Source organism: Dasypus novemcinctus, chromosome 1 (genome assembly GCF_030445035.2).
Source record: "Dasypus novemcinctus isolate mDasNov1 chromosome 1, mDasNov1.1.hap2, whole genome shotgun sequence".
Classification (NCBI taxonomy): Eukaryota; Metazoa; Chordata; class Mammalia; order Cingulata; family Dasypodidae; genus Dasypus; species Dasypus novemcinctus.
In genome coordinates this window covers 185,020,693-185,092,565 of record NC_080673.1, presented here as the reverse complement: position 1 = coordinate 185,092,565, position 71,873 = coordinate 185,020,693, and the positions used below count along the sequence as shown (strand labels likewise).

Genomic DNA, 71,873 nt, shown 5'->3' with positions numbered 1-71,873 from the left:
ATGACAAAAATTTTCCATATTAGTAAAAACACCTCATAAATACTATTTTAATGGCTACATAATATTCTATTGCTATTGTATCATTAAGTCTTTAGACTCAGGAATTTTTACTTTTATCATCATTATAAATAAATTTCAACAAATATTAAAATCTTGGTGCATAACCCTTTTTTTTTCGATTTTCACAAATGTCCTGAATATAGGTTACCTGTAGCAATATTCTTAAATAAAAATATCTGAACACTTCGAATTCTATTACATAAAAACCGTGTTTGCCTTCCAATTAGTTTGGGCCATTATGCACCTCTACAAAGCAGATATTAATATTAGAATGGCAAATCTCATATCTTCAGATTCAAATATTATCTTTTAAAATGCTTTTTCTAATTTAATAGTCAAAATTAAAACCTTTATTAGTTTAAATCTGCTTCCTTATTTTTTATTTCCTTTAATGTTGGTGAACTTCGAAGGGTTGATGAGAGATGTACTCAAAAGAACAGCAGATGGGAATGTGGTCGTGAAGTCTAGCTTTTCCATTTATTAACTACGTGTCTGGGCAAGTCATTTAACTTCTCCAGGCTTTTTTCTTCATTCAAACAATAGAGAAATAGTAAAACATCACAGAGTGTGTGAAAATTAAGTGAAGTTAGCATACATAAAATTGCTTTGTAAAATACAAACCTATCTAAAAATTAAATGCTTTTCTTATATATCCTTATATTTTGGAGGTTTGGGTGAGGAGTGTCCAGGGAAGTTTATCTAATTAAATATTTGCTTTCACACAAATCCAGCATCTTATTCAATGGGGTAGAAATTCCTATCCTCTAAACCAAATCTAATATTGCTGTCATCAGAGGGCAGCTGAATGAAATGAGGCCCTCTCTCTTCACCTGGCAATGTGGGAGCAAATTAACATTTCCTTTTCCTTATAATCTAATAGGACTGCAACCATTTCTTAGGATTCTGCAATGTCAAAATTTGCATATAGTGAAAAGGTGAAGAGAAATTCTAACCCCAACCCATTATATTTCCCTCAGCATGTTTTGTACCAAGGATGTTCTTTAGAGGAAGAGCTTCTCCCCAGGAGGTTCTCCCACCACTTTCTTCAGAACTCAGGATGAAGTAAACAAAAGTTAAACTCCATACAATTAAAAATGCCACAAGGGGGTGGGTATAAGAACCAAATAACCGCCACTAGTTATCGCGGAGTGCACCTTCCCAACCAGCACGGTGTCAATTGAGTCAGGAGACTTGATATTATCAACAGGCCAGGGATTTTTTCATAGAACCAGGAAAATGTCAACGATAGGCTTCTTTGGAGGCTCTGGTATGCTTTTGATTCCAATCAAACCTAGAGATTCTCAACTTCACGATAAAGCTCATCTTGACTGCAGTGTGTTTTAAAAAGGTTGGGAAACACAGAAAGAATTCAAGTGCATTCTTGATTTTGTATGTTTTAGTAAGAATGTGTAAGGTCCATGAAGATTCATTTTCAAAAGAAATTAATTACAACCCCAACCTCCACTCCAAGAGAGGGACAATGGGAAAGCACAGCTAAGGTTTAACATGAGGCTGTCCTTTAAGAAAAATGTGTTTGATAACTTTCCTTGTTCAAGTGTTGGTCATCCATCTAAATCATGATTCACTAATACTGATTCTAACAAACTAATATGCTGCTAGAGAAATAGTGAGTTCCAAACAACATAGTTCCATGTAATAAAAGACGAGTTCACACTGAAGGTGGGCATTATTAAGGATTCTATTTTCTATACCGGCTTTGCTTCATGCTTTTCTAAGAAACTTCAAGTGGCAACATCGTGGTGTTAATAACACAAATTCTGGTGCAAGACTGCCGTGGTCCAAATGAAAGACCCACCATAAACAAGCAGTGTGTTCTTGGGAAAGATACTAAACACACGGAACCTTAGTTTTCCTCTCTGTAAAATGAGTGGAATAATAGATTCTACATCTTAGGCTTGTTATCGGTATTGAATGAGATGAAGCATATTACCATGAGCACAATGCCTGGCACATATTAGCCACTCAATTAGTATTAGTGTTATTAATATAAGGATTATTCTTGCAAAGATCAAAGTTCTTCAAGGTGGAAAACGAAAAGGTTCCCTTAATTAAGTAAGGTTTGGGAATCATGATTATGATTTTATCCTTTTGGAGATTTGCAACATAAATTAGCATATTAAACTATTCCAGGAGATATCAGGGTATAGATATGGCCCATGGTATGCACGCTTACTGTCCCAGTTATCTGGGCCCAGAAATCCCTTGATATAGTTCATGTTACTTATAGCTATTAGCCATTTCCTACATTCTCTTAGGCTAATCTATAAATATACAATGTGGTGTGAAGGTGGATCTTTCATCTCACTTGTGTTTTACTGATCGTTCCAGGTACCACCCAGCTGCACATCACGTATGACTATGGAGATCAGAGAGGCTGTGCTATTTCTCTGCTCATAAGTTGCTAGCCTTAATAAACATAATATAGCTAATACTGTGTCACTCTTGGAGTGGGTAAGCACATATCCCATGCAATTGTAAATACAGAAAAAGTGACTGATTGGCAAAAACCCTGGACCCACTTAGACCAATAAATTTTGGTGTGAAGCTTGGGGTACGGTGTTGAGCTACCTTAGATTAAGTGCATCCCTTAGACCATTCATCAGAAGCCAGTATATGTGTGTTGCTAAAAAAGAAGTATGGGATAGAGAGTCCCAGAGCTCCACTTTGGAAGGGAAATACAATAAAGGAAGATATTTGTGAACTAGATAAAAGCCAGATTTAAAGACTGCATTAGGAAATGTTAAGTGGCATCAAAGACCATAGGAAGTTCCTATCATGGCCCAAGATGGCCCCTAATGCTTATTTGACTTTACCCTAGTTTCCCCTCCAGCCTAATCTTGTGACTCACCAAACTCATCTGCCCTCTGTGTCAGCCACATGACACTGTAAGTTCCACAAAATCACCACTCCCCACCCTCTCTCAGAGATATTTAGCACATTCTATTTTGGCCACTTGGAATGTTTTGCACTCCTACCACATTTCCTTCATGATTCTTAAACTTTTCATCTCAAATCAAACTTCCTCCTACTCAGGGAAGCCTGCTAGGGTGAGTCTGTAAATTTTCATTCAGAGTTCTTTTAACTATCTGTAATTATATATTGATGTGTGTTATTATTTGTCTATTGTGTGTCTCCACTGGTAAGTTTTAGAACCCTGAAGTTAGGGCCCATATTTCTGTTGATCACCAGGGCTCATCACCATTTTTAACACTCAGTAGTGTGTCGTCACTGTTTGCCAAATGAACAAAGTACTACTTATACTCCTATTATTTCCTGAATACATAATGCCATCTCATACTCCTGTTCAGCTGTATATTCTACATGCCCCTCCCCAAATTCTTCTCACTGGAAGCTTTTGTTCAGGTGTTATGATGACTCTATGTTTTCTCCTCTTGCTAAACATTCCCATACTTTCCATTCCCTCTTAGAAAAACTGATGCTTTCTCTACATGACCCTAAGTCCCCTGTGCATACTTCCATAATAGCAAGCTATCGCACTTTATGGTAAATTATGTTTCCATTACCTGCTTTCACTGTAACGTGCGTTCTTTGAGAGTAAGTAATGTGACTTTGCATCAACAACAACTAGCACAGCACATGGAACACAGCTGAAATCTAATATATGTTCCTTAAATGAATGAATGAAGTGAGAAAACAGTATATAATATCTGGTAGGGGCTATAGAGATGCCCTTATTTTATAAATGAAAAAAGAGGAGTGCAAAATACTATCATTTATCTTCCAAACCAACCAGAAGGTAAATTGCCCATCATTATAGCCCAGTTCCCAGTGTTTTGGCACAGCATATATGTTCAATACAAAATGCTCAAATGTCATGGTTAGAAACACCATAGTTAGTGATAGTGCTAGTTCAAGAAGATATTCAAATCTTTTATATCTCAATGTGTACTTTGTTAAAGGGCACTGACTGTCTTCTTATAGTTGTTTTCAAAGGTAAAGAAAAGCATTTACACATTTCCAACTTAATTAAATAATCTCCTTTAACTCTGTCTTCTCCTTTTTTCTCTATTCTAAACCCAATCTCCCTCCCTGGAAAGACTGGTATCATTTATACTTTTTAATGGTTCGGTTCAACCCTAAGCATAGAGCAGCTATAGCTGTGGTTCTTGGGAAGCAAACCAGATCAGCGAATATTTTTACAGAGTTGGCATAGAAAGCCTTGCCTTCCCTTGTCCGTTTGTAAAAATCCCTGCATCTTTCAAAATTCTTGTCTGGCATCATCTGTTATAATTGTTTAATTTATAAATGTTCTCCACAAGGTATTAGAAATTGTTCAAAGAATGCTCAATGAATTGATGAGATAGCATATAGTGTTAGATGATAGATTAGAAGAGAAAATTGTATCTATCATATCATCTCGATTTTTAGATAAATGCATAAGAAAAAACTGAAGAACCCACATTAAACTATTCAGTGGTTTTCAAGAGTGATAATTCTTTAGTGACTTAAAATTTCTTACATTTTCCAATTTTTTTTGCAACAAGCATGTAAAATTCCTATAACCAGCAAAACATAATTTTATAATATTTAAATCCTATCCACACTCATAAAAGCATCCACAATTAGCCATTTACACTTCAGTGTGGTTTTATTTCATTGCTTTGTTCCTTCCAGAGACTTTCTCCTTCAAGCTCCGTTTCTCCTTGTGAAATAAAATGCTCTGTCTCCAACCAAAAGTCTTCCAAAAATGTAAGCGAGAGGGAAAAATGCTGTGAGGCAAATTGTTATGGTGAAGAAAGCACAAGATTTTTTCAATCAAAGAGATGTGGGTTGAGTTCCAGGTTTGCCCCCTTTCAAGAGGACCATCTTCCCCAAGCTGATTGAGTTCTCTGAGATTCAATTTCTTCCTTTGAACAGGAATTGTTAATGAGAGGAATAAATGGGTGTAGTAAAGAAGAATAGATATAGTATATTGAAGATAAAAAGGACTCATTCAGTCAGTTTAATCACGAGGAGAGAGGAGCAAAGACATGGGCTCAAGGTGAGTAAGAAACTACTAAGGTTTGCTTAGTATCTTGTAGGACTTTCAGTGTGCCTTTTTTGAAGATCAGCTTCACTGTAGGTAGTCAGAGCTAAATGACAAGGTATAAAAGTGCTTGGCTTTGGTCACAGAATACAAACTGAAATGCCTCCAGCTGCCCAGTTATCTAAATAGTGACCTAGACTAGGACTTGTGTCAGTATTTTTTTTTAACATTGCTGTCTTTTAGGAGCTTTTAAAAAATAGTGATGGTTGGGATCCATTGCAAATCAGTGAAGGTGAGTAAGTTAGATTCAAGCATCCATTATTTTTTTAAAAAACTTTTCAGATGCAGCTTTGAGAACCATTGGACTAGGCTTATCTTCTCTCCTATTTTCCTAGGAGCATGTCATCTCATTCTGGCTTTCATTTTCCCATGATTTATAGGGAATGGTTACAGGAAGAAGCCTTTCAACTGAAAGATAAATAGCAAGGCAATTAACTTTAAACTTTTACATCAAGGAGGCAATAGGGAGGAGTGAGGCCTAGGGTAAACTGGAGAGCATACATTTAGAGGGATATCTGCTACTGATTCAGTTTCTGCCTATCATTCCCAGTGGGAATGCTGATCCAGTGTTGCCAGATCTTCGTCTTTTTAAAATGAGAAACTGAAACTCCAGATTTTGTATAAGACCTGATTTTTAAATATTGGCTCAATTTTCTATAACACTGTAGGGGCCAAACAAACCATGTCTTTAGGCCAATACACAGACTTATGGTTTAAAATATGGGAATAGGGTCTATTATAGGATCATTGGAGGGGCTGGAGGAATGAGTTATTTCAATATAATATGCCAGTTGTGAAGCTGAATCTGTCTTCAGGTGTTGAGGAGGTGGCTCTTGCCTTTTCATAAGGGAGACAGCACTGGCACTGATGTTGGCAGCGTTTAGTTCTTAAATAAGCCTTCTCACCAGGTTTGGGCTTATGCCCACAGACCCAAGCCAATCCCTGCAGGGGCCAATGGTAATTCCCAACACCCTGAGTGAACATATGTAAAATGCACATCACAGCACCCGGGCATAGAAGACATGCAATAAATGTCTGTTTTCCCTTTCCCTCTCCCTCTCTTCCTTTCTGCCCTGGCCTTGAAATTTAAATATGTGACCTACCACCTTTTCCTCCAGGAAAGTCTTGGCCAATTCAGTTGACTATGTGTTGTAGGCATCATTTTTGAGCATTTATGATTTAAACATTTATTAAGCATCTTCTTCCTCACTGAGAAATCACCAAGTGATCTAAGTTATAAGGCAAAAGTGAAAAATAGATAAAAGAAGGGCAATTTGGCAATAACTATACAAATGTAAAATACACTTCCCCTTTGACTTGAGAATTTCATCTAGGAATTTTTCCTACAGATATTCTCTATATGTTTACTAGGAGACAGATGGATTTGGAATGCTTGGTGCAGCCTTTTTTTATTATTGCAAAAATTGAAAGCAATCTAAAATATTTATCAAAAGGGAGTACATATTTACACAATAGAATTCTCTGCAGCAGTGTTTCTCAACCATGGGCAATTTTGCACTTCGGGACACATGTGGCAATGTCTAGAAGCATTTCAGTTGTCAAACTGGGGAGGTATACCTGGCACCTAGTGGGTAGAGGCCAGGGAATTTACTGAACAACCTTACAATGGACAAGACAGCTCCATAACAAAGAATTATCTGACCCAAAATGTTAACTAAGCTAGGCCTGAGAAACCTTACCTCTATAGGTACTAAAAAGAATGAGGGTCCATGTGCTAACATGGAATGATCATGAAGACACAGTGTTAGAAGTAAGGTGCTATCTATTCCTATGTGTGTAACTGAAAAATGCACACACACACATACACACACATATCTACAGGTACATGCATAGTATATACGCATACTTGTATACTATGTATGCATAGATGCTTATATATTCAGGGAATATTTCTGGAGAAAAATATTTTTAAATTTCCTTACAATGATTGCTTCTGGGGAGGGATGTAGGGCACTGGAGATTTGTCATAATGGCTAAGAATTACATTTCATTTCACGCTCTTTTTTACTATTCGAATTTTTCTTCAAGTCAATATATTCCATTTTCAGTGAAAGGTTTAGATTTTGTGATTGTTTTTTATCCAGTCAATGGGTAAAGTTAAAATATGACAGTAGCCTATAACCTGCCCTTCCCTCCAAGAAGGCATCTTCCAACTTAGAATTTCAGTAATTTTCTCTAATAACAGAGGTCTCCAGGGAAAAGCTTGACTAACGGTTATTTTTACTATCATAAAAATGCAATTGAAATGTAAACTCTGCTAGGAATATTTATACTTTAGACCTTGTTTTTGAAATTCTGGTATATAATAGATTCTCAGGTGTTGTGGGACTTTAAGTATGGAGGATTCTGGAGTCAGGAAGATGCTTTTTTTTAAAGCTGCTGAGATGATGGCACATATTAAAGAACCTTCTGCTTGTTCCTCATTGAGTTTTTCAGCAGTTTCCATTTGGGACTGGACCTCTACCTCCAGGATCAGTGCGGTCAGGAAACTTTGTGATAGTTGAGCTCAGCAATATATATTGCTGGCGCCTAGGAAGCCTGGGAAAATTTGGTTTATTTTTTGTGATTCTGTCCTGTTTCCAAAAGTTTCCAACTAGACCTAAAACTAAGAGCTTTACCTCCAAGAATCAATCATGACATTACTCAGGTAATTAATGGCAAAAAAAAAAAAGACAAAAAAAATTGAGTCCTTTACTAATTAAGAAAGAAACACCCCAATAAATAAGTGAAGCTTCCTGGAGTCTTCAATTTCTGCTAACAAACAAACAAAATAACCAATCTGAGACTGGTTATCAAATAGTTACGGTGTTAAAAGAAAGTAAGCCCCCAAGGATGGGTGTAGGAGTTGGTGTTGGAGATATTAAATAATCCTGACATGCAATAAGGCTATACAATTCTATCAGCATTTATGATTTGCATATTTAGACTCTTACAAGGCAGTAAATACTTTTTTGATATGCTGCTACTTTACTATGTAAAACAGTCTTTTATAGATTGGCCTCTTGGTTAATATCAGCCCTTCCAATCAAGGATCCAATTGTATCCTGGCTCCCTCCCTTGAATCAGTTTTCACTAGTTGTATATTAAACATACAGCCAATCCATATAGTTATGATCGCCATCTGCAGGCTCTGATATTTTCGATGGCCTTAGGAAGATTTCCTTTGGGTACTTTGAACAGAGACAAAATAGGCAATCGACTATCCTGAAGCAATTATAAAGCTGAGTTATTCAATTTTGTATGGTGAGAATTCATTTGCCTTACTCCTAACCTAACATCACAGCGCATAAATGCAATAAAAACTATAGGTTCGGACTCAAACCTGGCATTGGAACCTTATCAGAAACATTTCTCAGGTGAGATAAGTTGCATATAGTTAAAGAAATGCCTCAGCCATAAATGTGAATGCCACAAAAAACTCACATTAGCAAAAGGTCTTCCATTTAGACAGTCAAAAAAGCTTCTAATACCCTCTCCAAAAAATAAATTCAGTTTTTGCAGATGAATCCCACAATTGAAATACTTTTCAGTGAGCCAAATACTATGGATAATATAACTATAATTACTAGCCTCGTGTGGCCACTACAATAGCCTCCTAATTGTTCTCCTTTAATGGAGGATAGCAAACTCATCCAAAGTAGCCCCTACGCTCTTGCCAGTGGAATCTTTCTAAATGATAGTCTCTTCTGGTCACTCCCCAGTTTAAAACCATCACTGCCTCCCTGTGATCCTCAGGATAAAGTCCTTGGAGAACTTAGAGTAGCAAACAACACTTTTTGTGATCTTGCTCAAGCCATTACCTTTAAGCTTCCCTCCTTGTAATTTTCCTCTTGCTGTTTATACTTAAGTAATAACTAAATAATTGCAGCTCCCCAGATGGTCCCTGTATCAGGACCTGGACTAGTGTGAGGAGAGTGAGACACTCTCAGGTGCAAAATTTAGGGGGATGCTCGCCCCAAAAAAACAAACTCAGATAATACAGGATAATCAAGAGAATTAATGTTTATCAGCTTAATTCCCCTCACTTTGTATATGGGATCTGTTATTTGCTGACCTTGCTGGTCTCACTCACCCCTTAAGAAAGGCCTCTTCTGTGAAGCTCTCTGATTTCCTCCTTTCTAGAGAGAACTGGAGGGTTCTCCTTATCAACTACCATGGTGTCTTGTATATATTTCCATTTTTGCAGTCATCGCTTCATAGGTACCTACGTATTTGTATATGTATGTGTTCCTACATCAGCTAGGGTTAGAAGACTATGAACTCCTTTCACATGTTTCTTTCAATTCATTAATCTCACTCTGCCAAGCATCTCTCGTAGAAACCATGTTAGTGATTCCCATGATGAAATCATATTAGATGGCAAAGGTGATGGATGTCACCCCTTCAGGTAGGTTATAAGGCAAGGGTGAAGGGATTTTGCAGATGTAATTACGGTCCCAAACTTACTGACTTTACTCAAAAGGGTAGACAATCTTGGACCGCCATGACTTAATCAGTTGAAAGCCCTTTACTCTCTTGCTGGTTTCAAAGGTACAAGCCGGCATGAGTTTAAGAGCTGAAAGGAAATGAACTCTGCTAACAAACTGAGTGAGCTTGGAAGGGAACCCAAGCCTCAAACGAGGCTGCTGCCTCAGCTCACACCTTGATTACAGATTCGGGGGACCTTGAACAGAGGCCAAGTTAATCTGTGCCAGACTCCTGGGCCCACAGAAACGGTTTGACGTTGCTAAATTTATGCATAATTTGTTATGCATAAATAGAAAACTAATACAGAGACTATTATAGAAACCCCCTAAGTGAATTCCCTTTGTACATTTTATCATTTAACCTTCGATGTGTTCTATACTATCTAGATTAACCTTTGTGAAGACCTATGATTGTATTAGGCTGTTCAGAGACCTCCTAAAGCTTATTTCCCATAGAATTATGTCTAAACTCTAAATTCAACTTCTCAGGAATCTTCCAACCTGCTTTTCGAAACCTACCTCCCCCTAGTCTACAGAACACTCTACTCCAGCCAAGCAACTATTTTCCTCTCCTGATAGACAGCATAAGCAATTTTTGCCTCTATAGTTCTGTTATATCTACTAACTAAAGTGCTAATAGCCCCATACGTGATGACAAACCCCCCCCTATTTTTTCGGTCTCAACCCAAAACCCTTATCTTCTTTTCCATTATCAAATGTATATTTTCTGACCTTTAAAGGTAATATAGGGGCTTTCAGTTAAGTTGGACAAAATAAAGCATTTTTAGTCCCATTTTCTCCTGAAAACAATAAAGAACACAAAAAGAGAGTGATAAATGCCTTCTTGAATGAAAGCAGAACATATCCATCTTGCCAATCCATAAACTATAAATAATTACTGTCAGATATTGTGATATATGGCCAAATTGAGAGACAACATCAAGAACAGATAAATACTACTTCAAAACTTGGAAAGCCAGCAGAGATCTCCATAGGTGGGTGGCTTATCCTGGGGGGGCAAATTATTGACTTTTTGCAAAGGATAGAATGGCACTGTGAAAGTCTCACTGAGCTTGATTTTTGTTTCTTTAAGAAACCCTAAGCCACAGAGGAGAAGGGGCTAAAAGAGGCCAAGAGCACATATACTAACTTTCTAAGAAGCGGGCTGCTACTATGGCAAGGTAGATGGGAAACCAGAGCTGGCAGTCACATCTGAATATGCTGTTCTTGAGACCAGTGAAAAATAAACAATAAACCCTCTCAAAAAAAAGAGTTATATAAGTTTTCACTGTGGGATTCACAGATCTTCTGTTAAGCCAGAGGAGAAGGATATTCCTTTCTAAGGCAGAGTATTGGTATCAACAGACCAAAAGCCAAGCTGCCTGCTGTTTAGCTTCTTTTTCCAACCTCTCTTCCTACACTTTAGCAACTGCTGGCTCAGAAACGATAGCCCCAATTTTTTTACAGTAATAATATCAAAGTGGCTAATATTAGAACTACACGAAGATGTGGCAAGGAAAAAAAAGCAACAACTAAGAATCTGAGAAATTTAAAAACACATAAAAACTCACCAGAATAATTAAGACAAAATAACAAAAAATGAGGTACAAGCATTTTTTAAATAAAATCAAATTAAAAACTTAATGCCATCCTGAAATGACTTCCAAGTATACATGCATATGATTTTTAAAAAAGTGAAGATAATAACATGAAATAAGCTAACAGCATTCAGAAATAGAAAATTAAAGACCACTTCAGTTATTAAAGTTACATTAGAAGTAGTAAATACAAAAATTAGACAATATCAGCAGCATAGTCAAGGACAAGGAGATAAGCTTCAGAAAAACTGAACGAAAGAAAACAGAAAAAATAAGACTTTAAAAGTGATTAGAGAAAAATGATGGACCTCAGAGAATCAAAAGAAACTACAACTTACACATAACTGGTGGTACAAAATAGAAATTTAAAAACTACCAGGAAAAATATTTTAAATTGTGATAAAATAAAACTTTCAAAAAATAATAGAAGACCTATATCTAAAGAATGAAAAGGCAAAACAGTGTCTTAGGAAAAATTTATACAGGAACAGTAATGAATAATAATAAAGAGTAGAGGATAAACAAAATTTCTAGGTTTATCTAGGTGAACTATTCAATTTAAGCATGAAAGGGGAGAAACTCAGGTGGCTTAAGACTTTTGAATCTCACTTTTTTTTTAAGATGGAATTTCTTTGTTAATGACTCCTACCTCATTTCTTTAGAAACAGGAGTTTTGAATTAAACACTTGCGAGAAACATTATCCTGCAATTCATTACCAGGAACATACTGCAAAGCCAAACAGCTTGGAAGAGAAGGCGGAAGGGAGGAGGAAGGAGACAGGGAATATAAAGAAAAAAGAATTAAGTTGATCAAGTGTATTATTTTTTTTCATTCTTGGGAACTATGAAGTCCTTGTATGCACAGCTCGTTTCTGAAGATTACTTTCCAAAGATGTGCAAATGGAACCAAAAGGGAGACTCCCTTAAGAACCTGAAGAGGTACAACATTAAAAGCGACTATCAATAAATAAATAAATAAATAAATAATTTTTTAATAAAAAAAATTGTTTTAATAAAAAATTTACCCGGTAACAAGACAACGGGATGAAAACGTCTTGCCCGTGTTTGCATTTCTTTTTTCTCAGCTTCGGGCCTGCACAGTCCAGCGCCTCAAGGAAGTCGCGTGCGTTCGCCCGCACACGTGCGTGAACAGAGGCCCCTGAGCTCATGGACTGGCGGGGCAGGTACCTCCGCAGGTGCGGGTCGGGGGGACGGCGCTGTCCCGCTCTGGCGTTCGCCTCTCGCGGGAACAGCTCGGAGCTAATACAGCCGCCATTGTCGCCCACGCGGCGTGTGTCTTTCCGCTCCAGAGGAGGTTCCCGGTGGCTGGCGAGGACCTGGCTCAGCGTCCTTCCTCGAACTCCTGCATGAACACCTTTCCAGGGACCACATCGCTGTCGTCTTTAAACGCTGTGCTGAAGACAGCCGTCACTGTCCTTCCGACACCCAGCATACATGGCTTCACCATCCCTTACACTGGACACTTGCCCTGTTCTCTCCTTCCTTGCCGTCTTCTTGAGATGGGAAGGAGGTCTCAAAGACAGAGGCCAAGCAATTTCGTTTCAGCATGCCAGCCTGATGCACGACTGAGTGCCTGGTGATCAGGGGCCTAGAGCAAAGAGACGCTGTCTCCTGATTCTGGGTTTTCCAAGAAGCTCCCCTACACTCTCTTTATAACTCTTCAGCACCCTGTGAAAGAAATATTGACCATCGCTTTTGTTTCGTCTCCATTAAGATTTGAAATATGGTGGAGGACCCCATCGAAATCTATAAACGTTACTTCTACTGCTTCCGTTTGGTATCTGAGCGCAAGCATGTTCTGGATGAGGCGGTGGTGCACCTCCAGCAGGGTCTTGGGCAGCTGCCCTGGGCAGGTGAAGGGGAAACGAGGGCAGGTGAGCGTGGGTAAGGGAGGAAAGGACGGAGGGAGAGGCCCTGCTGCCACCTAAAGAAGGTGGTTGGGTGGGGTAGGAGGTCAGGGGGAGTGCGGAGAGGGACCAAGGTGGGGGGGGGAGGGCGGGAGTGGGGAGAGGGACGAAGGTGGGGGGAGGGGGAGTGGAGGGGGAAGGGAAGCTCGTCAACGAAGCCACCTCCTCACCAACAAGCCCCTGCATCTCACCTTTTCATTTAACAAGCATAATAAGCATTTATTGAAGTTATTCCAAATCTCCAGAAGCATAAAAATCATGTCTGCAATATATTTTTTGAAGAACTATTTTGTGATATTTATTTAATCTATACACAATTAGTCAGCATTTAGCTTGAACTTAGTTTTTCGCCATTATAAATACTATTATAATGCACATTTGTTTTGTAAAAAGATTACCCTTAGTTGCTACATTTTTCTTAAGGTACATTCCCAGATGTAGAAATATTAATATATCAAAATATCTCTTACCATCCTTACAAACCTTCTTTACCCTTTCCCTTACTGAATAAGGTCATGTTTTTTTTAAGATATTTTGCTGTATCTATATAAGGTATTTTATTAATAAGATACTATATAATATTTTAACACATTGGTCTCTTTTAGCATACTTTCTCTCCTTTGTAATAAGCTGTGCATATCCATATCTCATAAGTAACTAATATCCACCCAATATATGAATATATAAAGTGGATAGTAATCAATCCAATACCTAATTAGCCTGTTAGGACATGAGGCTTGTGGTATAAAATCTACACTAGAAATCTACCACTGCTCCAGGTCCTTCTGCTGGTACATGAAGAGTTTGCAAGAGTTTCTGAGTTCCCAACTTCTTCGATGCTCTTTCCTAATTTTATTTTATTTTTTCTCTTTGAGAACACTTCTGAACTTCTGAGTTAAAGGCATTGTGCAGTTACTTTTTTTTTAATTTCCATCTTCTCCATCAAAAATCTATTTGTTGCTACTTTAGGAAAGAAAGACATAGCTCTCACCAATCCAGAATCAACCTCTAGTGGAATTTTCATGGGTGTGTAAACCTCTGTGATACCAAATAAAGGGACAAATATTGGTGGAAAGGCTGAAAAACCCAGACTCTAATGACGGGGTGGCAAAATTTTTTAACATCATGTGGCATCCAATACTTTGTTTTCAGTGAAATGGGGAGGAACTAATCAAGTTACTGGCTGATAGATTAAACATAATTTATGAAGCTAGATGACTCACTGTTGGTATATATATATATCTGAAGAAGATCAAAGAATTGAGTGACATTGCCATTTCTATATCCATCCACTTAATTACCTGAACATGACATCTCAGAGTTTACATCTATAAAAACCAAACCCAGGAGCTGAACTCATGAGTAACTACCTGATTCTAGCAATAAGCAATTTCATCCATTGATATATGAGTCAATGAAAGAAAAAAAAAGACGACATCTATTACATGTAGAGATTCATTTCCAATAAAAAATAACTTCTGTGCTTAATTTCATTAATCAAAATTTGAAATACAATATGATGTTTTGATCAATGATATACTTAAAACAATTATAATCACTCAGTATGGAAGATATTTTAAAACTTAGCTTACAGAAAATATTTTAAAAATTTAATCTCAATTAATATTCATGGTTTATTGTAGAGAAGTATGTTAAGATGATCAATAAAAGCCTCCCAAGCATAAAACAAATGAAATTAGGATAAAATTTTTTGCAGAGCAAAAAGAATGGTGTTACATTTAAAGCTGTTAATGTACTTTAAATGGATGGTGCTGAGTATTTAATCATTATATTTACGTTTTATTGGAAATTTTAAAGAGTGCACTAACAGTTTTAATTTAAAATGCCAATATTTACACTATGCAGGCAATGACATCTTTGAAATATTTAAATATGCAATGAAAATTTTCAACTGTCAACTTAAAATTGTGCATGTGTGTATAGTTGATTAAATTATTTTCAGTATACTAAATCAAAGCATTTCCAGAATACCCCACAAGCTATAATTATTAAAGCTTATGCTTTATTGTAACTATTATTAACTAAGTGGTATGCACAACAGAGAGGTTCACTTCACCCATGAGCCTAGCTCCATGGCTGCGACAAACTTCATGACTAAGCCTCATCCCAAAGCCACCCTACTCAAGGATTCAAAACCATTCTTGACCTCTACTAAAATGGTTGAGTTGAATGGCACATATCTAGCAAAACTGACTAATAAATGGTTATTTTCAGTTGACTGTCAGTTTGCTCCTTTAATGCAAAGACTACCCAAGTCAATTCAAAATGGACTCAAGTCCTCTGCCATGAAGTGACTTTTTCTGAGTCTATGCACCGAACCCCTTTTGGTTCTTGCTGCTCACAGCCATGGTGATGACAGATGGCCCTGTGGCTGATGATAAATCCTAGTACCTCTCATTCTCACAGACAATTCCTCTTCAGGAGGGAACAGTTAGTCTCTTGCTGTCTTCTTTAGTTTAATCTTTCACAGATCTAGCATGTTTATTCCATCTTGAAATATTCCAGATATGATTTTTTAAATCTCACTTCAAAATTCCCCTCCAAAAACTCCTAGTTTTCCTTGTTGTGGAATATTTAGAATTTGATCCTAGGGAATTTTTATTTGTTTTAGGATCAAAAATAGATTGGATGAAAATGATATTGGTTTAAGAATATGCATTGAAAATGTAATATGCAAGACTGGTATAAGCTCAATATATTAGTTTGTTACAGGGCTGCCAATGCAAACTACCAGGAATGGGTTGGTTTTTATAATGGGAATTTGATTAGGGGAAAATCTTATATTTCTGACACTGTGAAAGGTCCAAAGCAAGGCATCAGCAGAGATGTTTTCTCATCAGCAGAGATGTTTTCTCACCAGTCAGTTATTGGATTCTGGCGTCCTGCCATGTGGCAAGGCAAGATGGTAGCCTATCTCTGCTGAGATCCCTGCCTTCCCCTCAAGGCTTAGCTTCTTCAGGAGCTCAGCTGTGAGCAGTGAAGCATATGGCTCATCTCTTCAGCCTCGAGCTCCTCAGTAGACCCCAAGTCTCTTGGGTGCTTCGTGTCTCAGCTTCAGCTGCTAGCCACCCTTGAGTCCTCTCTCTCACATGACTGGGTCAAAATGGCAAAACTTCCTTTTCTGTCTTCTTTCTCTCTCTGTCTCCACAAATATAAGGTTCCAGTAAAAGGGTGGAGACCTAACCTGAGTCACACCTCATTGACATAGTCCAATCAAAAGTCACCTAATCAAGTGATCTAATCAAGTTCCCTTAACTGAATCTAATGTAATAAAAGGGTCTCACACCCACAGGAATGGATTAGTTAAAAAACGATCAGTTTTGGGGAGTCACCAAATTTAAACTGTAACACTCAAGAATAAGAGGCTGTGCCCACATATTTGTTACTCAAGATATAACTCTATTAAAAGTCTCCTTAATAAATTAAATATATTGTAAAGTCCTCATTTTTTCATTAAAGAAGAGGAAAAAGTATCTCCTTTACATAACTGGAAATGTATCAAAGTTGCCTCACAATTGAATAAAAGCTTCAAACAGGGTATAATTTCCTAGATCCTTGGATGCTCTACAAACATGCCAGTTTGGAAGAAAACTATCTGAAGCACAGCACACCACATTTTGATTACTCTACCTCCTTTCTACCTTGCCAAAATATTATCATCTAAAAAAGGTTATTAAAGCAAAGTAATCTGGTTTAAAATTATACGGTTTTTTTAATACTGAATTTAAAAGATACTTAAAAAATAATGCTACTGATTTCCACTTAACACACACATTTGAACTATCTTTCTCTGCAACAATAAACAGGCACTTATACATTCATAAAACTCTGTATACATAAAACATACCCAGCAGTGTATTAGAGACTCAAGAGCTCACAGTGTGTAAAGGAGATAAACTTATAAACTTTAAATTTATAATTGTAAAAGGCAAATTTATAAATTGTAGCATATTAAGTATTTTAGTAGAAGCAATAATAATTTCCTGCTATTAATATTGTTGCTTCTGTGCAATATCTTTCTTGCCAAGCTTGTGACATATTATTTCTCCCCTCCCAACAGTGCCTCAAAGTAGATCTTATTATCTACTGAAACTAAGGTTGAGAAAAAGCAGTCAGTTTTACATAACGAGTATATAATTATGCATTAAGAGATAATAAGTGTATATAAAATATATGATATAGTTCCTGGTACTGGTACATATTAAGTTTGCAATAAGTGGCAGACACTAATATTTTCTCTTTTAATACAATTGTAAGCCAATAAAGAATGAGTCATGAGAGTCAGAGGGGATTCTGTGCAAAGTTATTCCAGAAAAGAGGGTGATATGGGTTAAGGAATAAAATACTCTCCTCCTGATTTCCATGAAAACATATGTTGCTGGCTGTCTTCCTGATGCTTTCCTTGTACTTTTACAATCACCTGAGCAGGATTTTCCACTTCTACATGTTTGCTAACCCTGAAATTCTCTAGGGCTTTGTCCTCATCTCTCTTTCTCTTTCTTACACCCAGTAAGTGATTCTGTTCATTCCCATGGATTTAAATGCTATTTCTTATCTAAAGGACCCTCAAATTCATTAAGCATAATATTCCCCTAAGCTCCAGACCTGTATGCCCAAATACACACTTGTTTTCTACATTTGGATATCTCACAGTCATCTCAAACTTGACTGCTCAAACCTCAACTCTTATTACCTCTTAAAACTTTACTTTCCCATCCCATGGCCATCAAGGATTCTGTCATTTATCAGTTACTGATGCCAGAACAATGGAACTAATCCATTATTGCTTTTTTACCTTACTCAACTTCAAATCTATTAAAGGTTCTTATTTGCTCTACTTCCAAAAATATATTTTGAATCAATCTCATATCTGCCATCACATTACTATCATCCTTGACCTAGATCACATGGAAAGTTGCTTTTGGTGTTTCTGTACTTCCTTTCTTCACTCCTCCCCATACCACCCAATTTTATGCCCACACTATAACCAGAATAATCTTTTTTAACATAATTCTGATCATATTATTCTCCAGCTTAAATCCTCTGGTTGCTTCCTGCGCAATTCAAAATAAAGCAAAACTTCTTTTCCTGACTTGAATCTGAATGATACGGCTCCTGCCTACCTCTTCAAGTAGGTAGTGTTGTCATTCTTAGGCCCCAGAATCATTGGCCTCCGTCCAGTTCCTCCCATTTATTAAGTTTTCCCTTCCTCAGGATGTTCACACATGCTACCACCTGTGCCTGGAAATACCTCAACCAGGCTTTGCATGTTTAACCTCTTTGTTCTAAACTTTAAGCACCATCCTCTTAGAAATAGCTTTCCTAAGTTTCTTAACTAAGAAAGACCCTTCCTTACATTCTTGTTTTATATTGTGTGCAGTTCCCTCCTCTCTCTCCACTCAGTTTGCAAATATACATTTTATTACTTATTTCCTGTCTCTTCCAGTAAAATGTAATATCCATAAGGATTGGTATTGTCTATCTTATTCATCAGAGTATATCTAGAGCCTATCAGAATGCTTAGCACGTAGTTGAGGCTTGCAAATATTTGCTAAGTCAATAAATAAATGGAAGTCTAATTCAATAACTGAAGGAGGAATAATATGTAGACATTTAAACATTTAGGAAGTCAGAAAACAAAACTGTGTCTTGTTTACCTGTTTGTAAAATACAGATAAGAATGACTGTTTGGGGTGTTAATAATTGGGTAAGTTGGAGGCAAAATATACAAAATGTAAGATATGGACTATAGTTAATTCATAGTTTGTAACAAGTGTTCCACAACAGTGCAATGTGTTGGTGGTGGGGTGATGTCTGGGAACCCTGTATGATGATATGCATGTTTGTTTTGTAAGTTCACAACTTTTACTATACATTTACTATTTATATATGTGTGTGTATGTATGGTATACTTCAATAAAATTTTACTTAAACATATAACAGAGAGAGATAGATATTTAAAAAAAAAGCCAATGAGACAGTAAATAAGAAAATATTTAAGCAAATTCAAAGTCTAGGAGGGCCAGTGTCTAACTAAAAGCCATTCCATGAAAGAAGAGCAAGAAAAATAGGGGAGAAGACATTACTACATAGATAATGAAATAATATTTCCCAGAAAACCTTCAAACTGAAAGGATCTACCAAGGAAATGGATATCAGTGCCTGCTAATATCACTAAAAATGAAACAACCAGAAACTATTTACCTATCTATTAAGTATTCTGGCCGCAAAAAAAGAAATCACATCTGAATCTAATTAAGTTTCTATATCCAACTCCAATTCACAGAAAATGGAAGAAACAAAGGAGCTGGCTAAACAGGAGTGTGAGCAGTAAGATCAAAATTGTGAGGACTTCTTCCCCAGGTTCTCAAAAGAATTGCAAAAGGAATAAGACAGGAGAAATTTAATAATTACACAAGACTTAAGAGCCATGTAAATTAGTTGCAATATATGAACTTAATTGAATCCTCATTGGAACAAATTTTAAAAAACAAAAATAAAAGTATGAGCAAGTCAGTAAGAAGAAATGAAATCAATATGCATATGACAATGAAATCAAGATGCATATGGATGAACCTTGAGGGTATTGTGTTGAGTGAAATAAGCCAGACACAAAAGGACAAGTATTGTACGGTCTCACTAAAATGAACTAAAATGATGAGTAAACTCATGGAGGTAAACTCTAGAGTATAGGATACTAGAAAATAGAATGTGGGTTGAGAATGGGAACTGATATGCAGTGCATGTAAAATTATTAATAAAGTTTATTGTAAAATTGTGGAAACTTTAGAGTTTATGGTAACACGTTATAGTCGGTACAACACTGCTGATTTATAAATGAGATCTGTGGCTGAAATGTAAATGTTAATTGAAAGGAAAGTAGAGAATAATATAGTGATTTCAGTGGTGGATAAAGATTGTGGTTAATAGTATAAATATAAGAATATTCTTTTACAAAGTATTAAGAATATGGTGATATGCAGAAAATTACAACTAATATAACTTATGGGCAATAGCTAATTGTGGTATTGTATTATTTTTGCAGCAATGGCAAAGAGGATATTAAAGCAATTCTAAGAGACAACTATAGAGGGGTATAAGGGATTTTTCCTTTTGGAGTAATGAAAACATTCCATAATTGATTGAGGTGATGGCAGCACAACTCTGATGAAAATGAGAGCCACTGAGTATACACTTTGAATAGATTGTACAAAATATGGGGCTGTATGACACATGGAATCCAGTAGTGGAAGATGGACTGTGGTTAACAAGATAAATATTTGTTGTAGTTCTCTTATGAACTTAACCAAATATATATAATACTAATACAGGGTATTAATAATTGGGTGGGTTGGGGGAAAATACACTAAATGTAAGATGCAGACTTACAGATAGTAAGTTTTTAATATTTTGACGATGCACTTTCCTGATTTGTAACAAATGTTTCACAACAATGCAAGGTGTTGGTGGTGAGATAATGTATGGGAACCTTGTATGCAAACACATGCATGTTTGTTTTATAAGTTCCCTACTTATACTATACACTTTTTAAATATATGTTCATGTATGAATTATATACTACAATAAAATTTTATTTTAAAAAATCAATGTTTTCCCTAAGCTCATAGTGTTATATTAAGTCTCATAAGAAATTGGTGTAAAATTCTAGAAAGTTAAAGATATCAACAAATTGGCTTTCATTATTATTTAAATAATTGTGTGTATCACCTCATCATATCCTAGTTGATATAAATTCTGATTACTGATGATTTGATGTCACTAAATATTTGTCTCTCTTATGGAAACCATGTGTAAAATATTCCAGTACTCATGTTATCATAGGAATTTCTGTGTTAATAAACAAACTGAGTCAGCACGGCTTCATGGACTAGAAAGATCAAAAACTTTCATGCTCTAGTTCCTGCCTAATCCAGACTTAATGTGGAGCTTGAGGGAAACAGCTTAGCCTCTGTAGCCTCAGTTTCTCCCCCATCTGTAAAATGGGGTCTGCCTCTTAGAAAGGACTCTGAAAAATAACGAATTAATAACAGCAATCACTAATTGTTGAGAATGAAGTTGGAAATGAGGTACCAGATGCGTGTTAAGTGCCATTAATTCTAATAAAGCACAAAGGTCACTAATTTACATCTTTCTCTTTCGAGAGACTCGGCCAAATGGAATTGGAGCAATGTTGCAGAAGTCTCTATTAGTTCCCTGCATTGAGCTCAAAATATCCCTGGGGGTCTGGGAAGGAGAAATCAATCGTTCACTATAATAGGTGTCCTGCAAGGGTAATAATATATTTCAAACCTTCTTTTTGTGTAGCCCTCTGATAATCCACAGAGGATGCTTGGCAAGCAGCAGTCAAGATAAAAATTGTCCTATTTTAGTGATTTTCCTTTTCAATGCCAAAGCTCAATATTAGCATGACAGCGATCTAGTGCTCATCATGCCTTGTTAATCCACTAAACCTAGTACACCTTCTAGAGTCTTGCTCTCAGGTAGCTTCCTTCTTTCTGATGCCCAATTCAATCCCTGGAAATGCTCCTTTAAACAACTCACTCACCTGTTTTATGCCCTTATCTAGAGACATTTAAAAAAAGAAAGAAAGAAAGAAAAAAAACTCACCTGGCATTCAAAGCTCTTCACTTGGTTTGGCTAGTCTTTGGTGTTCCCCTTCAGATCACCTATCTTACAGCCAAAATGATCTCAAAATCATTTCCTCATGGCTCACTCCATGGCATTTCTCATGCTGAGACTTTGGGACTGTTCATTTTCAGCTAAATAAAACTCTTTCTTCCAAGCCCTCTGTTAATGGATTGAATCCCTTCAAGAAAACATGTACAAGTCCTAACCCCTGTTCCTGTGAATGTGAACATATTTGTAAACAGGATCTTTGAAGATTTTATTAGTCAAGTTGAAGCCAAATTGGATTAGGGTAGTCCTTAATCCAATATGGCTGGTGTCCTTACAAGCAGAGGAAATTTGGATGAATTAGTAAGATTGAGACAGAGAGACAGCTGTGTGATGGACAAAGAGATTGAGTTATGCTTCAAGACAAGGAATATCATAGATTACAGGCTACTTCCCAGAACCCTACAGACTTCAGAGGAAGCATTTTGATTCAGAATATTAGCCTCTAGAATATGAGACAATCAATTTCTATTGTTTAAGCCAACTAGTCTGTGGTCCTTTGTTATAGCAGCCCTGGCCAACTAAGACATCCTCCATGAAACCCTCACTTACTTCTCCCCTTGCCTCTAATCCTCTTTACTTAATCATTCTTTCAATATATGATTATCAAGCATTTACTATATGCCAAGCCTTGGGGCAATGGAGAAAATAAACACATTTCTGAACCCATAAAGTTTAAATACTACTGAATAGAAATACTCAACAAACAAACACAAAAAGAATTATATGTCCTAAATTGATAAATATTATGATGAACTAGGGAATATGCATTATGCACCGTGGCCATGGAGGTACTCTCTGGACATGTAAGAATTGAGCGGAAACCTGGAAGAAGTGAGAGAAAAAGTCTTGTAAATATGGGTGAGTGGGAAGTTGCAGAAGGAGGAAATGTTAAATAAAAGAGCCTGGCTTGTTTGAAGAAAGACTATGAAGTCTTGGTGGCTCCAGGTGAGTGAACCAGAGAGGAGTAACAGGAATGGAGGTAACGATGAGGGGAATGGAACTTTTAGGGCCCGGTAGATTTGTTTTTTCTTTCTGAGGTGGGAAGCCATTGGTGAGATGTTTTGAAAGGAGGAGTGACGTCTTTTGACTCAGTGTTTGAACAGACCCCCTGGGTTTTTGTTCTCTGCTCTGCGAGGCTATGGTTGCCTGCTAGGGTCTCTTCTCCCTACACAACATTCCAGAAAGTGTCTCCGTGTAGAAAGCTGGTGTAAGTGTGGGGCTCATCTCATTTCTATCCCTCCTCCCAGGGCTCACAATCCTGCACTGCCTGTTTTCCAATGCCTCAAAACATTTGGTCTGATTTCCTCACTATTTATAGCAGAACAGCAAGTCCAGTACCAGTTAAGAGAAAGTCCTAAAATGATTTGCTTTTGAAAGTTTTTTTTTCATATTTTGAATACTTATAATTATTTTGTTCTGTTTTAAAGTGAAAAGGCAGTGTTTGGAAGGAAAATGTTCAAATTGGTCAGGCAATAAAAAGAAATATGATTTCAGGAGGAGCCTATAAATATCCTAAGTTAAGGACTCATTTGTCCATTCTCCCCATATGGGGAGAGAGAACATCCCATCACTGATGTGATGTATATGTATTTAGAAAGTCTTACTATGATGTTCTGAGAAGAGTCTACTCTACTGTGGCCTTCCTTATTTAATATTTTAAATGGCGCCCCCTCTGGTGAGCACAGTGCCCTCTTTTCATGTTTTTAGTGTGGTCTTCCTTGTCTTCATTGTTGTTGCTCTCCCCTCAATAGTGAATCATGAAATGTTTTCTATTGGAAAGGGAGCACAGACCACCAGATGATGGAAAAACACCAAGCCATATATGTTTAACACCACCAATTAGCTCAAATAATCCCAGGCGCAACTCATCTGCCAAACACACCAGCCCACAAATGCTGCTCTTCTTACTCACCCCCACACGTATATTCTGACTTAAAGTCATTTGTTATCAGTTTGCTTGCCCCAATCTATACCCTGTTCTTCCTTCAAAGCCTAGTAGATAGCTCACTTCCATCAAAGAGACTTCCCCACTTATGAGGATTTCCTGGCACATACACTTAGTATCTAGCCTTTATTCACACACTCTACTCAGAATTACGTTAGATTTTCAGATGAACTGACACATTTCCATTAAGCTTATAGACTCCTAGGGGTGTTATACATTTTTGTACCCCTCACAGTTTAAAAGCTAGTACTTCTCAGTAAATATTTACTGAATTAATTAATAGCATCACATGTAATTCCATGGATGAATTGTTCATAATAAGAAAACAGGAAAATAAATAAAAGGAAGAAAGCAGTTGGAAAATAAGAGCAAAAGACATGAACTAACAATTCACAGAAGATGTACGAATAGCCTATAAACACACAGAAATATTTAGCTTTAACAGTAATCAAAGAAAGGCAAATCAAAGTGGCAATGAGATATGTATTTTTTTTATTTTAAAAACTGGAATATACATTTTGAGTAATAATATTCAATGCTGAATAAACTGTAGTGAGAAAGAAACATACTATAATTACTAGAGGGAGTGTAAATTAGCACAACCTTTCTGAAAGTCAATTAGCAATGTGTATGAAGAGCTTAAAACGATTCAGACTATCTTTTTCTATTCCTAGGGATGTATCCCATGAGAATAAACAGAGATTTACCAAAGAAATATGTGGGAAAGTATGTTCCTCATAGAATTATTAATAACACTTCATAAAAAAGCAAATAACCAATAAGGTAGAGGATAAATAATAGTATATATAATGAGATTTTTATGTAGCCATTAAAAATAATGTTTCAAAGAATATTTAATGGCATAAGATATAATATTTAGTGAAACATAAGGCTACCAATCTATATATTGAAATTCTAACAATCTTGTTAAAGTCTAACTACACACACTAAAAAAGAAAAAAGATAAAAGGAATAAACATAAGTGGACTAAATAAAAGCAACAAATAATAAGATGACCATTTTAAATACAAATACATCAGTAATTGCATTGGATGGAAATGGATGAAATAGCCCCTCTTGCTTTTTAACCTTTCTGAAAGGGCATGTCTATTGTGATTATCTTCTTCCATTCAATTCAATTGATATTACTACTCTTTTTGTGGTCAACCTTAAAATAAATTATAACTTGCACTTTTGGCCTTAAATTGGTAACATTTACTGTCTCTCTGGCAATGCATATAACACTTTAACCCACCTTTTCTGCTATTACTATGTTGTGCTCTAGTAGTGTGCTGGTAAATGTTTAGTAATCAGTTATTTGGGAAAAAAATGTGCACATGTGTGTCTGTCTGTCTATCTCTCTATCATCTATCTCTCTAACTATTATCTAGCTAGCTAGCTATGAGTTTATTATATATTTTACTGAGATAAAGGATGTGTACCACCCAGTTTACAAATAATAATAAAATATAAAAGACTCTATTGTAAATCATATAGCCAATTGATTCTCACAAAATGCTGACAATTTTTCTCTAAGTCTTATATCTTTAGTCAAGCTATGGTTGCAATTGATGAACAAATATAGTTCTGACACAAATGGGCTTCTACCTTTTGTTATATAACAGCTATGAGAAAAGTGAAACAACAAAGATATACGTAAGAGCTTGACACAAGTGGACATGAGCACTTCTTTGTTAAATCAGGTAATGATCTATATGATTAACACTTTCTTCATTGTTTTCTAAACAATCAACACAAACAATAAATCAAGCCCTGGTATGTAGTACTTATCAATTCCCATGGTGTAAACACTTCCACAATGGCCAACTCCCAGCTAAAATAGAACATTGAGAATGTGTTTTGGGAAGAGATGAGCAGTAGTATACCATCATATAGTATTGTCATAATACAGATATAATAAACATAAATAATTTCCTGAGCAGAGATACAATACTATGTAGTAAAATAATTAGGAAGTGCTGTTTTGGGTATTTACTACACTTTCTTTTAAAATAATTTATTTAATAGTAAGTTTATATGATTTAATTTTTAATAATATTTGGGTTTAAAACTGACTTACAAAATTCCAAAAAAAATTAGAAATAGACTGAGGTGATCCAGTGCAAGCTGACTCCATCACATATTGGACTCCATACATTTCAACTCAAGGCATTATTATCATATTAAATGCTTATGCACATATTTACACTTTTTGATGGTTTTTGTTATCCTGTTTGGAGTGCATTGAACAACTTGGATATGTATATCATATCTTTCTTTAAATTTGAGAAGTTTTCAGTCATTATTTCTTTGAATAGTCTCTCCTCTCTTTTCTCCATTTTTTCACCTTCTAGAATTACACAATGCTCATATGCGTATGCTTGATAGTGTTCCATAGGTTCCTCAGGTTCTGTCACATTTTCTTCATTTGTACTTCTTTCTGCTCCTTAGACTGAATGATTTCAATTGTCTTATCTTCAGGTTCACTGATTCTTTCCTCTGTCAGCTCTAATCTGGTCTTGACCCCTCAACGGAATATTTTAAATTTCTGTTATTGGGTCTTCAGTTTTCTTTGCTTCCTTTTCATAATACTCATCTCTCTATTGATGTTTTCTTTGTGTTCACCTTTTATTTTCCTAATTTCTTTTGCTTCTTTGTCCATGTTTTCCTTTATTTATTTGAGCATATTTAAGACCATTTTTAAAATTCTTCATCCTGTATGTCCCAGGTTGGAACCTCCTCATTGATGGCTTTTAATGCTTTAATTTTCTCTTTGTCTAGGTCATCACTCCTTGTTTCTTTATATTTTTTGTAATCTTCTGTTGAAACTTGGACATTCTGTTGTTTTATGTTATTGCTAGACTTTACACTCAGAGGCATCTTTTCCATAAGATTTTATCAAGCTAGTATTATGACAGAGGTTTCATTTAATGGCAAGAGGTAACAAAATAAAGATAAAAAGCAAACACATTTCCCAGTTTATGCAGATTAACCTGAGCATGTGCTCTTCTTTACAACTTATCCATACAATGAATTTTGTGAATAGTTCCAGGCCAAAGCATAGGGGCCTTCCTGAGGTTTTTTGAAAATGTGTGTTTTCTGGACATGGATGTGTGGCCTTAGGACTTTCCTCATTTACACAGATATAAATGTTCCCTCTTCCTTAGGTAACAGTTTATGCATAGTCCCAGGAACTTCAATATATATCCTACAGCCAGAATCCCTTGACCCAGGCTGCTTTACTTGACTGCTTTCCCACAACATTCTTTAGGAGAGCTCTGTCAACTGCTTTCTCCACACAGAGCAAGTTCTAGAATGGTAAGTGAAGGAAAACTTAAAGTGTGTACCCACCCATATTAAGTCTACATGATATATGCCCTTATCATATCTTACTATATTTTGTCCTTTTCTCATGTTGTATCTACTTTGAATATTTTACTTTATGCATTTCTGGTTACTACCTCAATCTCTTTTAGGAACTATATTGATTACAAGTAAATTATTTTAATACATTAAAAAATGTTTACTACAACATATATTCTTTCTCAAAAAATATGCTTGGCACATTAACCTTGGAGAAGAGAGTTTGGTAAATATTTGTGTAGTTACCTGACATTGTATGTCCTCCCATGGCCCACTGGTTGACGGTGGGAGAGTGTGGGCTATGGTGTGGACCATTGACCATGAGGTGCAGTGGTACTCAGAGATGTATTCACCAAGTGCAATGAATGTCTCATAATGATGGAGGAGGTTGTTGTTATGGGGGGAGGAGTGGGGTGAGGGGATGGGGGATATATGGAGACTTCATATTTTTTAATATAACATTAAAAAAAATAAAGTAAAAAAATATTTGTGTACATATAATAAATTTCATATATAAAATGGTAGATTTTCATATTTTATTTGGTTCTCTAATAGCTAACAAAAAAATGCAAATATTAACTCTGACACCTCTTTAATAGATAAAAGCAAAGCGCAGAATCAATTAAACAACATATGAATGAGTTAGAACTCAACTCAGATATCTTGATTCCAATATATGAGTCAAAATAGTAAAAAGAAGTGTTTTTGCATCTATGAAACATGCCAAGACCTTGAATGTTTATTCCTATTGTCATTCTCCTTTGTTTATGCAAGTCTTCAATTAACCAGTACAAATATTTTCTTAAGAATGATAATACTCTTTTATTTTAACTTAGTACTTACAAGTTCTTTCTTTACTTATCACCATGCTTTCTATAAAATAAGAGCCCTTTAATTCTCTTTTTACACATTTGTGCTTAAAGGTACACCTTCAAGTGGATCAAACTTAATTGCACGATAGCCCTTAGCCAACTCATATTCCTCAATCAATTCACCTCAGACTCATCTTCTTTCAAGACTAAACAATCCCTTTTTTCTTAATCTCTTCTCATATGTTCAGTAATCCCTTCCATTCCATTTATCATTTCTGTTGCCCTATGCTCTCTCCAATTTAGCAATAATGTTCTTCAAATAGATCCTCTATCAGATGGGCACATGCTAAAATTTCCCCTTTTTCATTCATATAGGGCCAACTAAGAAACTGTCCTGATACTTTCATTTTGTGGAGTTATTATGAGTTTCAATTTCATAGAATGTTAAAGGCAATATTTTAAAAAGGTAGGTACAAATGGCATTTTCTTGTGTTAATATTTTCAGACAACATGGTATTATACCTTAAAAAGAAAAAAGGGAATATTCAAAGCCCAAAAAAAGGAAATGCCTTTGCCTGAAATGAGGATTTTGTGATATTCAAATTAGAGAGCGACTTTGCATTTTAGGATACAATGCCATAATTGTAAATATTAAACATGGTTCCTTTCTCCAAAATGCCTGATGACTCTTTATGGGAGGTTATCTATCATTATCATGGAGATGAGTCTGACTTGCATTCAGAATCTTTCTAATAATGAACCAAATTTATCATAAAATGATATCTGCTTTAAAAAACTAAATAAACAAAAAGCAAATTATACTTAAAGAAGTTTGCCTTCAATTCTCTGAGGCATGTCTAAAAAGAAAGAAACACTGGTGTAAGAGACATCAATTACAAAAGCCCCTGAGTGATAAACAACTACTTCCATGCAAGGAGTAATTACTATCTCCCGGAGCTGACCCAGAGAATCTCTGTAGGGAGTGAATGTAATAGAGTAGTTGCAGCCATATGCTATGGGCATCTCTATGCACTGATGGAGAAGGCTCATTTGGGAATGAATTGGAAGAACTCACGTGCATTTATGCAAAACAGTCTTTCCATTCTGTAATAAAGAACTCAAATGCTGTATTCAGATCTTAAGAGAAAGACATGGAATGGCAAGACCAGAAGTTGGGAAAAGCAGCTCATGGGTTTGTTCTGGAGAAGAAGCACTTGGGACAGATATGGAGGGCATGGCTGAACCATGTAATAGGCTTAGAATGTGTTTCCTAATGGTGCTGAGCTTTTCCAATGCATTTGGCGGCACTGCCACTTGGACACCAAGAGAAAAAACACCTTTGTATTGGATAGTGGCAAGTCATATTCTGACTCAAGACACAGATGGATCCACAGGAGATCAAATGGTATCCTGAGGACTAATTATCTATCTTTCTCCTAAGTGTGCCTTTCTCTGTGTTGGTACACTGTCAGGCAGGCTTACCATTCAGGATGGCAGTATTGGCTATTGGCAGCTCCAAGGTTCAACCACAATAGAAAGAGTGTGTTTCCTTTCCAATAGTTTTAAAAGAAGTACAGAATGAGTCGCATTTACTCTTATTGGCCCGGCTTGGTTTCTCTGTCTATCCTTGAAATAATTACCATGGCCACGGAGACGTGGATCTCTGGTTGGCCAAATGTGGATCACCCCTAAAGCCCATAAGAATTGCCTTATCTGGTGGCTAAGATTAGGCCCAACCACATTATATGCCCTGAGAGGGGTTGACTGGTGTTTCTCAAGTGGAAAATCACAGTACTGATGAAGAAATAAATTTAAAAATAAATAAATGAAAAATCATTTTAAAAAAAAATCATTTTAAATGTCCATTTAACTCACCATAGACTCAAAAGGAAAGGAAAAACTCTGGGAAATCCCATTGGACTCTAAGAAATAGAGAGTAGAATCACTCTCAACCTTTAAATACTCATGCATATTTGCTACCTAACACAATGGCCCCAAAGACACTTAAAGACATTATTGAGGACACATATGCCAAAGAAGTCTATGCTTATTTACAGTTAGCTTCTTATCACCCAACAGACATAGGGTCACTATGGTAGTTTGGAGCTGTATGTACCCCAGAAAAACATGTTCTTAAATGGAATCCTTTCTTGTAGTGTGAACGCATTGTAAGAACCCTTTCGATGAGATTAAGGTGTGGCCCAGCCTAATAAAGAAGGGTCTTCATAATATTGCTGGAGTCCTTCATAAGTAGAATGAAATTCCGGCAGAAAGAAAGAAAGCTGCAGGAAACAAGAAGCTGAACATCCATGGAACATATAAGAGAAAGGAAGATTTCTTGCCATGTGACAAGCTAAGGACCAAGAATTCCCATCAGTCAGCCCCAGAATGCCAGTCTTTAGGAAGAAAGCATTGCCTCAATGATGCCTTGATTGGACTTTTTCCCAACCTCAAATCCTGAGCAAAAATGTTCCCATTATTTAACCAGCCCATTTCACGGTATTTGCTTGAGCAGTCTAGGGAACTAAAGCAGTCAGTTATTCCAACAGCTCTAGAAATCACTCATTATTTGTAAGGGATGGAGACAATATGCTAAGTGATTTACAAACATTAACCCATCTGACCATTAAAATAGTCCTGAGAGGTAGTAATTTTTATCACTATTTACACATGAGAAAACTTGGTCACAGGAGGATAAGAAACTTGCTTGTGGTTCATAGCTATTTTTTAATATAATATTTCACGAATTGCATGTCATCTTTGCACAGGGACTATGCTAATCGTCTCCGTATTGTTTCAATTTTGGTATATTTGCTGCTGAAACGAGCACCCATAGCTATTGATAGGAAAACTTAGATTAAGCTACAAATTTATTTGGCTATTTTTCTACCTAATGCTGACCCCACAAATCTAAGTCAGCAACTCCATTTGAAAAACAGGAAAAGTTAATTCTAGTTTTATTGCCAAATAGAGAGGCTGTTTTGCAATTGTCGAATACAATATTCAGAATGCTTATCTTCCAACAGTCACAAGGCTTTATAAAAGCATTTGATGAGAATTGAGAGTTTATTTAGAGCTCCATAGATTTGGGTTTCTATGGTTTGCCAGCTATTTCTGCAGCATTTCATGTGGTTGAGAGTATGGCTGAAGGAACGGGAGAGTATGAGAACAAAACCCATTTCTACCACTTTCTAGATGCGTAAACTTAAGTAATGCTTTTTAACCTCTCTGTTGCCACATTTTCCCAACTATTAAGTAGGCATAATAATTATACTTATTTCCAACAGATATTTCGAGATTAAATGAAGTTTACGTGAAATTCCTTAGAACAGTGCCTTGTTTGTAAAATGCATTTAACAAATTTAGCTATTTTCGTTGCTGCTGCTGTTGAAAGTAACATCCTATAACATAATCTCCAAGAACTGGACAAATCCGGAAGAAGATTCCTTGTGTTCTGGTTAATAAAAAGAAAAATAAAAAACAATTACTTTTCCGTAATTTTGAAAGCACTACGAGAGCTTGAAATATCAAACAAATAGATGGCAATTGATAAACTACAATTTATTCTCCAGTCATCAAGAATGAATTCTCAGCAGGAAAGGAATTTGAACGACTATATGAGCAAAAGAATCAGACCACTCTAATCTTATCAACTCTGCGAATTTGTCTAGTTATTTAATTTACTGAAACTTCAGATTCCCCCTTTATTCATCTGGGGTCATTATACCTATGCCAAATCACTTAAAAAGGTTTGACTGCAATAATGTGCTAGGTTGTGATATATAGTAGGTGCAAAATATGACTTCGAAGTTAAATCACTTGACTCCTCATGGACCCAGGATTCTACATCTGACTTTTACGACCTTAAATTTTGCTTTATCCACTAGCACTGTATTTCAAAAAACAATACCATTTATAGGAAATTAATTAAGATTCTGAAAGATTATCCACGATATAAAAAAATATTAATTGGCATTGAAGTTCATCATCATTTCCTTCTTTATTTTCGCTAGCACTTCTGCTGGTCTGGGTAGCTTACTAGGCGGAATGACCCAAACCCTCATCTCTGGATTTTTTCATAAACTGTACAAGTGTCTTTTACCAACACCAGTTCCAATAATATTGTAGAGTCTTCCAGGTCACATGAACCAAGAGAATGATCAGCTTACACCAGAGCCTGAACCTGCTTGCAATACATTTCTGCTCTGGACGCCACCCAAATAAATCTGCCTTTTGGATTATCCAAGGCATAGGTTAGAACAATATGTCCAGGTGTGGGATTGGCTGTCTCCAGAACCTAAAAAGAGAAGCCAGGTATTGTCCCTCCTGGTGGGAGTATGAAGGGCAATTATCTGTCCTTTAGTTTAAAAATAATGTTGTAATATGCAACCATCTTCATTGTGTTTATCTCTCATTTTCTCAAAGGCAGACTCTGTTATACTTTTTACTTCTTGCTCATTCATAACAGCATGTTGTCATTGATATAATGGACCAATGTGATATTCTGAGCTACGCCAAGCCAGTCCAGGTTTCTTCAGTCTGTATTTTGACAGAGTATAGCCCAGTTTGAAAAGACCTAGGGGAACACTGTAAATGTATATTGTGGTCCATTTTAATTGAACAAAAACTGTTTTTGATCCAGCCCTTTGAAAGAGATGGAAAAGAGTAAAAATCATTTACAAGTTTAATGGCTGAATACCATGTACGTGAGATTTTTATCTGCTCAAGCAAATATACCACAGTTGCTACTATATCTGCAATTTGGGATACTACTCAATTGGGTTGTCAGTAGCCTACTGTTTTTTTTTTTTCTTGTTGTCTGTTTTGTTTTGTTTTTCTTTTAGGAATCACCAGAAACAGAACCCAGGACTTCCCACATGGGAGGTGGGCACCCAACTCCTTGAGCCATATCTGTTCCTCAAGAGCCTACTATTATCTTTCAAGTTCTTTCTGACTTTTAGAGTTTGCAGACTGGTGAATTAATGGAGATATGATAGAAACCACCACTCTTCTGATCTTTGGGTGACACTAATTTCTGCCATTTTCCTGATTTTCTTTTTTCTTTTCTTTTTTTTTTTTGTAGCTTGGCAAGGGAGGGGAGTTCAGTTTCAGAAACTTAACTTGGCCTCTGCCACTACAACACCTCGCTTATTCCATAGGCCAAGGACCACTAAGGGAACATCCTGCTGAGAATATCTATTTTAATTATGTATTCGGGGAGTGGAAATGACCACCGTGTGTGTCCATGGACCCATCAGACCTACTGTGATCCAGATCTGAGGCAGGACACCATTGATTACTCAGCCGCCATATGTTCCTGCTCCAATGGGGAGAAATAATGATGTCTCAGGTGTCCAGATTTCAGTGTTAACTCAGACCTTCTGTCCTTGAAATTTTTGGATAATCCCCTTCCCCCATTGTAAATGGTCCTATACTCACCAGAGTGTTCTAGGATACTTGCTCCTGAAGATCTGGACTATCTTTTAGACAGTGAATTTCAGATGTGAAAATTGGCTTCAATGTAGAAGTTGGGCAAAAGATGATGACATTTTTTGTTTGGCTACTTTCAGTCTCCTGATCATCCATCCTGGATTTCTTCTGTTAGCATAAATCGAGCAGTATGCTTTTGGCTTGTTCTGTTAGCACTCTCCTCCAGGCTGCCACACCAACTCCAATGTTCATTGTGATAATTATACCCACTTGACTTCTGAGAATTAAACCCTGTCACTTTTCCTCATTTATGGGTATGCTAATCCTTTGCATTGCCACAAGGAGCCTAATTTTATAACCACATCTCCTAATATTGCCCCTGAGCCTCAGACAATAACCATCACTTACTTTCTCAGTTAACTCTTCATTGCTTTGGTAAACAAAATATTTGCTGGGCTCTCCCATGGAAAATAATCAGCCAGTAGGTTTTGGCCTTACATAGTATAGCCACTCTAGCATGCCCAGTGTTCTGAGCCTTTTGAGTACTTCTTCCATGGTCTTCCATGAGAGGTATGATATTTCAACTTCACTTAATGTGAATCATAACTTTCTCCAAGTTTCTGAGAGCCATCCTAACAGCATGATTACACTGTCTCCTCTGTCCAAGGCCAGGGTGTGACCACAAAAAAATGCTAACATACAAAGCAGAATTTACAATCAGATCAATCTGATTTCAAGCCCAATGTCCTTTGATCTGTTTTCCCTTTGTTAGGAAGTTTTACATTTTAAAATTTATATAGATAAACAGTTTTCCACCCTTATTTCTTAGGATTATTTGTATTTTTTTAACATAACCCATAAGATCCTACCATCAATCCTGGTAATATCTGCCCCCACCGATGAAGAAAGTAATTTTTGTGAATACTGATTTTCCTAGTTCATTTCTGTGATTTTCCCTCAAATATACATGGTAAAATATAATTTAAAAAGCTTTTATTATTTTAAGAAGAGTCCATTGAGTCTCTGGAATAGATTGTGATCGGTCAGTTTCCTGGATTGATAAATGATAAAATAGTCACAGGTAAATAAATAATTGAATTAAAAATCTATTTGGCTGATTTTGTTTATTAATCAATACTAAAAATATAGAACAGTGCCTGAATGACTATTAGGAACTAATGGTAATGTGTTTGTATGTGTATGTGTGTGTGTGTGTATGCACTCAAAATTGAATATGTGATCATTGTAAATGTTTAAACAATATAGATACTTGTGGTAAAATGTGAAAGCCATATTTCATTCCAACTCAATTTGATTGATCAATTAATTTAATAAACAGAGAGACTTCTAAGTGACAGTATCAGTGCTATGTGCAGTAAAATAGCCTGATCCTCCTCAGAGCAACCCATGTTATTAGGGTTCTCTAGGGAACAGAATCAATAGGAGATAGCTGTAAATAGTATGAAATTTTTATAAGATTCTCTCACGTGCCTGTAGGGATGCACAAGTCGAGGTTCAACAGGCAGGCTACAAACCAGGGCCTCCAATGGAAGTCCAATGATGGTCCTTGATGAGCTTCTGGGAGATGTTGATTGTCCAAAGACAAATTCTCTCTGAATGCTGAAATCACATCCCCTTTAATGGCATTCAGCTGATTGAATAAAGTGTCATTCATTGCTGACAGCAATCTCCCTGGTTGAGCCTAGATGTAATCAGCCATCACTGATGGCTAAATCCCATAAATATCCTTCTATTGCAATTAGCCCAATGCTTGCTTGACCAAACAAATGGGCACAATTTCCTGGCCAGATTGACATATTAGACTAACTATCACAACTAGTATATATTTTTCCAGATATTTTCTTATTTATGAATACACACACACACATACACATATTCACAAGCCAAAAATACATTTTAACATAAATGAAATTATATTCTACAAATGATTTTATAACAGGCATTTAAGATAAAACGAATGTGTCCCAAACTTCTTTATAACATGGCAAAACTAGAAAAAAAAATTTATGAAATTTACAAGGGTAGGCTGGTTATAACATAGTATATAATGGACATTTCCTTTTCTTTAAAAAAATATGGCAGTATAACACTGAATCATGAAATACCCTTTTAATAAGCCATTAGAACTAATTTGCTAAATTTTAATCTAGAATTTTTATCTATATATTAATGTGTTCTTGGACAATAGTTTTCCTTTGTATTTTTAAAAATCTACCCTATTCTATTGTTAGTATATATTAATATAATAAGCTGAGAAATTTTTCATTTTTTACCAAGATCTGGGATAGTTTTTACATAAATGAAGGTCTTGTTTGCTTATAACATATTGATGACTGCCTTGGTCTATTGTATTTGGTGGAGATGGAGGTAGAATAAGATCTTGACTGATTTTTCAATTTTTTGTATGATTTTCAGTCCATTTAGATAGTTTCCCTCATTTTAAATCAAATTTAGTGATTTGTTTTTTTCCAGAAAAATCATCCATTTCATCTAGATTTTAAAATTCTAATTTTTAAAACATTGTTATCTATAGTTTTGTGCCAACTTTCTCAATTAAAATGAGTTTACTTGTGATTTCTCTCTTTCATTTTCTTGATTAGACTATTAATGCGGCAAACCTCTCTGCTGAATGAAAGGATTGGCTGAGTATTCTATTTAGTGGGCAAGGCATCTGGACCAGCAGATTTCCATGAAGCAAGTGTGAACAACAAATTGTCAGAGAAAGGGTGCCTTTACTCAGGATGAGAAACGTGTCAGTGCATTTCACACTTCTAATGCTGGGCGGAAGTGTCTTTCCTTTTCCCTTTATTGTTATAATATTTCATACTTACGGATCCATCTAACATTCTCTGCTCTGCTTAGCCACCCTGCCTAACATACAGCTATAAGCCCCTCTGGGGAATATTTCCTACTTTTAGTTAAATATCATGTGCTGAAAGCAGCGACTGTCACACTGAGTAAAGCAAAGCTGCACCTCTGCTTCATACCAGCCCACCCAATTGCACCATCAACTATCTGTGCTCTCTCTACACCTTATATCTGAGCTAAGCTTTCTCCTACTCCCCACTGACAAGAACTGCTCTCCTCCACAGTTGTGATTTTCTCTGCTCTAATTTCTTTATCAATCCGATTCCATATACTTTCTAGCTTCCAGAATTTTTCAAACTTTCCATTCTGCTGACAGCATCCTATCCTATGCTCAAGGTCTGCGATGAATTTTTTTCCCCACTCTGTTCTCTGCCTTCACTGGGGTTTTGAAAGAAGGGAAATAAATATATGTTCAGTCTACAGTTTTGAACTGAAAGTAGTCAATTACAAATTATTTTAAAGAATTTTTAATTTATTGCATAAACAAGATAGCAGCAATTCAATTTTTAAAAGGGAAAATCACCCAAACTCTGATCCCTCAACGAAATTGCCTGCTTTTATTTTCCTACACTTATTTCCATACCTTGAAAGTGTGGATATATAATTTGTGTTATTGTAATCATAGACATGGTTTTCTCTGCTCCTTTTATTTAACATTAGAATCATCTTTTTAAGTACATGGTCTTCATAATTAAATCTTCATTGGATGCAAAATATTTTATAAAGTTCATAAATTATCATTTAGTTTACCTTAACCTTGCTTTTGAAAACTTTTTAATTTATATATAATACTGCAGTGAACTTCTTCATTTATAGTTTTTTTCACTTGGGGGATTCTATAGTATTGACAAATAGTCCCCCAGAATGCTTTCTCTTATTTTACAGCATTCCCAGCCCTGTATGTGTACAAGTTCTTCAATATTACTTCACCACTATTACAATTATGGTCATTTTGCCACTGTGCTGGGTTGAGAAAAGAACCTCTTTGGAAGCTAGGGGGAATTATTTTTATTATTTTTAGAACAATTTTACATAGTATCTGAAGTCATCCTTTCCTTTAGTTTTTGAAGAGTCATTTCCAAAATGTTTTTTGAGGAGTCATTTGTATTTCAGCAAAAACTCTAACAGCCTGATGTAGACCCTATTTTGAGATGGTGATTGGAAAGCATTTCCCTCACAATGCAAAGAGCTTCCAAAATATGTCCACACTCTCAGATTTTAAAGTATGTGCATCTTTCACCACCCGCATGCTCATGATAAGTGACATGTGGACTTTTAGTGCTCTCTGCATCAAGGAATGTCTTTCCAACTTAGATCAGGCCATCCTTTCAGAATTCAGCATTACTCATCTTGATTATGCCACCAGTCTCTTTGATGGGAGGCTCACCCACTTCCTTTAAGAGTAAGCGTGCGATTTAAGGTTTAACTTCAAACATTTAAGCACTTAAGGTGCCGGGTCCAATTTATTTACAGCTTCTGATGGATGTCTACTTTCTGCATGGAGCATGCACTTCAAGTCAGGATTACCTCCCTTCAATTCCCTCCCCATCTCTATGCACATGTGGAGCGTGTGCCCTTCTCCAGAATCGCCTGGTACCCTGGCTTTGGTGTCGGATCTAAGAAATATCTTTGACTTTTTACTTTTTGGAATTTTAGTAATCTAACTGAAGAACTGTTTGGACAGCATATGCTGAAAAGCTATTGAAACTGCAGCCCCTTAGGAAACTTCAGTGTTTTTGCCACTATGAAACGCAATTTTATTAAGCTATTTTTTTTAAATCCCTAATTAATCTGGTTTGGGGCCAATAAAATAAGTATGTAAACCAAAATAGTTAAAGGGGAGAAGAAGTCAAAACCTTTTTGAACAATTTTGGTTGTGTTTTGCTTACTATTTTTGCTTGGCTTAAACTTCTTATACTACAGTTCTCTTGGGAAGAAAGCATGGTGCTTTGTGGTGGCAAGATAACTGAGCAAGAAGCTATTTCATTTGGCTCTTAATCCTCACCCTATCACTAACAGCTGCCTGACCTTTGACATTTCCCCTCTCTGGTCATGAGTTTCCACACCTCCTTTGCAATGATCTCCAAGTTTCCTTGCATTTGTAAGAATCTGTTTTCTATGCTACTGATTGTGTTTTTTGTTTTATGATTAGGTTCTGAGAAAGTTATGAAAATCCCCATACAAGTAAATAGGCAATCATTATAATGACAAAAACAAAAATTAGAATCCACAACTTCATTTTTTCCCCTAGCAAATCTGTAGTTATTCCAGTATTGTCTACAGGTATCTGATTTTATGGGAGTGCCATATTTAAACATTCATTATCAACTCATGCAATCAGACTTAAGTGCACCTAAGTACACCATCTGTCTTTTCTTTCTTATATATTCCTCTGTAGTCACACACAGATATCTGCTATTCTAGTGGCGTCTGGAGCCTATTATAGCTGCACCAGTTACAGTGCAATCAGTGGAGCAGGCATTCCCTTCCAAGCCCTGATTTTCAGAATTTAACAGCACCAACGTTTATAATGGCTCTACCCTTAGATGTGATAAATGCCTACTTTTCTACACAGGTGTGTGTGTGTATGTGTGTGTGTGTTTTCCCACAAAGCTCCAAAGGCAAAGTATATCTTTGGGGGGACAGTTCAAAAGTTGGATCTCCTTTCAAAGGGCCAAAGAATGACAGAAAATATTTTGCAAACTCACGAGGATTCTGGTCAAGTGATCCAACCAGGTAAACCATTTCAAGGCTGCTATGCAGACAAAGAATGACAGTAAGGCTGCTGCTGATTCCATCACTGTCCTGTGAACCCTGGGACAAGAGCCTGGTCCTCTGCATTGGGGTCTAGAGCTATGCTATTCGAGCTGTACACCTGACCTTGGCCCAAAGAGAAATCAAGCCATCCTGCACAAAGCAAATTGGAACACACTTTTTTATCACATCATACCTTTTCAACTTCATGGAAGTGGGATCCAACCACACAGAGCAGACATATATTGGTAGCGCTTGGATTTTTTAAGTGCAAAGCACATCGATGAGTGGGAAACAGGGTTAGAGTTGATGCGTCATGGAAACCAAATCAAAACCTGTGGATCTTACTCAGGGATAAACAACCACATAATATTGGAATAAAAAAATCACCAGGTATGTGGACTCTTGATACTCAGCTCTTTCACTATATATGGTATCCATGGATAGAAATAGTTGTAGTAAAACAAGGGAATTAGGCTTTGGCATGCCAGTCTTCATTTTAGGTCCCACTCCTACCACTTACTTTCTGTGTGATTTATATATATATATATTTTTTTTAATATTTATTTTTATTTATCTCCCCTTCCCCTCCCCCCACCCGAGTTATCTGTTCTCTGTGTCTATTTGCTGCGTCTTCTTCTTTGTCTGCTTCTGTTGTTGTCAGTGGCAAGGGAATCTGTGTTTCTTTTTGTTGCGTCATCTTGTTGTGTCAGCTCTCCGTGTGTGCAGCACAATTCCTGGGCAGGCTGCTCTTTCTTTAACGCTGGGCAGCTCTCCTTATGGAGTGCACTCCTTGTGGATGGGGCTTCCTTACATGGGGGACAACCCTGCATGGCAGGGCACTCCTTGAGTGCATCAGCACTGTGCGTGGGCCAGCTCCACACAGGTCAAGGAGGCCCGGGGTTTGAACCACGGACCTCCTGTGTGGTAAACGGACGTCCTAACCACTGGGCCAAGTCCACTTCCCTTTCTGTGTGATTTAAAAAAAAAAATTTAACCCTCATTAGCCCTGGTTGCCATCTAGGTGGTGTGGGGATCAAAATACCCATTGATCATAGTTTGGGGGAAGATTAACAAGACATAGTACAGTACCAACTATATGGTTAGCTCTGCATAAATGAGAGGAAAATAAAGGTAATAACTTATAGCACTTATTAGTGGCCAGACTCTGTTTGAAGAAATTTGCATATATTATCTCAGTTAATCTTCAACAAACTAAGCAATGGATACTGTTGGTGTCTCCATTATACTGATGATAGATTTGCAGAGGGGTTAAAACATTTGTCTGAGTTCAATCAATGGGCTCTTAATGGAACCAAGATGTGAGCCCAGGCAGTCTTTTCTACCAGGCCATGCTCTCATCTACTACTCTACATTGGCTTGCAAAAAGTAAAGCAACCAGACTACTGGCCACCCACCTTGCCCACTTTGATCATACTAAAAATATAATTTACTGTGCCTGCCTATCCACAGCTCTGTGGAGATCAAAAAGCCTCTCTTGGACATAGGTTGTTGACTGTTGGATGATCTCTTCAAAAAAAAGACAACTAAATTTTAAAAATTAAATTAAATTAAAAAAAAAAAAAAGATTGTCCATCCAGAGACAGGCTAACAATGGGGTATTTGGTCACATGTAAAAAGAGGGACAGCCAGATTTTCTCACTAGGGAATTCAAATGAAGAAATGCAGATGGAAATTGTTCCTGAGAAATAACAAATAAGAGTTGAAATAAGAAAGAATCTAGGGTGGCTGCAAGTATTAACAGTAATGGTATTGTCAATTTTATTATGCACGTTAATTACACCATGCTACTTTTAAGTACATAAACACTGGTAATTTTTTCATTTACATATCCCTCCAGGATGAATTTGGGTTCCTAGTTAGTTCCAGGTGCCCTGGGGGGGGGGGGGGTTGGCTTAGAATAGTAGCAGACCCCTTTTAAGGAAAAGATTAGGATGGTGAAATAAGGGGTTTGGGAGAATAAAGGACAGGGGAAGGTGGGGAGCTTCTCCCAGTCACAATTTCCAGGTTTTTCTCTAGAGCCCAACCACCTCCCTTTGCCCAGTGCCATGTTCTCTCTTCTTTTCTCTCCTTTACCTTCACAAATCTCTATCCATTTCTTACGATCTCATTTTTGTCATCCTTCTAGCACTATGAATACTGTTATTTATCTTAACAAGGACCATGTACCCAGCCATCTTCTCTGGAGATACTCAAGTCTAAAGGACCAAATAACCTCGGTCCTTTCTCAAGTACACTAGAATCCAAGGGCAACATGGAGAACTATGCTACTCAATTGAGTAACCATTATATGTAGCTATTGAACATTTGCAATGCAGCTAGTCCAAATTGAAATCCGCTGGACTTCAAAAACTGTGATTAAAAGAATGAAAAAGATGTCAATATTTTTTAATGGCTACATGTTTAAAAAATATTTTGTATATATTTGTTTAAATAAAATTTATTATTAAAATATATTCCACCTGTTTCCTTTTACCTTCTTTTATGTGGCTACTGGAAAATTTAAAAGTATGTATGTGCATATTATGGGGCAGATGGAAGGAATTGTTTTGCTCACAGTTGTAGATACTCCCTATTTCTTTTGGGACGGGACTCGTCCTTCATCATCATTTTTTCAGTTGTCCAGGGCAAGCCCAAAGAACTGCAGAGTAGAAGCTGACTGAAACTCTGCTAGGATTCAGGGCACAACCACCATATGAACAGTCCAAAGTTTTAATTCTCTGAGACATATAATATCTAAGTCCCTTCTCAGCCTAAAGGAATCAGAGAAGACATCATCCCAGATCCCTCAAGATCAAGGAATGGACAAACATAAGGGGGAGGACAACTAGGGACCCAAAATAGATTTATTGTTATTGTAGTTACTATCTTGTGTAACACTGATATAAAGACAGTGGTTGCCAGGCGTTCAGAAGGAAGGGAGAATTTTAAGAGCATTTTTAAGGTAGTGAAATTGTTCTTTATGATACTACAATGAAGGTCACATGACATGATACACTTGTCAAAGTCTATAAAAATGTACAGCACAAAATGTAAAACATAATATAAACTATAGACTTTGGTTAGTAGCAATGCTTCAATGTTAGTTCATCAATTGTAACAATGTATACATTAATGTAAGATAATAACAGGGGAAACTATGTGTGTGGGTGTGTGGGGGGGTATTATATGGAAATTCCCTATACTTTCAGTATAATTTTTCGTAAATCTAAACCTTATTTAAAGCAAAGTTTATTATCACAAAAAAAGTATATATATATACATACACACACACAAATATATATAGGCTTGCATTATATTTAGATTGTGTAGCAATGGAATCAAAGTTGAGTGTAATCATATCTCAGTTTTTTATTAAAATACTGACATTAATACTTTTATTAATAAAGGTATTTTGAAACTACCTGAAAAAATTATCATAATGCTAGTATCATCATTTTGTTTTACAGCAATCCCTAACTGTGATGTATTATATGCAAATTCAAAATATGAGAAATGAGTCAGCAGAAGATCTGAAGACAGAGAAACATAGAGAACTAGTGGGGGGTCTGAAACCAAAGATGAAAGAGTAGAGGCAGCTGCTAAGAGGAAAATGGCTACCCACACTAAGAACTGAGCAAAGGGCAGAGGTGCCTAACTCCCACTCCTGAGCTCTTCACCTTGAATCTGGAACTGTCCTTCAGTTTCTGCTATGTATGAGGCCACATATGCATAGTCTCATGAAAACCCTTCTATTTTTGGAAGCGAAATTTTCTTTTCTTTAAAATCACATTGAACATGTGAAACATCTTTCTCCCTACTGGGAATCTAATCGTGAACAAACCAAGCAGGTCTCTACCATCATGAAGTTTTCACTCTTGGCTGAAAAAACAATTTAAACAAATAACCAGTGTTTAAAGGCTGTTATACGATAAATATGCTAGAAAACAGTTGCAATGAGAAAATCCCTACAGGCTTTAGCCCAGGCTGATGCCACAGAGAGTTTTGGTCAGATATGGCTACTTTAGATACTGGGATCCATAAGCTTGTTTCATGAAGTGACGATTGAGCTGAGAAATGGGAAGAGAAAGATCTGGTTATGCAAAGAGCTTAGCTTAGGGAAAGAAAGTGAAAAACTTTTTTTTTGTACTAAAAGCTGGTACAAAGTCCCTAAGGCAGAAATATTTTAGTTTGTTGGAGAAATAATAAGTATTTGACAAGAGGGAAGGATAGTGTCATGAAATAAAATTTAAAAGCTTCACAAGGAACCAGTTCATATGGGGTCTTATATGCTATTTAGAATTTATTTCAATGCACTGAAATCCATTGAGGAGATTTAAGCCATGCAATGAGATGACCAGTTAGGAATCTACTGCCATGGTCCAAGTAGGATGTGATAGAAGCTTGGTTTTTAATAACTCCTGATTCTTTTAAGTGACCATAATGTAGGATTATGCCATTTAAATGAGATTGTTTGAGTTTGCGGGAAATAATTTTCAGCTAGTTTTAAGATGTTCACTTATATTTTCATTAATTAAAAAATTATACACATTCATTGAAGTAAATTTTGAAAATACAAACAAGCACAATTTTTTAAAAATCATCTATATTTCTACCACACAGATATACATGGTTAACAATAGAATCCAATGGCATTGTGTGGAACTGTGCTATTCAATGTCTAATGTCTATGTCTATTGTGCTGTGTACACATAGAAATAGGATTATATATCAAACTAAAATTATGCTGGAGACATACTTCTGTATCATTAAATATTCTCCCACAAGATCAGTTCAAGTGACTGCATGATAGTTCTACACTATGGATATTTGAGAATTGATCTGATACACTGGTTAAGAATTTAATTTTCTCATTATTATTATATTTTTAAATGTAATACAGTGCTATGGCATTTAACTAATTATTTAGGTATACCTGTAATTATTTCCAAATAACAAATTCCAATCATCTAATGGTATTACCAGTTCAAACTCTTTCTACACTTAAAGACTTTTGATACAAGTAATATTTCCTTCCAGACAAGATGAACCAATTTATTTTCATACCTTTTTCCCAGAACTTTGGAAACAATAGGTACTATCATTTAAAAATTATTTTCCTGTTTAAAAGGCAACTAATAATATATTTCATTGTTATTTTGTTTACATGTTTGAAATTTACATTTATGTCTAGTGAAGATGAATATTTTTCATATGCTTATTGTCAACTTACCTTTATTCTATTAAAATTGCCTGCGAATCCATTTTCTTATGAGCATGCTCACTCATCCTACTCTCAGAGTGAATAAAAGAATGGAGAAATTGTTACTGATTCATTATTTCTGAATCGTGAAGTTGAATTAGGAAAACTCCATTCTATCAGAGCTGGAGTCATAAGCTCCAACCTCCACAAGGGCCAAACTGGCTTCTAAATGCATGAGATAGATCAGGTAGGGCTATGGGTATCCAGTATGTATATTTTCCAATTCTATACAACTGTTGCCATTGTGGGGAAATGAGCCCAGGATTGCCTGATTTCCCATTTTTCAAGAGGAAAACGAGAAATCTAGATCTGTATATACAATCTCCCAATTTTTAAGAGTTGATAACTAATTAAAACATATTAAAATAATTTTGATCAAATAAATCATATCCATGGGCCAAAGGTAGACCACAAATAGCCAGTCAATGAACAGTTTTGTTCCCTCTGATTTACATGGTTGCTAACACCATCAAACCTCTGTTACCACATTTAGTTAAGAGTATTTATTGTACTGAGTGTGTCAATTATGGCCCAATCTTGTAGTAACCAATTATTTGTAATTATTTCCAAGATGAGGGTTTTTCTCTTCAGGTGGCCAATTACTTCCTATCAAATTATCACTGAAAACCATTATTTTCATTTCCATTTGTAGACATCTCAAGATTTTATTTTCCATTCGGTATAAGTAAATGAAAAGGAAATAATAACAGCCAATGCAATTATGACTGTGATCTTATCTGACTGGATTGATTAGAAGTCCTTATTCTAATCATCCAAACTCTTTATTAATGTTAACTTTATTAAAACTGAGCTTCAGATTTAGATTTTTAAAGGATTTCACTTATTTTTTGTTTTGTTTTGCTTTTACGAGGTGGTAGAGAAGACATGGTGGGGAAATGGAAGAAATCTGAGAATTCCCTGCAATTTGACTTCATGGCACTGATCCCCTTTAAAGCCCTTTCTGCATTTATCAAAGCTCAGTCTCTGGTGAATTACAGTGAATTACAGTGGAGTGTTGCTAATTCATACTAATGACTAGGATACCCAGTACAGATTATTGAATTCTGAAAATTAGCAAGTGAGCAAAAAAAAGGAAAAAAAAAAATGACAATAAATTGAGGCCCCTGCATCATGAAAGTGTTCTTTGTTCATTTGCTTTCTTAATTATAAGCTAGCTTTTAATTAATTAGGTTAATATATCATTGATACTAATACAAATTATGTCCCAAGAGTTTTCCAACATTAAATATTAGTTAAAAATTAGGTGGAAGTTTATTTGGCAGGGAATTGAAATAAAACATTGGCAGAAGAGCAAGGTAAGATTTAGGTTGGTACTAAATTCACTAAATTTCTACTTAATATATTACTCTTTTTTTCAGTATTGGAATGAGTAGTTGTTATTAAATGTGCTTTTTGATTCTTACCCAGTAAAATCAACCCAGTACTCTAGGGAAGGGCTACCCACGGTTAAATACTGAACCTGCTTAAAGGAATGGAACAACATTTTGACTTTCATAAGGAATTGCCGTGGTTGCTGCTTCTCTATGTATTTCCATGGATATTTCTAGGTGAATATGAAGGCCTCCCCTACATTTGTTAGGCAAATTAACTATGAGAGAGTAGGTGGAATAAAGTGAAAATAGAATTATTTATTTTTATGTTTAACATTGGCGAGCTTCTTATTTTATACCTCATGAAAATGCAGCCCAGCAAGAGAAAAACATACCACTTTGGATGCTGGAGGATGCCTCATATTCCTTTCCACATTCCTTCATTCATTACTTTAATTAACAAGCTCTGTGAATGTTTGAAAGGACCAGGGTTTTAACATGTTTCCTGCCCACACTTCATCCCCACTACTTAGCAGAGTTTCTGGCAAATTGGGATCACTCAGTAAAGGTGTTATAAGGGACTGAATGCTTACGCTATGTCCTATGGTGTAGAACCCCAGGCACAAAGCATACAGGGCTGTGGACCTTTCCTTCAGGGAGCTCACATTCTTGAGGAGGAAGAACAAGCAAATCAGTGCAGTATGATTTTTTCTGTGATTGAGAATGGACTCAGATTGTCTTGAAATAACAGAGTAGAGGAACCTAGCCCAAGTGGATAAAAGGTCATGAAAGGTTTCCACTGGGCAATGATGCTGGAGCTGAACCCTGCAGAATGATGAAGAATTAGTCAGGTGTCAAAGGCTGCAAAAGTGTTTTGGTTCATTGTGAAGGAGGCATAGAAACAAAACTAGAAAGCAGTTAGGAAGCAGTTCATAAAGACCTATGTATGCCATGTGAGCCACTTACATTTTATTTTGTTGTCATCAGACAAAGTATCCAAGACAGACAAAAGGGGGAAAGATGGAAAGGGGAGCTAAGTGAGGAGATTATGGCAATAATCCAGCTGATATTTGGCAAGGGCCACAGATGACCTGATGTGGCTACCCTGTATATTTTGCATTCCAAAAACCATAGTTTACAGGAGTTCTGGAAAAGTACTGTTTCCCCCACTTTAAGCTTGTCAATGAATCCATCCTCTGTTCCAAGGGTAATTCTTAATTAGCTTAAGCTAATCAGCAAAGCCCACTCATTTGGCTGTAAGAACTGGGTTGGGAATAGGCATGCGATTCATTCATACATGGAGCAAATGATGCCAGAGAATAGCTGGGCTGTGGCTTTTGGGAGATGATCTACTTTGCTTTTCTGAGAAGACTACAGAGATGGGTATTTTCTATTCTTGAACCAAGAAACATGTGGCTTGGGAGTTATTGACAACCATTTTGTGAAAAGGATGAAAATCAGCCTTTAGATTAAGCCAACACTATAGAAAATAAACAGAGAAAAATAAAGGTAGCAAACCTTTTTTTAAGCCTACTCTAACTCAAAACCTTAGTGTTGTATAGAATTATGAATTACCTTAATCACCTGACCATTCAAATGGGTTTTATTGTAACTTGGCGGCTTCTGTTACTTGAAGTAACTCAACTGCTAAAAATTTGGCTATGGTAGTGCCAATCAAGATTAAGTTAGAGTCAATTAGGTGACCACTTCTAGCCTCTTCATTCTTAATAGTCCTTATCACTCTTAGCTTATCAAGAATGTACTTGTAAACAGCAGACTGATGACTGAAAAAAATGGCAAAAACATCATTAGAGTCAAAGGACTTCTCCGCAGTCCTCTGACAGTGCTTCTCCTCCCTTCCTCAACTGTTGCCTGCCTGTCTGTGGCTGCCAAGAATTTGCTGTTTGCTTCTCACTTCCCTCATCCAATCCACACTGAGAAGACAACATGCCCAGCAAGCTCAGGAACAGAAAGCTGAATGTCGGCATACATTTGCCTTGAATGAAAATAGTCATCCCGTGCAGAGTGGCCTCTGCCATGCAGAGTTGAAACCATATTGGGTTTGCTGGTTAATTCTTCAACCTTCTGGTCCTGGTATTTCAGCTAATGGCTTTGGGGATTTGCACAAGCCACATGCCCCTGGCTTAAATGTTGCTGCTATGGATGAGAGCATGATATGTTGTATAATATTATATAGGTACTTCAAAGCAACATTCTGGCTAAATGACAGCAATTGACATGTCTCTAATATTGACAGTAGTAGTGACTTTCAAGTGTTCTATTTATGCCAGGTAGAAAGGGAGCAAGGATACCTTAAATAGAACAAACACATGCAAAGGAAACTTAAGGTTTAGTACAGTAGAAATGTCAAAAGTGTTTGTACACCAGCTCTGTGCATGGACCCTTGAGCAAGTTTAAGAGACTCAGTACCTGCACGTGTAAAATAGAAATAATGATAAGTACCCAATGTCTTTAAAGTGTCTTGTATGAAGCCTGGCCCATTGTAGACACACATATGATCCTTTTTTTAATTGTCTTCCATAGACAACATTTTTTCTACAATAAGTCTTAGCTTTTTTGGCCACAGGTGATTGGAACACTGGTGGCCAGGCCCAATACAGGTGACCTATGAGTTGACCAAAAACTAATAAGATGTTCTGGTACTTAAAATTAGTTGGGTCCAAGAGAACTTGAATCCTGAAAAAAAAAATCAGAGCAGTTTTAGGAAGTACTGGAACTGCAATCATTTGTATATTTGTTCATTCATTTATTCATTTAACAAAGATATGCTGTAAATTCAGTAGAAAGCAATACAAATACAGTCCCTGGACTTGTGGGGTTTTAAAATCTCATGGCATTAAGCAAAAAGTGAGGAAGGGTAATTTTTTTTGGAGGTACCAGGTATTGAACCTCATTCATGGGAAGCAGGCATTCAACCACTGAGCTACATTTGCTCCCCAGGAAGAACAATTTTAAAACTGATATATTACGATGAAAATCTGCCTACTCCATTACCTCATTTAACATCTTATTAAAATAGTTATTCAAAAGTCATCTTTTCAATGAGTTGTCTAACCACCTGTATTAGTCAAAAAAGACTAGGTAATATGGTGCCTTTATCACCATCTAACATACTAATTTAAAACTGTCTCTCCTAATCAAAATGTAAGATTCATAAAAGCAAGTATCTTTATTTATTTTGTACATGGATATATCCCTAGCATCTGGAACAATGGTTGGCATAGAGAAGGCACTCGATAAATATTTATTACATAAATGAATGACTTAATATTGTTCATAATAAGGGGAACAAGTGGAAGTGGTGAAAAGCATTAAAAAAAAAAAAAGACCTTGCTTAGACAGGAAGGAATTTTTCCTGTTCAAGCAAGAGAAAACAAACAAACAAACAAAAACAGTGTGGCTAGGACAGAATGAATAAGGAGAAAAGTGGCCCAAAGTTAATATGCATTTTCTCTAAATCTTGTGAGAACCTTCCAAGGTAAGAATTTTTATTTTCATGGGATACAAATAAAAAAACTGAAGCACAGAAAAGGTAAGTAACTTTCCCAAGGACACACATTTAGAAAATTGAAGAACCAAGATTCAAACTGAGGCTTCACATTATCTATTTTTTCAGAAAAGTGGTACTTTTCTGCCTGATTCAAGAAGGACTAAAGCTTCCAGAGAACCAGATCCATAAAGTCATTGTTTTGCAAACTGTATCAAATCTATAATGTCAGCTGGATACCCATCAGTTTAGGCAGTGCCCCTTACTAATACCTGATAGGCTTCACGTGGTAAAATATGTTCTGTTACTAAATCCTGATAATATGTCATATACCCCATGATACATGCGAAGTAGAGCTCAAAGCTTAAAATTGAAACTCAGAGGCCTGCTATCAAATTATTTGATTGAACAAAGAAGATAAACCATTTTATATAATAAAAATGGGGAAAACTGAAAATCACCCTCAATTGGCATGGAGTACCAAAAAGAGAAATAAAGGTACAAAAACCAATGGCAAAGAGCAGATGTGGCTGAAGTGGTTGCGCCCCTGCTTCTCACATGGGAGATCCTGAGTTTGGTTCCCAGTGCCCCCTAAAAATAAACAAAAATAAATAAATAAACAACAAGCAAAATAACAGAAAAACCAACTCAGGGGTCCAGCTTCCCACACACCAGGTTCTAGATTCAATTCACAGCCCCAGTATCTTAAAAAAAAAGAACCAAAAACCAACAGGAGGACATTTCACTTTGAGACCATCCATTACTCACAAAGAAGCATTGAGATCCTATTCCAGAAATCATAATTCAGAGGCAAAAATTGGACTACAGTTCACAGTAGCATTGGCCTTTGACATTTTGGGCTTCTGAGACTTTTCAATGTTTCAGGATTCCTCATTAAGTATCTTAGAGGAAGACTGAAGTTGACTGTACTAGAAAAGTGAAAAAAAATGCTTAAAGCAAAAGTCAAAAATCACTTTTCCAAAACCTGTTGCGATGCCATCCAGCAGCTCCGCTCCTGAAGAGGTAAGGACGAACAGAGTAAGACAACACACAGTAACCACTCTGGAGATGCAGGCTCATGGTGTAGGACTGATTTATTGAGGAAGTGTAGTAGCTTTTATAGACTGTGAGGCAACGTGCAAGCAGGTTACTGGCTATGCTAATTTAGCAGGGCTGATTGGTTCATGCGCTCTAATTGCTGGGGGGAAGGCAGATTTCCACATGCCTCGGCCCCATCTTTTGCGTGGAACCCCAAAGGCCTTATAGTTAGAGAGGTTTTCCTATGTCTAAAAAGGTGTCGGCAGCTTGCCCACAATTCCCCCTTTTTTCTTTTATTAGAGGCAAGGCGAAGCACTGATGTTGTTTTGTGCCAAGGTGACTGTGCCTGTCTTAGGTTGTCCTCCTCTGAGGATCTTACCCATCATTGGCCACCAGCCAAGCTCTCTGGCACAGTGTTTATCTCTGCATTTTTTGCAGGACTGTGAGGCCGAAGATATTCGCAGATTGAGAAATGGTTTCTGCAGTGCCTTCTTCTGCTTCTAGAGTGCTGATCATAGCCTGCTGGACAAGTACTAAAGTTTTAACATCTTTGCGGAGGTTTTGCACTTTGCACAGTACATATCCTATACAGAGTGTACACATTAGAAGAACAGATCCAATGATAACAAATATTATGAGATTAGAGGGAATGAAAAGGGATTGAAGGTTAGCTAGAATATTGGTGATCAGTGTGGTGTCTATGGTAGTCACTTGGGTGCTGTTAAGGGTCAGAATTTGATGGATGAGCTGAGTGGTTAAATTTAAGAAGTCGTTGTTCCAATGTCCAAGTAGAGTTTGTTTTAACATTGCTCTGGCTGCAATAAAGTTTGCCATGCCATCGGTGGCACTGATGGGGGTAAAACGAATGTGTGGACAATTAATGTCACAGGTCAGTCTTGTCAGTTGCATTATCATTTGTACTTCTTCTTCTAGTAAATCTATTTGTTGTTGTACATTAAGTAGTCCACCATGAATATGATTACTAAGCAGGTTTTGTGTTTGCAAGGGGGTGGCCATTTTTTCTACTAAGTTGTTTATTGTGTTAGCATTGGAATTGGATTGGACTATAGAAGTGATACTAGTGGCAGTGGCTGCTAGACTAGCTCTAATAGCTGCAATGAGAGCTACAGCTACACCAACTGCTTTTTTTTACCTAAAATGTAAGTGCGTAATTAATTCAGAAGGGCCAGTCCACTCAGTAGCATTAACGGGAACCCTTATTAAGGAGGGAATTCTAACAATAATAGTGTAGGGATGCTTGGTATGGTTCCAGCAATTGGAAAGGATGCAATGGGTGATGTTACAGTCAAAGGATTGGTTGCTTGAGTCTATAAAAAGAAAGGGAAGAGTTACGCAAGGTAAGGCGCTCACAGAGAGGGTGGCGTTTGCAGTCTTATTGAGGCTGGCTGCCCAGTCTGAGTCATTCTTGTGTGAAGAAACCCAAGTTCCATTATTGAGCGTGGCATTCATCATTATGAATGGACGAAGATCTAACCAGGCATTTTCTCCACAGGGCGTCCATTTCCCAAAGACTGTCCTCACGGCATAGTGGGGGTCGCAGTCTTGATTTGGGTGTCCCATGGCTGGAAGGGCAGGGCTTGAGGTCCAGAGGAATGGAGTGATCCAAAGGAGTGTGCCTGAAGCAGTGTGAGCAATTATAAGAGAAGGATACACCCGATGAATAACGGTGGTCCTGGTGCCTGTAATTGATGCAAGAGTCCGGAATCATTCTTTCTCCTCGGTATTTTGGTGCTGTGTATCGACTTCATCTCTGGTGGCTGGTCGAATGAGCCAGCTAGGGACCCAGGTTGGCTGTTGTGCATTCTCTGGAAAGACACAAGCATACCCTCATCCCTGGGTTAATAGGGGATGGGGCCCTTGCCATGCATTTGTAAGGGGGTCTTTCCATCTAACTAATGGCATGGGGGTTGGAGTATTTCTAAGTCCTCCCCAGTGTCTGACTGCTGGGGTACAGGGTTCATTGTCAAATGTGAGAAAATTCATAGTGATTAAAGTCTTATTTAGAACATCCCTGGGGGTATCTCGGGGATATTGCCCCTTCATTTTTTTTATTTGGTTTTTAAGCCTGAGGTGGGTGCATTCTATGATAGCTTAGCCCTGGGGATTGTATGGATTGTGTGATGCACCATGAGGCACAGAAATTTTGGAAGGATTTGGAAGCATAGCAAGGTCCATTATCAGTCTTTTTGGTCCATGGTATGCCCATTTGGTTGAAGGCTTGAAGGTAAGCAGTAATGACATGTCTTGAAGTTTCTCCTGCAAGAGCAGTGGCAAAGGTGTATTTGGAAAAGGTGTCTTCTGTGACATGTAGAAATTTAGTTTTTCCAAAAATAGGTATGTGTGTGACATCCATTCACCAAATGGCATTCAGACGGAGGCCACGAGGATTTATTCCCTGAGGTTGAAGGGGGCCTAATGGAAGGAGAGGGCCACATTGTTTACATGCATGAGTGAGGTGTTTGCATTGCTGCTGTGTTAAGGAGGGGAAGAGATGATGGAGAGAAAAAGCGTGAAGAAGTCTTGCCTGGTCTAGGTCTGTGGTTAATAATTTTACCGCAAGTGAGGAATCAGCTAAGGTATTGCCACTGGCAAGAGGCCCTGGGAGTCCAGTGTGGGAACGAATATGTTGGATGAACCAGGGATGTTTGCGATTTTCAAGGAGAGATTTCAAAAAAAAGCAACATATTATCTTGAATGGTCATTTTGTTTTTAAGGACTGCATGTGGCAGCGCATGGATAGTATTAGCCACATATGCACTGTCAGTGAAGATATTGAAAAGGATGGACTGGTGATGTAAGAAAACTTGGAGGAGAGCACGTAGTTCTCCTTGTTGAACAGAGCCGGTATGTTGCTCGACGTGGATGGAATCTGAGGCGCCGAGGGATATTACTACTATAGAAAAGTGAGTTTTGTTAGCATCGGTAGAGATTGTAGCAGCGTGAGGGATAGAAGTTGTAGGAAAGGCGTGAGAGGAAAGAGCAAATGGAAGAAGAATCATGGCAGTAATGAGCTTGTCTTTTGGCAAATGGTTATCAAGTTGACTTGTGAATCCTGGTAGGAGAGTTTGCATGTTAAATCAGTTTGGGAAAGATGTTGTATTTGTTCTTGAGTGAATGGTAGAACTAAGGTATCGAGTTCAATGCCATACAAGAGAACGGCGGTTTTTCTGAGTTCTCCCAAGGATACATATGGCATCACAATAAGAGGTAATTTTACCTAAATGACTAAAAGATAAGTGTACCCAAAAGAGGGGGGAATCCTGATATAGAAGACCCATGCGTGTCCCAGGGGAGTTAATGACTAGAGCAGAAAGAGGGAGTTTTGATTGAAAGCGGGCTAGGTGAAGATTTTTAATTCTGTCATTTATGAGGCTCACCAAACAACAGCTAGAGGGGTCAGGGTCACCCTCCAGGAGGTCAAAAAGAGGTTTTAGCTCATGAGTGGTTACACTCAGATGAGGACGCAACCAATTGATATCACCACAGAGGCGCTGAAGCACATTAAGAGTACATTTATGGGGCAAAACAATAGTGGGGACGGCAGGACTGATAGAGCTCATGATGGTGTAGCCTAAGAAGGTGTAAGGTGGGTAGTTTTGTACTTTTTCAGGTGACATGGTGAGGCCCAGTTGCATAAGGCTATGTAGAAGAGATTTCAAGCAGAATTGTAGGTGAATTGGGTCTGGGTGAGCAATGAGGATGTCATCCATATAATGAACCATTTGACAAAACTGAGAAAGAGGACGGGTGGCTTCACTAACGAATATTTGGACATAGCTGGACTGGACTGTTTTTCATTCCTTGTGGGAGTACCTTCCACTAATAACATTGTAGGGGGACTGAATTATTTGTGACAGGTATGGAAAAGGCAAAGTATTGACAGTCGTCCTCATGAAGAGGAATGGAAAAGAAACAATCTTTGAGGTCTATTGCAATAATGTGGTAATCGCATGGGATGGCTGAAGGATGAGGAAGGCCTGGTTGCAGGGAGCCAATCTTTGTCATATGAGCATTAATATTTCTGAGGTCATTTAGTAGCCTCCATTTACTGGATTTTTTTTTTTTTTTTAATCACAAAGATAGGAGAATTATGAGGACTAGTAGAGGGTTCTGTGTGCTGTAAGTTTAATTGTTCTTGCACAAGGAGTTTTAGTTCTAATTTTACTTGAGGCAGTGGCCACTGGTCCGTCCAAATAGAGTTTTGCATTTTCCATGTTAATCTTATAGGTTTTGGTTTGGATAAAGTAAATAAAGGTGGACAGCCAGTGGCCTTTATGCTTGGGGGTAATTTGTAGGATTAGTAATGAGGATGGCGCCCACTTTGGGGAGAATGTCATGCCCCCAAAGTGTATGAGTAAGAGTGGGTAACACAAGGGGGCGGAAGGTGCCTGTTCTGCCATCCGGGTCTGTCCAAGTCAATGTTGATGTAAGCTGGTGTGAGGGTCTTAGGCCTCCCACACCTTGAACTAGGGGACCTAGTTTTAGTGGCCATGAAGGGTCTGAGTCAGAAGAGCGGAGGACAGATAAGTCAGCTCCGGTGTCTATTTGCCCAGTAATGGACTTGCCCTGCACTACGAGAGTGAGAAATGCTTTACCTTGGGTAATGGGGATAGTCCAAAAAATGTCGGGTGGGGAGCCTTCTCAGAGGAGGAAAGATTACCCATTCCGAGGGTCACTTACCGACTGCAACGCCAAGCTGCAATTGATAGCTCGCTGATATTGTATCCGGGGTTTTCAGGTCCCTGTTCGGGCGCCAAAATCTCTCTCCATAAGCATGTGACCTACACTCAGGCAATGGTTGATAGAGGTTCAGCCAACATCTGCTACCAACTTTCACCAGGAACTAGGAATGCTAAAATGCTGGAAAGCTTGGGAGTCCATTTAAGTAGACTTTTATGGTGATAGTCACATTCAGCTTCTGGGGACAGGAGAGCAGCAGAAACAGGGATGGCAATGAGCATTCTACAGCAGTGACAGCAATATCCTTGTGACAAATGGATGGTCTCTAAGTGAAATTTCTAGTCACTATCCTGACTATTTGTGAGTTCCATTCTGCAAAATTCATCTTATTAAATTCCTTTTCTGCTTAAATACAATGGTCATTTCTGTTGCTTACAACAGAAGCAACTGTTGTAATACTAAGAAAATAATAAAAGAAGCAATACTAAGAAAGCTGAGTATTATAACACTCAAATATTAATGATCATAGGTGGGTGTAGCAGTTTGACATTATTGGGAAATTCCAAAAAGAAATACTGGATTATGTGTGTAAACTGATCTTTTCCTCTGGGCATATTAGATTATATTGTGTGAGTAGGATGTTGAGTACTTGGTAGGTGGGGACTCACAGATAAAAGATATGGCAAAGGACAGAGTTGAGGGTTGTTAATGTTGGAGTTTTGATGTTGGAGTTTGATACTGGTCTTAAGCTGGAGCCCCAGAGAGAGAGACAGAGCCCTTTGCGTGATAGTCTACAGCTGACTTTGTGGAGAAAACAGAGGAACTGAGCCCAGAGGAACCCAGGAAGCCTGAGCCCTGGCAGATGTCGGCAGTCATCTTGCTCCAACATGTGAAAATAGACTTTGGTGAGGGAAGTAACTTATGATTTATGGCCTGGTATCTGTAAGCTCCTACCCCAAATAAATACCCTTTATAAAAACCAACCAATTTCTGGTATTTTGCACCAGCATCCCTTTGACTGACTAATATAGTGGGTTTAGTGAGGAGGTGACAAAATAGCAAAATCTATTAAAGATGAGTTAGATAGAGATACTACGTTAGATAGATAGATGATAATGGTAAAGCTAGCTACCTAGCTAGATGATGATGATGATGATGAAGATAGATAGATAGATAGATAGATAGATAGATAGATAGATAGATAGATAGATAGATAGATAGATAGACAGACAGACATTAAATAGAAAGAATAGCTAACATATATGGAATTACTGTTACGGGCCAAGAGCTTCCCTAAGTGCTTTAAATATAGTTTATTCCTCACAGCAAAAATGTTGGGTACTTTGATTTTCTCTTTCTCAAATGAGTAAACTGAGGCAAAGAGAGGATAAGCAAAATACTCAATGCCTCACAGCTAGCATGCCAGATTAGATTATTATTCCTCAAATATTCATCCAACCCATCAGCACTGGAGGATCATGCTTCCCTGCCACATTGATAGAGCTGAGTGTATGGATGTAGCTGAATGTGTGAATGTAGCTTAGTGTACTTCACTACCCTTTCATTTAGACTTGATTATGTGACTTGTCTTGGCCAGTGGGAAATCAGTAAATGTGGCATAAACAAAGTGTAAGACATACTTGCATGTGGCTGGAATTTCCCTCCTGCACTTTGGTCGCCACCAATGCAAGAACATGCCCCAAGTAGTCTGCAAGACTTTGAAGTAAGAAAGACACATGGAATAGACCTGAACTAAACCTACAGTCAAACACTACAGATTTCATCTCATTTCTACCACTTAAGGTAGCAACCGAGCAATGACAGTTGCTTTCACCTAATCATCAGGTCTTGATGTTATACAAAAACTATGTTATACATAGTTAAACAAAGTTGTACCAAGGCCAGATGATCTTAGTCTAGATCAGTTAAACCCCAGGTTGTCTCACTGACACCTAAATAAGTAAAAGATTTGAGTTTCTCTATGCCACTGAGTTTTGGAGTGATTTGTTATTCAGCATTGTTGTGGCAATGGCTGACTGATACAGCCAGTAAGCCAGGCAGCTAAGGTGCAAACACAGACAAGCTGAATCATAAACTTGTCTTTAATTACTCTCCTATATCACCTTTGCTGCTCTTTCTGGAAGTTATCACTTTATGAATATAAAATCAGGCCAAGTATTAGTGTGAAGTATTAGCCCCACACTCTGATACTTTCATGGCCACAGGACTATCCTTTAGCTAGAATATATAAGATACCTTTTATTTTGGCCAGAACTTCATTTTATTCTATTATCCTTAGTATATATAATTTGACACCCCATTTCTTTGTCTCATATTCATATTCACAAGCAAATCATTTGCTGTTGTCAGTGCTGATAGACACAATAGAGGGATTCTCAGCCTCGGACAGCAATCTCTTAAAGTTCTGTCCTTAACTAATGGAGCACAACTATATATATATATATATATATATTTCCCATCTTCTGTTTCTATTCTGAATTCACAAAGTTGTGTAGAACCAGAAGTACATTAGATATAAATATCTTGTGAGAAACTTGTTGTGGTTCCTAAATATCTTGGATGCTTCCTTGCTCATACAGTGATTGAGAGTGCTGCCCTCTTTGGTTTAAGAAGCACATCTGTGCCAAACACTTCCTACAAAGATTTTTCCACTACTCAAGCACACTTTCCATCGTGACTGTTTCCTGCCTGTTTCTTAAATGTATCCAATGAGTTAGAGGTTATTGCAAGACCAAAATAATTGCTTTGTTCTATCTGGTCTTGGGTATAACTTGTTCATGTATAGACTCATAGAAGAAGAATGAAAGGGATCCATAACTCATCTATCTGACATAAGAAAGAGCTTAACCACACAATATTAGCTATACCCAAATAAGAAAGGGGTTTTGATTTTCTAAAAGTAACACTTGGGTGTGGCAAGAACTAGCTCCATCATGCTTCTACCTTTCAAACAAGGCTTACAGAAGACACATTTCATATTAAAGGAAGGAATTTACTTGGCTATGGGGATGGAAGCAATTCCTTAAGAGGAGGGATCAACAGGACAGCTAAGTCTGTGTGTTGTTCAAGGGGGGTCCATCTGGGTGAGCCCCATCTTGTCAGTGAAGGTCAGTAGGAATTCCACAGTGTCACACAAAGTGAGGTAAGAGTATGCTTTGGGGGAGAAAGGGGAAACTTTACATCAGCCAGAGTTCAGCTAGAGAAAGGGAGGCAAGCATCTACCTGATCCTCCCATCATCCCACAGAGAGTTAGGCAAGGGTCATGACATGGTTGTGCATACAGGGGGGTGGGGAAGGTATCAGGCCCCACCCCACTCCCACTTTTGTAGGGCAAGTATGAGAAAGTGGTTCTAACTTTGAAGAATGCAAAGGGTGCTTGGCATCAGACTAACTGGATGTGGTTTCCTGCTATTTATAGGTATTGTCTGCAACTTGCTCCCATGAGAATTTATAGCTCTCCTACAGGAGTAGAGGAGCCTATGGATTTCAGAAAGCTGAATGTAGGTGTAATCCCTCCCAATGGGGAAAATGCTGTGAGAGAGAGCTGGTCCCACTAGCTCATAGTCCAAGCATTCCAGAGTTACTAGCCAGGGTGCCCTCATCACCCTGTGGCACTAGCCTGGTGCCTCCCCGTGAGTTGGAGAAAAAGGAAACTAGGCAATGAGAACACTCCTGGCTGAGGCTACCTCATCAATATAGGTTGTTAATTAAAATACAACCTGAGTCTGACCTGTCTTTTTTTTTAATTGAATGAAATGTAATTTATACTGATTTTTCTATTTTGTTTTGTGGCTGCCTTTTGAAAATAATTCTAAGCCTGCATTCTGTACTGCATTTTCATTAACCAGTTGGATTTGAGTAACTTAACTGATGCCGTTAAAGCATTGAGTTTGCTGATAAAAAATAAAATGAATCAGGGCAAACACACTGTCATCTTGTTATTATTTAACATGAACTGCAAAGGTCTAGCACAGGAGTTGCTGCATAGCTCACCGTTAGACACGGTCCATGTCCCAGGGGCATGCAATCCCAGCAAGGTTGTTATGTGGTATTCATTGCAATTTGATGAACTTCATTTATCTAGACAGCCACTTATTTAGGATGAATTGGAACCTACTGAATCATCTTAATTCAGAGGCTTCTACCGCACCATGACTCTGCAGCAGCTATTAAACTTGGGAAGATTCGGTGGCCATGACACAATGAATGCATTATTCCCGCAGAATTCTCTAGGTGTGATGAATCATCAGCTTTATAGATGTGTGTTGGGCGGTACCCACTATTACCTTTCTTCCCACCTTAGACTTTTAAGTATGATATCAGTGCTGCAGTCACTGTTACTCATCTTCCCCAATAAAGAAGTTATCTGTCACAAATGATGCTATTTCCCCAAAAGCACAATCATTCAATTCTTGGGGGAAAAAAATTACACAGCCTGAAACCTTGGTACAAGATGAGGGTTCCCCGAGGCATTGAGTTCTCTGAAGCAATGAGTTAATGAGGAGAGAAGAGTTCTCTGTGTAACCAAGACAGACTCTTACAGCATTCTATTCCTAATTGAGAGTTAGGAACTTCCATAAACTATACTTGGACAGTTTATTTGGGTTGTTTACAAGACTATGGGAGGAAACATGCAAATAGAAAGACTTGCACATAGAGTCAATCCAATGGCTGAAAAACTGTACATTCTATTTATGGACTGGGGCCTTTTTTTCCAAGACAAGTGAGATATAAGATATCAAAAAAATCAAGGTTGTCACCAAATTCTTAGCTGTTTGCTAAATTCAGTGTCAGTGAGTCTTAAACAACCTACAGACCAAATTTATGTTGTCTTTGATGAAGTTTAAAGCTCTAAACTAAAAACTAAACTGCAGGGTCTTTTTCCAAAGAGACCTAGCAACTTTTAATCTTCCCAGACTTGAAAGAACACAAAAGATGAGAATTCTATTTATCAGCATTTATGCTATGAACTTTATTATGTGGTACTTCTCCAATTGACAGATATAAAACCAAAAGGATCTGTGTATAACAGAAAAGGATCACCTACTCTTTTCAATATTATAGCTTAAATTCAATATTATTTGGATTTTGATTATGCAAGGTTCTTTTTTGGTGATGTCAGGCATTGTGATACAAAGAATATTTTCTATGTTTCTGTATCAAAGAGGTCAGCAAACTAAGGCCCATAAGCTAACTCTAGTCCATGGCTGGTTTTGTTCAGTCGATGGAACAAGAATGACTGTTAATTTTTAAATGGTTTTGTGAACACCTGTATAGTAACCTTGGTTTTACTTCCTGGCCCTCCAAGTCTAATATATTTACTATCTGACCCTTTAAAGAAACTTACCAAGCCCTGTTATAAATCAAATTCCTTCTCACTGAGGGAATTCTTAGTACCCTACCAACATACATTGGGCATTATTGCAACAAGTTCATCTAATTCATTGTATTATAATTCCTCAAGAACCAATAACAATAACAGCTTTTTAAACTTAAAATCCTTACTTTATTCAGTACACTTATTGTTAATATCAGGAACTCTGTTATTTAATGAAAATAAATCTCCTTTAATCTCTAATAAAATCTACCAAGCTTCAAACCCCCAAGGACTGCCATGGCGTGGCCCTTTGTCTTCCTCTCTGGACTCATCTCCTATCCCTCTTGCCTTTGTAACTCCATTCTAGTTATAGTGACCTTCTATTTGTTCCTTGAATACTCCAAGCATGTTCCTTCCACCAGTCCTCACATGTGCTCTTCTCTCTGCCAGGACACAATCCCTGTGGAACTTCACATGGCTGGCTTCCTCTCATCATGCAGGTGTCAGCTCTAATGTAACCTACTCACATACGCTGACCCTTACCACCCTCCTACACCCACACTGTTCCTCCACCTCTCCATCTCATGACTCTATTTTAATTTTTACACATTGTTGTCTGTAAATATTTCTAAATTAATTGCCTTTCATTGTTAGAGTATCAGAGATCAAGGATCTTGTCTGTCTTGTTCATGACTCTACCCAGTATCTAAAACATTCTGTGGCCTGTAGAAGGTGTTCAATCAATATTTGTAGAGTAAGCAAATGGGCAGGCTGAACACTAGTCAGCCTGATTTCAAGCATGGTTCATTCTAGGGAGTAGTCCTCCATGAAGTTACTGGTGAGATAAGAGTAGCCAGAAAATATTTGATCTACTGTTCACTGATTTAACTAAAGTATATTGAGCACCGAACTATGTCTCAGACAAAGTGCTAGTTGCTTCAGGTACAGCATAAAGAAGAAAGACAAATACCTAAATTCAGGGAACTCACAAAATGATACATCAGAAACAAAGAAGTTTGAGGATAATGCCATACCCTCATCACATTATTAAACATATTAATATTTTGTATGTATCACTGAAATTTTTTCCTACTTCAAGTTCTTTCTCAAACTGCTTTAAATCATTATTTTCTAGCGTAATCATCTGAACATTCACAATAGATCCTCATATACATAGGGTATTGACACCCTGTCAATGTGAACAACAAGGAATTATGATTTAAGCTAAAAATTAAAGGAAAGATTGCCATAAAAATTAACATGTACATCACAAAACACAATGTAGTAAGGAAGTAGTTTACAACATTCAAATACATTGAGACACCATTATGCGACCCATTTGATGTCAAAGAATATTTCTATTCTAGAAGTGTACATGATACTTCCTCAGTTGTTCAAATTTCTGATTTTCATATATTGCAGCACATTTTTAGCCAGAAAGAGGATATTTACTATGTCTACCCTTGTTTGCATCTTTTAAAGAGCCCATTTTACAGTTTCCACATGTTCCAGGCCTCAATTTTGAGGTGACACCAATCTTCACGTGACATCACAAACTCAGCGTCCCTATCCCAAGAAAGGTTAACAGCAAAACTTTGCCAGGGTCTTGTAACCTGTCCAAACAAAAATGAGAGGGGGAAGTCAGGACACTGGATCTTCACATTGTGTTTTAGGTGTTTGCTTTATGGAGAATTTTGTAATTTTAACTGAGTCAGCACAATTGCATTAAATAACAACAAAAACAAAAATCAAGTCCTACCTGATAAATCTATTTTATACTCCTGATAATATCATGGGTGTCTCATGACTTTGTTGTTTGGAATGTATACTTCTAAACATACACACAAGAATTAAAGGAAAATTTGAGGAACTTTTTCTTATTCACTTCCTGATAATGCTCTTAGGAATATTTGCTAAGAAATATTTGCTTTCCAACTGTGCCTTAATATCATGTTGAAAAAAATTTGTGTTTTGTTTTGCTTTTATCCTTTTTAAAAATTCTCTCTCTACCATTGTATTAGTCAGCCAAAGGGGTGCTGATACAAAATACCAGAAATTGTTTGGTTTTTATAAAGGGTATTTATTTGGGGTAGGAGCTTACAGATACCAGGCCATAAAGCATACCTTACTTCCCTCACCAAAGTCTATTTTCACATGTTGGAGTAAGATGGCTGCTGACGGCTCTGAGGGTTCAGGCTTCCTGGGTTCCTCCCTTCCAGGGTCTTGCTTCTTTCTGGGTTCCTTCCTTCCCAGGGCTTGCTTCTTCCTGGGCTCAGTGTTTCTGTCTTCCTGGTGCTGGTTTCTCTTTCTTCTGTGAGCTTACTTCCTGGGCCTCCATCTTAAGGCTTCAGAATCAAACTCCAACATCAAAAACCCTCGCATCAAAAGCTCCAACTGTCTCCTTTGCCATGCCTTTTATCAAAGCTCCAATTACACGGCCCAATCAAAGCCCTAATCATAATTCAATCATGCCCAGTAAAAGACCGGATTACAAATATAATCCAGTATCTATTTTTGGAATTCATAACTATATCAAACTGCTACAACCATCAAGACTGAAAGTGACAGATAGGTATACGTAAAGGTCACAGAACTGAAAGTTCAGTCACCTGGGCTGTGTCACTAATAGTCTATGTGACCTTGGAATCATTCCACTTCCTTGATTCTCAGTCTCCTTGTCTGTAAGATGAAGGCATCTCTTTATATCATCTCTAATCTGCTGAATTCAAACTCTAAGTTCTACTATACTGTTTAGTTCATTACAAATTATTAAAGCCTTTTCTCATTACAGTAAATGGAGTCGATTTTAAGCAATAGATTCAAGGATGAACCAAAATTCGGTTTTTTGGTGTTTGGTTTTTATTTCAGGACTGACACTCTATACGGATGTCTGTATGCACTGTATATTTACACTTTAAATGTGCACTGCTTTTTCTGTGTCAACTATACCTTAATAAAATTGTGAGGTAGTAAAGAAAAAAAAAAGAATGACACTTTATAGCTCATTATCTAAAAGAATCAAATCAACAGCATTTTTAGAGGGAGAAATATAAATGATGTATATTTTTATATGTATATTTTTTAAACCTGCTGCTTCAACAAGTAAAAAAAAAGATAGAGCCCTTTAACAGCTACTTATTGCACAACACTAAATAGCCTTGTCTAAATAAATAAGCTGCTTTGAAACAAAGCTCCAGCTGGTTGAATTTCTTTACCTGCATTATTATTTTAACAACTTCTTGAATTCAACTGGTAAATAGCTATTCATCATTTTCAAAATAACCAGTTGTTTAATCTCCACCTGCCCCCACTACTGCCACCCCTTACTGGTGCCCACCCGACAGCCCATGTAATAGGTAGGCACAGAGGCTGTGCTGCCAGCTGGTGAGTGGAAGAAGTCAGGTCTGTTTACCTGCCAAGAAAGACCTGGAATAAGCATGTTACTTAGCTGCATTGCTGCAAAACAAAAACAACTCGTTATAGAGAAAACAATTCAGTCAAAATGAAACAAAAAATACATTTCTCTGAATTCAACTGTATTTGGATAAGCTAAATTCAATGAAACCAATTAACCAAGGTCAAGGAACATGAAGAGAATACAAAGAGAAAGGAAAAATATGGGATGGAAAGAAAACTCAAGGAGAGGAAGAGGGAGAGAAAAGGGGGAAATTGTAGCTTGCAGTTTCAGGATTAAAATTCATGCTTTCTTCCATGTTACCAAAAAATATATATTCCTTGTAGAATTCCTAAGCAAAATCTATGCCAATAAGCCAGCTATGTGATTACAGAAAGGAAAATGGAGAAATGAAGAAACTATGAATATACTGAAGAACATTCTTTACTCTACATCAAGGGATTAAAGCAAATTCCATTTTTTTCCATTTTCCCTTGAAATATTCAGAAAATTGTCTCAAAGATTCACTTCTCGTTTAGCTGTCAAAAGAGCTGAAGCCAGGTAAAAAGTTGGTTAATTCTTTATCATTCTTTTATCTGCCTTTGTAACTTAAGCAAATATCTGAATTACATATTTGTAAATGTATAGATGTCGCATTGGAGAATTTATCAAAACAAAAGAAAAGAAAAAGGGTGGTGTTCAGTAAAGGCAACAAAATTTTTAGGTATTTTCCTATCTCTTTCCTGAATGGCTGGTGACATATTAAACCAGGCTCTGCTCTTACTAACACCTAGGCCCTGTATTAGTCAAAAGGGGTGCTGATGCAAAGTACCAGAAATCTTTAGGCTCTTATAAAGGTTATTTATTTGGAGTAAAAGCTTACCATTATAAGGTCCTAAAAAGTACAACTCAAGGTTACTTCCTTGCCCAAATTCAGTTGCCGTGTGTTGAAGCAAGATGGCGGTTAATATCTGCAAGCGTTCCGCCTTCCTCTTCCTCTTACGTCTCCATGGGCCCAGCTTCTTCCATTCTCAGCTATAGGCTGGCATAGGGCTCAGCTGCTCTGTTCTCTTGAGCTGCAAACTATTAGGTGAATGGCTCATTTTTCTCTGGGGCCCTAGCATCAAGGTCTTTCCTTTTCTGTGTCTATGGGCTCTCTCTACTCCTGTGTTCCCCTTTAATGAGTGTCCATTTATATAGCCCACAGAGGGGTCAGGGACTCAAACTGAGTTACACTCTACTGACATGGTCAAATCAAAGCCCTAATCTTAACATAATTTAATCAAAGACATCTCAGCTTAATATAATACAATCAAAGGGGATCATGCCTAGAGGAACAGATGAGTTTGTAAACATAATCTCTCTTTTTGGAATTCATAAATAATCTCAAATTGCCACAGGCACTATACTCTCCTTCAATACTGAAATGACATTCTAAATGGCATGGATGTATATTATAAAATGGTCCCAATTTCTTCTTGCATTTTGTGCCCCATATCAACTGCAGGGAAGGGAAAAGATTCACGAGGACACTGCCAAAGCAGTGGAGAAATGCCTTTAGTTATTATTACCAGAGTAAATGAAGAAACTGTAGACCAGATGGGTGTATATTATCTATCCAACTAAAAAAGTGTCCTGTTAACAGAGATAAATGATCTGAAATGGCAGAACATTTTCTTGCAATTTTAAAAAATAATAGCAGCAATATTTCAGAGGATAATTCTGCAATTTTTTTCAAGGTTTCTGCTCAAAAACACATTTGATATTGATAGATACATTCTTAAAGTGTTCATTGGCACATTCATAAACATGTGAAGTTGAAAAGAGTTTTTTTTTTTAATCTCAACTATAATAATCTCTCTTGGAAGCTTAAAGACATGATGAGAATGGCCTACAGCATCCAGTAGGGCTGAGCATGTTACATTCATTCCTGAATCAGCATTGCCAAAACAAAGCAGAGGCAGTGCTGTGCAGTGGAGAGAGTAAAGGATGCAAGAGTCAGACAGAACAGGGCCACACCATTTACTATGTGTGTGACCTTGAATGTGCCATATAACATTGTGGAATTGCAGTTTTCATATCTCTGAAATGTAGATAATAAAACCTACCTCCAGGATTGTTTCATGAAAGGTGTCATCTAAATGTTCACTTTTCAATGAGCAATATTTATACCAAGTACTTGTTCTTTCTATCTCCTTGTAGAAAAGAGCTTCTAGTTTTACACAGTGGAGATCCTTTGTTTTCTTTCAATATTATGGATATATAGCTACATTTTAGACAGAGAATGAAGCAAGGTCTTTAGAAAAATTTTCATGAATATTAGCCCCCTTCTATTGTCCTTGGCCTAATTAAATCTATATTATAGTTAAACGTAAAACCTATTATGAATATGAAAATACTGCCTTCATTTGCATTCAGTCATAACTGCAGGCAAAAAAAGACTATTTACCAGAAGAAAAGTACAATTAATATCTGAGATGTTTTATTCTCTTTTGAAAGTTTCCTTTCTCTAAGAACATAACTATGACTTATGGATTTATAAAGCAGTATACTTAAGCAAGAGTCAAAATATTTTTCTAACAATCATGATATTTCGGATTTCTAATCTCAGTAATACCTAGATAGAACATAAAAACTGCCATTAGAAAAAGTGTGTGCCTTTTGTGTTGGTATCACCTCAACTGTCCTTGTATCCACCAGAGCCATGGGTGGGTTTTAATCTTTCCATTTAGCATTTGGTTAGTTGGTTCATTTAATTCCTAGGACTGAAGGATACGAGTGACTCATTAGCTTGTCAAACCCAGAAGAAACTATAACATTCCACTTGACATCCCAGGATTAAAAGAGAAGACGCCACCCCTGGAACCTGCTGCCCAGCTTTTCAAGTTCTGTTCTGGTGGACATGGCCAGACGAATCCCATCTTATGTGGAGAACTCGGTTATGACATGTCTAGTCAAAGAATTCTTGAAGAAATCGCAACAGAGGCACAATCTTCATTAAAGTAGGTCCAGAGCAAGTCCCTTTTGCTCTAGCACTTTCTCTGTTCTTCAGTTGAGCACCAAAGGAAGGCATTTGCTTGGACTGAGAAGACAAAGCATATGAAAAAGATATACTTCAGTAGTGTGGATGCTGAAATTAAAGGAGACAACACCAGATTCATCATTCTTAACTCAGGACATAAGAGAGAAGTCTGTGGAGTGGAACTGTTGATTAAATATGTATTTTAAGAGACTCTGTCATGTTAGTTTTCTGCCTGGGACCTTCCTACTTTTTCTGGGAAAAAGCAGCTTCTCCCCTACTGCAAGGCTCCTGACTGGCCTTTAATCCCTTCCCCCATCTGGACCAATCCTAGCATTTTCCTGAGATATTTTAGATTTCGGAGCACAGAGAGGGTGATACAGTCTCCCTCTTGTGGCTAAAGCCAAAACACGTGGATCTTGTTTTCCAAATGCCTCCCTAGAACCAGTGTACTCAGTGAAAAAAATGAAGGTAAAATGCAGAGTTGTGAGGCTTGAAGGGAAGGTCTCCAGCATTGGGAACCCTGCTCGCAGTTGTGCCTGAGACTCAGCTGTACCCTTCCCTTCTCCTTGTTCAGTTGTTCAACGCTATCATGATTTTATAAGTTGATTAATGACCTCTCTCGCCAATACCTTGCTAGGGTTAGTTCTGACGCTTGCACCAAACTAATCGAGTCACTGATGTATTCTTTATCAGCTCAATTTTCTGCCCAGCAAAGACTGAAATAGCAACCTATTAAAATCCTCATTCCTCGCATAAATGTATAGTGGGCTTACCTTTGCAAAGCCCTTCGTTTTGTCAGTCTGACATAATAAGTGGTTTCAAGTCTCTAGGTTTAATTTCCTTATCCATGAAATGTCAGGGCTGTACTGGATTCAGAGAGCCTAAGGGAAGGCACAGTGACACCTCACCCCTACAGCAGCTGTTCCAGACCCATCCTAGCATTCTTTCCCAAGGACCCTCAGCACAGCTGCAGAAGCTTTCTTAGCAAAGTAGGCAAGATGAAATTTGCTTTTCATTCCTAGAACTAGGATAATCTCAAAATACCATTATTGCCTTCTGTCTTAATTTTCTAGAGCTGCCCTAACAATGTCCCAGAAATTAAGTGGCTTAAAACATGAGAAATTTATTCTCTCAGAGTTCTGAAGACTAGAAGTCCAAGATCAAGGCATGGACAGGGCCGTGCTTCCTCTGAAACCTGGAGAGGAGACCCACCTGGAGTTGCTGGCAATCCTTGACATTCTTCAGCTTGCAGATGCATCATTCCATCTCTGCTTCTCTGCCTCCATATCCACATGACCTATTTCTTGTCTCCATCTTCACATGGCATTTTCCTCTCTGTGTTTGTCTCTGTCCAAATTTCATCATCTTATATGGACAACAATCATATTGAATTAGAGCCCACATTAATCCTGCTTAGCTTTATTTTAAGTAATCACATTTTCAGAGACCCTATTTTCACATAAGGAATAGGGCTGGGGGAGAGGGATAAGGACTTGAACAGATTTGTAGGTGGAGGGGGGGGAGGCAATTCAATTCAACTAACGACATCTTCCTAACAATCTAATGAGTTAGACCATGCAAGTATCTGATTTCCATTTCACAACTAAGAAAACTGAAGAATAGAGAAACGTATTGGTTTACATAAAGCTGCTCATCTCACATTTGACTGTCCTTCCCATCTTGCATTCAGATCTGGGGAGATGAAAGGAGAAAGGAAAGTTGTAGTCTCTTAAGTTTAGGGACTTTCTTCCCTTGGAAAGGGAGCAGATTAGGGCAAGATACTCAAAGCCTTCTGGATGGGTTGCATTTGGAAATTACCTCCTTCTCTTCTCCACCCTCTCCCCTACCTCATCCCATCACATCAAAACCAGCTGGCTATGCCCCACATTAGAGGAAGAATGGGGCCCAGCCAATTACAGCTTCTCTGCACTAAAATGTACCCTGGTGAGTCGCACTCCCAAAGGGGTTTAACTTATGAGTGGGAAATAACAGAGGAGCTAAGGAAAACTGGCTCAGGGACCCACTTTTAAACCCAAGCAGAGATGCAAATTTGGGGTCTAAGCATGCCATTTAGTCAACCATGTAAATTAGCACATGCTCACTTGCCCCGGGCCTGAAAGAAACCAGGAGGGGGCCACAAGGAATTCCAAGCTGTTCTGTTTCTCCTTCAGTTGACTTTTGGCCATGTTTTAGTTGGTATTTGCTTCTGTGGATGCCTGTGGCTGAAGGTGAGTGTTTGTTTTCTTAACCTCAGCTTAAGAGAACACAGGATTGACATAGGACAAATGAGTTAAGATTGAAGGTTAATGGTAAGTTTTAGGACTGAACTAGGAAGAAAGAGTTTTAAAAATAAAACATAAGAACTATATATATATGTGTGTGCGCATGTGTGTGTGCACATATACTTGTGGCAAAATGTGCAAAAAATGCCATCCTAACATAGTCAACCCTGCATCTAAGAAGTTTTCTTTTTTTTTTCCTCTTAAAGGTTACCATTTACAGTCATTGTTTATGGGAGCAGGGGTTAGGATGACTGTATTTAGTTGAAATTGTTCAAATATATGCTCTTCATAAAAGCACGTGTCTCACTCTGACAAGGGTTGTAACCCTCATACATTTCCTATAGCTCTAGCTGAACTGGAACTATTAGAGTCTATTCACTTACACTTGCTCAGTGAAGATTCCATTTCCCAATTATTGGAAGAGTGAGTCAAATAAAAGCAAATGTGGCTAAAGAAAACAACATGAAAAGATTCTTTCAATATCTAAAGAAAGCTTGGGATTGATTGAAACTAAGTAGTTGGAAACACATCTCCATCCATGCCTTCAACTACAAAGGTGGTGGTAGGGAGGGGGTGGAGGTAGGGGCGGTGGGAGCTCGGAACAGGGACAAGATGAGAGAGAATTCATTGAACTAAAGAAAGAGAATTGGTGTCTGGTATTTCCTCTGCAATTTAATGTTGTCAGGCCAGCATCTTGCCCATCTACCCAGATTGAACACATTGCTATTACGGAAACTGAGCTCTCTTCTAGGCTAAATTAGAGAGCTAATAGGTGAAACCAGCTGCAAGGAGCATCTGGTTTTTCATTTCAGAGCAAGAGTTCTTGCAGAACTGGAAAAAATACAGGTTCCAGAATTCTTAGGGAGTTGCAGCCTAGAAGGGCTGTTTCCTTAACCTTCTAGTCTTCAAAAAACAAGTCCTTAATTCAATGTATCTTCATGAATCGTGTTAACATGTGTCTCACCATGACAACTTCATCTTCTAAATCATAATTAGTGTGAAGACCAAGAGGAGCACAGATCCACTCTTACCCAAGATATTTCCTATCCATTGTCTTATTCTTTGACTAAGACCTGGGTGGGTATATTTACAGATACTGGGTCTTAAGCTATCCTTAGTGGTTATTCCATTATTTATTCCTTGAAGGAATAGCAGACCTAGTTCTCAGTCACTGCAAACTAAGCAAATGATTTGAAGTGGTGTTTGCCAAAATGCCGAGGGCCACAAAGCAGATTCAAGGAATCTTTAAGAATTTCTCTGAATGGGGCCAGATGCCTATAACGTATGAATAAGGGAGTCAGAGGGAAAGGAGGTATTCAGGATAAAATTTCTTATGCATCACTGGTATGTCAGGCAATTTAAATTCAATATCTCAAGTAATCTTCACAATTACCCTTGCAAAGGAAACCTGATTATTCTCATTTTCATTGGGGAAACCTAAGCTCAAAGAGATTAAGTGGCTTGTCAAGAAGCTCCAACATATTTTTCTACAGGTTTGGGAGGTGAACTCAGTTGTCTTTGACTCCAAAAAATCATAAACCTCAGGAAATGCCTCCTCTTTTTAAGTTGGATTGCTTCTCCCAAAAGCCTGTATTAAATGGCAATTCTGGGATGAAGAGTGAATTCCTGTACATTAGTGTTTTAGACGTTTCTATGGCTTAGATGCTTTGCTTTTCAAGTTGTTTTGACCATGATTCAAATTAATCCTAGCTGGGAATAAGATCCATACAAATTAGTGAAAAATTTTAACTGTAGAATATTTTTTCAAAAGAAGTACTTTTCATACCATCAGTACACAGAAAGCCAACTAAAGTTGCAAAAGTACTCAAAAGACTCAACAAAATGGAATAGTGTCTAATTACGTCAAGTAATTTTATGTGAGCATCTACTATATGCTAGGCAACTGGGGATACAAAAATAACAGACAAATGGGGAAAACTGTGTGTGTAAGGCTGGGGATATAGGGGAACCCTGTACTTTATGCATGACTTTTCTGTAAACCCATAATGGCTCTAATAAAAAAAAAAATGACCAGACCATAAAGAAAAAAAAAAATGCATCTTAAATTGTGACACTGTCCACACGTACGTGTTATGAATCTACAAAAATATTTACAACTGAAAAAAGCCAAAACTATATATTCTTTTCTATATGCAATGCATCCTGATAAGTTCTAGTGCATTTTTAAAACTATGTTGGTATGACTCCTCTAGCTCAGTCGTTATATGAGTGCTGATCATGGAGCAAGACCAACCACTCTCACATCTGAGTCCAGATACTTTCCAAGTACGAACCTGGAAAAATTACTTAACCTCTAATAATAGCAGTGCCTCATACCAATGTTGTGAAGAGTAAATTAATCCTATTACATGAAAACCACTGGCACAAAATAAATAACCAATAAACGATAGCTCTTATGCTGAAAATCACTTAGCCAAGGTGACACATAGACGGAGCAATTTTACAGTGACTGAGACACAGAAAGTGTTCAATAAATATTCCCCACTGTGGTGGTATGAAATTATTATGCCTACTATGTGCAAGGCATTATGCCAGGTGTTTATGAGAGGAAACCAAAGAAAATAGAGAATATTTAAATAAATGAGGAGAGGAAAGGGGAGCTCAAACAACCTAAAGAATTTTATGGCAACAGAAATACTCTTCTTTGGAGACCAGAACTCTGGTCATTTACATTTGCAATTTAATAAAATACAGAATATGTATTTGTTTCTGCTCTTATTTTGGACTGTTTATCCCACCAGAATGTAAACTCTCTTAGGGCTGAGACTGGGTCTATTAACCCACCACAGAGTACTCTAGGTCTATACTGGCGCTTTTTGCATAGAATTCATTTAATGAATTGCAACTTGATGAATGAATAAACAAGTGAATTGGCCAGCAGTTTTAGCTTATTTGCATCCATATGTCAAAGATATTTTTTAAT

At 37.3% G+C, this 71,873-nt stretch overlaps 1 non-coding gene and 1 pseudogene across 1 annotated transcript; both read right to left on the bottom strand.

Moving 5' to 3' along the window:
- Positions 1-12,136: 12,136 nt before the first annotated feature.
- LOC131279823 (actin-related protein 2/3 complex subunit 2-like) lies at positions 12,137-50,234 on the bottom strand (annotated as a pseudogene).
- Positions 30,702-30,809, bottom strand: LOC111764936 (U6 spliceosomal RNA). Its single transcript, XR_002797412.2, has one exon. It is a non-coding gene; the product is annotated as a U6 spliceosomal RNA (small nuclear RNA).
- Positions 50,235-71,873: the final 21,639 nt, after the last annotated feature.